We start from the raw sequence: 72,089 nt of genomic DNA on the forward strand, positions 1-72,089 counted from the left end.
AGACGAGGGAGAACGGTATCCGTGGTTCTGGCATCCTGCACTCCAGCTTAGGATTTCTCCTGTGCTCCAGTCGATGTGAGGCTGATGTTCTGCTAGCCATGGTCTGCCCAGGATGACGTCCACATTTGCTCGGGGAAGTACGAGAAGGGTTAATTTTTCACGATGGTCATGTGGAGAAATTATTGTTACCTCTTTGGTGCGTCGGGTGATTTTACCGTCGCCCAATGGTGAGTTCTGAATGGTAATGATGCGATATTTGATCTCATTTTTAACAGTGGGAATTTGATGCTTGGCAATGAAATATGAGGAGATAAAGTTGCCAGCCGCTCCAGAATCCACAAGAACATGTATGGGGAGAGTACGAGAGTTCACAGTTAGGCTTGCAGTAATACGGGGTAAGTGAGATATGGCAGGAGAAATGGCTACTGTACTCACCATTGGACGAGGTGGTCGAACTGGGCAGACGTTGATGAGATGGGAGGCTTCTCCGCAATATAGGCACAGACGGTTATCAATGCGACGTTTCCGCTCTGCAGGATCCAGATGATAAGAATCTGTGATCATGGGTTCTTCACAGTCTCGCTGGGGTGATGGAGCTCTGCATGGGAGAGAACTAGCCACAGACAATGTAGAGGGACAGGCAGAGAGGTGCTGCGAGACACTAGTAGCTTTCTTTATAAAAGTCTCTAGTGGTACATTATCCTCATAGATGACCATATGTTTGCGAATTTGTGGCTTGAGCCCTTGACGATAAGCCGCCAGGAGAGCAATCTGATTCCAACCACTATGGGCTGCTAGAGAGCGGAAGCGCAAGGTGTACTCGTGTATGCTGGTTGTACCTTGACGCAGAGTGATGAGTTCATCGTGCACTGAGAGGGGTGTGAGAGCGGCTCCGAACACTTCCTTGAAGTGCGAGGTGAATGCATTGTGTGAAGCTAGCGCTGGACTCCTTGATTCCCAGAGCGCATTGGCCCATTGAAGTGCCGGTCCAGTGAGAAGTGAAACCATGAAGGAGATTTTGGAGACTTCGTTAGGGAAATGGTGAGCATTCGCTTCAATGTAGAGAGAGCTTTGAAGGAGGAAACCATCACATCCGCCTGGGTCGCCGGAATAATTCAGGGGGCGAGAGATGGGCGTGTTGGAGATCGTCGTGGTGTTAGCTCTGGTCGCAAGGGGAACAGATTGCAGAGATTGACGGAGGGCATTCACCATTTCGGCGAATGGATCGGGAGGAGCAGTGGCTGATGACGTTGACGCCTCCATGAGCGAGCTGTAGGAATTCTTGGGGCTGGAATCCTGTCACGACCACACACACAAGGAGAGGGTAAGTAGATTTCAAGGTGTTTATTTACAGACGTGCACACTTCAAACAGGTGAGTATAGACTTCGGGATCCGAGTCATCAAACACAGTTCGATAAGGTAAACACAAGTTCTTAGGCAATCGCCAACAAGAGTAACAGTCACTTCCCTTAAAGTGGTTAACGTATGTTTCACAGGTTGATCCAGATGTAGTCCGAGAGGAGCACAGGAGAATCGAGAGGAGGAGGAGAAGATCCAAGGAGAGGTGTCCATGTAACTATGATTCCAGCCGGTGAGTGAATGGCAGAGGTGAGTATATAAAGGGAGTGCTGATTGCGATTCCAGGTGTGGGTGATTAGAACTCTGGTGATGGTTCACGGGTGTGGTGCAGTGGTGATTGGCTGGTTGGTGATGGATCACGGTGATTGGGGCTGAGGGAACGTGCTGAGGGTGTGACAGCCACGTCCATCTGTCATGAGCACGAGCTTTTCATCCGGCTCGTTACATGTGAACGCGCTCTGGCGTAGTATACACAAACGCCATAAGGGGAAATCGGTGATAAAAAACAGTCCCGGATAAGTAATCTTTTAGCTTTAAATCGGTTTGAACAATCAGGATAAGCGCAAGTAATTACCACTTTGAATAGCCGCTATACCCACAATCTCTGTGCACTGTGTAAACAAGTAGTGTCCTATGTGACAGATCACTTCCGGCGTTTGCGTATACTACACCAGAGCGTGTTCACATGTAACGAGCCGGATGCTAAACTCGTGCTCATAACAGATGGACATTGCTGTGTATCAAAGGTAAAAAATGATATAAATACTGTTCAGTTTCTCACAAAAACCGATCGTTTCGTGTCTTAGGACATCAGTTTATCGTCACGAGCCGCAGGGTGTAATTTGGATTTGTCTGTGCATGTTTTTTGTTACTTTCAAAGGTTTGGTGCCCATCCACTGTCATTATATCACTAACAGACTGCACCGTTTTTTGGTGAAAATCTTCGTTTGTGTTCTGCTGAAGAAACAAAGTCACCTACATTTTGGAAGCCCTGGGGGTAAGCAGATAAACATCAAATTTTCATTTTTGGGTGAACTATCCCTTTAAATGTCCATTACATTTTTTTTCTTTATATAGTAAGGAAACTTACTGTTAATCAAATAATACATTTTTACTGCAGCATGTTTGCAGTCTTTTACTTTTAAAGTCACAATCATGTTTTTATAGTGAATAGCATGATTAATTAATTAAGCAGAAGTGAGCAAAAACTAGGCTACTGTTTATTTCTTGATGTATTTATGTTTCTAAAAAAGGGAAAAATGACTGAGGCCATCTTTAACCCAGTATCCATAAATGAACCCTTATTTTTTATCTTGGAAACTGATATAAATTAGTATACAATGGATATACACTCAAGATTTTTAATGTTTTTAAAAAAAAGTCTTTTCTACTCACCAAGCCTGCATTTATTTGATCCAAAGTACAGCAAAAATGAAATATTTTTACTATTTAAAATAACTGTTTTCTATTTGAATATATTTTAAAATGTAATTTATTCCTGTGATTTGAGATTAATTTTTAGCATAATTTTTCCAGTCACATGATTCTTCAGGAATCATTCTTATATTCTGATTTTCTGCTCAAAAACATTTATTATTATTACTATTATTATTATTATTATTATGTTGAAAACAGCTGAGTAAAATGTTTTCTTTTTTCAGGTTTCTTTGATGAATTGAAAGTTCAGGAGAACCGCATTTATCTGAAATAGAAATCTTTTGTAACAAATGTCTTTTGATCAATTTAAAGCATCCTTGCTAAATAAAAGTATTAATTTCTAAAATTTCTTAAAAAAACTTATCTATGGATCTTTCTATTAAAGAAGAAAAATGTACTGTAACTGTTTTACATATTGATAATAATAATAATAATAAGAAGAAGAAGACATCTTGAATAGCAAATCAGCATAAGAGTGATTTATAAAGGATCATGTGAGACTGAAGACTGGAATAATGATGCTGAAAATGTTGCTTTGATCACAGGAATAAATTACATTTTAAAATATATTCAAATAGAAAGCAGTTATTTTAAATAGTAAATATATTTCACAATATTACTGCTTTTGCTGTACTTTGGATCAAATAAATGCAGGCTTGGTGAGCAGAAGAGACTTCTTTAAAAAACATTCAAAATTATACTATTATGGTAGTGTATATAAATAAACTAGCTTTATCAACAAATCTCCATGTATATTATATTGTGATATATTTTTTAAATAGTTGTAATAAATATGTTTAAAAGCTTGAATTCTCTTATAAACTGTCCACATGCACCATTACCGTGTCATTTACAAATTCACTTGCTGCATTATTATCTAGGCTTGCATTCACAGCCATTTTGTAGAACATAAATACATAATCCATCAATGAAGCCATGAAAAATGCTTTCAAAATACATTCTGCAGCTCGTCATTAGAGATAGCTTGCGTGAGTTTCACCTGTCCAGTAGGGGGCGATGTCAAACAGCAATGGTCAAGAGTTGGCTTGAGTGTTGCGTGTGCGCAGGTGTTACAAGTCCTTTGAGGAACATGTGGAACAGGTAGGCTTAGAAACACGTGTTTGTTTATTGCTCTTATCATTTCCTCCCAGTGTTTTAGTGAAGTGACTCACGCTGCGGTTAAAAAGAAATTGACCAAGCTTGTTTTTGATAATGACACGCACAACCCTTTGTGACTGAGATTGTTTAAAGCTGCCGCTGGCTGGCGCAGATTTTGTTTGATGCTTGTGAATCTTGTTTATATATGATGATGAGGATGTCAATAACAAGTTTATTAAAATTATATCAAAGAGAGAGTTCACCCACGAATTAAAATTTTGTCATTAATTACTCACCCTCATGTCGTTCCAAACCAGTAACGCCTGTTTCACACATACTCCGTCTGCAGTGCGTATGCAGTCCGTGTGCGTTACGTATGCGGTGCAGAAGCAGCACGGACTCGTTTTGCTTTCACACAGGACGCGCTTGCAGTCCATTCCTGATCAGAGGTTGTTTACCACAAACACACCATTTATCTGTTATTTTAATTTCAAATCCAAACGTGCTTTTTCAGCATTGGGATACTCTTTTTTTTTTTTATCACAGTACACTAATACAACAATACTAGACATATTCACGTTTAAAATCAATGTATTATAAACAATGTAGGCTATTATTCAATGCACTTGACATCTTGTATATTGAGTTGCTCAAGCAAGTTGCAACACATTTAAACACAGCATAGGTAGGCTATATCTTCCTTTTCATATTGAAATTGGGCTTTCACAAATATTTTATTTTAACAAATATTTATTTTAAATTAAAACTTACCACAGAGAGAAACAGTCGGCTCTCTGTGCCTTTCTTTCGCATTAAATCTTTATTAAAAACCATATTTTAAAGAACTTTTCTACCTGGACAAGTGCATGTATTATGTTGCCTTGTTTATTTAAAACTGCACTATTCTAAACCTAGCCAAAAAGCCACGTGTTGACTGTGAAACACAGTAGACTGCAATTATATGCATTTACGGTACATTTCCGTGTCAATTCATGTTCATTTTTACAGCGAACAATGCACTGTCACTTTAATTCAGCGCATGCAACGCAATGCAGCACAGCAAAAATAGACTCTGTGCCGAAACGATCGCTGCACTGCTGCAAACGCACCGCATCTGGAACGCACTGACGGACAGCAACTGCGTGCAGTGTGAACGCTCTGATCCGTTAACATGGGTGCGGAAAAAAATACGCAACGCATACGCACTGCAGACGGAGTATGTGTGAAACAGGCGTAAGGCCTTCATTTATTTTCACTGTGGTACTCTCGTGAACGCGCGAACGGAAGAGAAGTAATGGTTGAATGAAGTCGTTGTTTTAGTTTTCTTTGCACACAGAAAGTATTCTCGTAGCTTTATAAAATACCGTTGAACAACTGATGGGGGACGTTCCAAAACGCTTAACGTACGTAAAAAAACGACCAGAAAACCCAAAATTTATGCCAAGCCTTACTTGTAACAAACACTAACAACTGTCAAAAGAGCCAGCCCTTATTCCACAGATAAAGTGAACAATATCACGTTAAGCGTTTTCTCCCCCATAGTCCATTCTATGGAAACAGCTTAACGTGGTTTAACGTAACAACGACCGGGGAAAACTTCTGTCAAATTTTACTTAAAAATAAACACTTGCTGTTGTCAAAAGAACGAGCTCTTATTCAGCGTATAAAGTGAATATGGGGGAGAAAACGCTTAACGTGATATTGTTCACTTTACCTTTGGAATAAGGGCTCTTCTTTTGACATTAGTTAGTGTTTGTTACAAGTAAGGCTTGATAGAAATTTGGTGTTTCCTGTTAGTTTTTTACATAAGTTAAGCCACGTTAAAGGAGTAGTTCACTTTCAGAACAAAAATTTACAGATGTACTCACCCCCTTGTCATCCAAGATGTTCATGTCTTTCTTTCTTCAGTCGTAAGGAATTATGTTTTTTGAGTAAAACATTTCAGGATTTCTCTCCATATAATGGACTTCTATGGTGCCCCCGAATTTGAACTTCCAAATTGCAGCTTCAAATGGCTCTAAACGGTTATTTTCTAAAAACATTTACAACTTATATACTTTTTAATCTCAAACGCTCATCTTGCCGAGCTAGACAAGATGAGCGTTTGAGATTAAAAAGTATATAAGTTGTAAATGTTTTTAGAAAATAACCGATTGTTTTGTCCTGAAATGTTTTTGTCCTGAAATCCTGAAATGTTTTCCTCAAAAAACACCATTTCTTTACGACTGAAGAAAGAAAGACATGAACATCTTAGATGACAAGCTAGGGGGTGAGTCAATTATCTGTTAATTTTTGTTCTGAAAGTGAACTACTCCTTTAAGCAGTTTCTTTAATGGATTTCTATGTGGGATGATCACTTTATATGATGAATAAGAGCTTGTTCTTTTGACAACAGCAAGTGTTTATTATAAAATTTGACAGAAGTTTGGTTTTCCCCGGTCGTTATTAAGGTACGTTAAACCATGTTAAGTGTTTTTCACATTAAGCGTTTTAGAACGTCCCCACTGAGGTCACATGGACTATTTGATCGATGTTCTTGCTACCTTTCTGGGCCTCGAAAGCTCTCGAATTTATTCAAAAATACTGTATAAAAATGTGTTCTGAACATGAACGAAGGTCTTAAGAGTTTGGAACGACGTGGGTGAGTAATTAATGACCGAATTTTCATTTTTTGCTGAACAACCCCTTTAGATAGGCCTATATATGAGATTAGCTAGTCATTATGTTTTCATTAGCGTTTTCTATTTTGTAGTTGCTTGTTAAGACTTATTCACAAATGTCTGGAGGCAGTATGATTTTAAATCTGTACCAGTCCTGACTGACATGCTACACAGTCTGTGGAGTCTTTGACCTTTCAAAATGATAACTGATATTTTGTGAGCTAGACAAAGCATGGCATATCTGACCTAAGGCTTTTTGTGGCATTCTCCATAGGGCAGTGAGTGAGTCAAATCAAGTTTATTGCCATACACGTGACTGCAATGCAAAGACAGGAATGAAATATATATTCTGAATGTCACAATTGAGATAACTCAGTTGAAATTGATACTAGATCTGGGCTTTAGAGAACATATTATTGTCTGAGGCAGTATGTAGATGAGGTTAAAGGGATAGTTCACCCAAAAATGAAAATTGTGTCAATAATTACTCACCCTCATTTTGCTCCAAACCTGTAAGACCTTCGTTCATCTTCATATTCATAACACAAATTAAAATATTTTTGATGAAATCTGAGAGCTTTCTGACTCTCCATACCAAGGGTCCTTCCACGTTTAAGGCCCAGAAAGGTACCAAGACAATCAACAAAATAGTCATCATCATCAGTGGTTCAACAAGCTATATTAAACTAATTTTCTCCCCTTTCCTAGACGTCAAGAATTGTTGAATAAAGTAGTTATTTTTGATTTTTTTTGCACACTGCTTTACACAATTACAGTTGAATCACTGATGACCCATGGGAAATTTTGTTGATGTTTTTGGTACGTTTCTGGGCCTTGAATGTGGAAGGACTCTTGCTGTCTATGGAGAGTCAGAAAGCTCTTGGATTGTTATCAAAAATATCTTAATTTGTGTTTTGAAGATGAATGAAGATCTTATGGGTTTGGGGGGTGAGGCTGAGTATTTAATAACAGAATTTTCATTTTTGGCTGAACTATCCCTTTAAGCATTGCTTAAGAAAATATGTCTGTCTCTAGATGCAACAGTTTTCACATCTTGATTTTCTTTTAAGTTGCCGAATACTTCACATTGTGCACTTAAGTAATTTTTGTTATTTCTACTGTATCCACTGATGGGTTGAATGAGTGATGGGTTGAACAGTCCCCGAAGGGCTGACCTTTCATCACCTTAGCTACGTTTTGCTGTACTTTCTCACCAGTTTTTCTTGTTTTAGAAGTAGTAAGTATGCAAGGATTAATAGGAAAGTAAAACTGTAAAGGAATCACTCATGTGAAACGTACTTGAACATGCAAAATATTTAGAAAGAGAAAGAGAATATCCATTTCATTCAGTTTCAGTATGTTGAAATTATCTCCAAATCTAACTTCAAGCACGCTTAGTTGATATGTAACATTGTGTTTAATGTTTTACTCAATCTCTGTGGTTTTTAAAGCATTTTAATGAAGATTCTGTTAATATAACAATGTTTAAATAATTTTAAGACTTATTTTGGGCCTTCCTGTAAGTTAGCCTGGTTGAGAACCACTCTAAGAATGATGCAATAGAGTTATAATGCCGTACAGCAATTATATCAAAGAAAATATTGTTGGTATTGACATATAATTTTATCCAATGTATATTGGGTGTAAAAAGTGCTTCCATAAATGTACACTCTAAAAAGTACTGGGTTAAAAAACGACCCAAGTTGAGTTATTTGGCAACCCAGCGCTGGGTAAATATTGGACAGAATACATGCTGGCTTAAATGTTTTTACCAAACATGCTGGGTTATTTTATTTACGTCAACTATTGTTTAAAAACTATTATCGCTGGTTTAAAATGGACTGGAACTTATAAAAAAAAAAAAGAGCAGAGGACTCAAAAACGTAGTACTCTAACAGTAACTCAGCAGATGGATTGTTTTGTCAAAGACAGGCTCAACCCAGCAGTTGGGTAGAAAAAAATAACCCAGCAAGCAACTTGGTTACAGAAAAACTACCTTGCATATGGGTAAAAAATATTAAAAAATAACCCAATAAAATGACCCAACGTGTTGAACCCGGCATTTGGGTAAAAAAAACAACAACAAAAACAGGATTTTTTAGAGCGTACGGGTTGTTCTGGAGTCATTATGTTACCCCGGCTCTGCTAGTATGGATTTCATGGACATCCAGAGTCACGCATTACAGTGAAAGAACATTTTAGTATAATTGCTGTGTATAATGGTAAGCTAATGAGGTTTTGTGGTCTGTTTGGACTTTGGAGATGCCGGCTTTCAGAGCGGAAAAACACAACAAACTGACGTCAGATCTAATGCCTACAAACTTTGATCCATGGTATTCATTGCACTTTATCTACTGTAGTTACGCCGTCCAAAGATTTCCAGTCAAATATAGCATTGTGACGTATACTGTATATGTGTCAAATATCAGCTGGCCATTGACCTCTGATCAGTGCGATGTCATGTCTGTTGGCATAATTTCTGTCACTCTTCCTTGCACATTCACCGCCCCACCCCAGTAGACATGCGTTACACACAGCTTGGCTTTAGAAACCAGGGCAGGCTGAACTTATGTCTTATGTCATTGTCGCTGTGGCAGTAGTGCTTCCATCTGGCATGCTGCTGAGCCTGTTCACAGCAAGAGTGACAGTTCACATGTCCTTCCTGCAGAGTCAAGAGCAAAATATGTAGCAGAAAGAATCTCTCACGCGGGGTAAACATTAAGGAGAAAGACACGCAGACACATGGTTATTTCAGCACTCTTGGCTCTTTGTTAAAATCATCTATAGATGCTTTACATGTATACAGTGCAAATGCACAAGAGCACAATGGACACCATTCAGTGACAGAGATTATTCAAATTTGTTACAGTGATATAGACATTTTTCGTTTAAGTATGCTTGACTTCATGGTCCTTTAGACAGTTTGGCTAGACTCTCTATGCCGTCGCCGGCCTTGGGAATAGATGGTGATAATGATGACATTAAGCCATGAGAAGAAGACCAGGCCTTTCGGTCAAAACAAATGCAGATTCAGAGAGGTCCGATGATTCATACTCCACAAGGGCCTCAGGTGTTCTGATGATCATTTGGCCCCGAGTCCTCTCAAAATGGCCTTCATTGGTCTTTTTTCCCCGTCCCCTTTCCCCTTTTTTACATACTGTGTACGAGTAATCCAATGGCATTAACATTTCAGGCCTATTTGACTATCTTGACTATTTTGCTTTTTTGTTTTCTTTTAGTTTTTTTCTAAAATGATATGAACATCAAATGGAAAACTCTACGACCTGAGAGAATTTTGGTGCTGCGACGCTGAACACGGAACACACTGTGGCATTTTTAGCTCAACATTTACCAGTCATCCATTGACATGGCTTTCGTACAAAACTACCGTACAGACTATCTAATCAATAAAAATAAAAATGCAACAGTAACATTTAATGTTTAGACGTAACAACACAAATATTAAATCTATCCATATAATTTCCTTTTTTCAAAATGTTCCAGTCCATTCTGACTTCTCCTTAATTCTGTTTGTTTATTTTTGCATCCCTTGTTTTTTTTCAACTATACATTTTTCTTTTTTTAAATACAGAGAATTGTATTGGGCACATAAACATTACATAAAGACACAATTTTTTTTGTTCAACTGATATAATCATAATGATTTCTCAGTGCAGCTCAATGGAGCTTCCCTAGTGGCGGGGAGGTTTATCTCTGTACGTTAGTAGTACAGTATGCACAAGCTTTGATAGTAGCCCCCTCATGGTCTTTGCTTCGGTCTTCTGCAAGCCCTAACTGTAAAGACTCATCCGTCCACTACTAATCATTGATCCATTTAGTTTTCCCCCACCTCTCCTCGTTTAGATAATTTTCTTGATTTATTGGCTTTTCTTGGCTGCGTTGGATTTGGTCTTGGTGATGTAAGCTTCGAAGAAGAACTGGCAGAAGAGCACAAAGTAGCTGAGGTACATGAGGGATGACCACACAATGTTCTGCACGTGGGACGGGCACTCTTGGCCTTGCTGCATCCACGAATACACCAGGTAGTTGACCACGCAGCCCATCACCATCTGGGTGATCTGCGTCAGGGTGATGAACATGGCGAACTTGCGAGAGATTTTGAAGCCGGCGGCCCGGAGGGCGTAGTAAGAATACATGACGGCGTGCACCAGATAGTTCATGGTCATGAACCAGCCCCCGCCAGCCACCATGTCCTTGTAGGAGTACCAGGAGTAGAGCAAAACTGTGATGTGATGATACCAGTGCAGGAAAATCAGCTTTTGTTTGCGTAGCACGATGAACAGTGTGTCTCCTGGAAGGATAAGAGCAAGAGAATGATTGTGAGAGAGACGTAGGTAGAGAATGGAGAGAATGACAGATTTTACAATCGTTTGTTGAAAAAACGCTGGTTTCTGAGCAACTATTTTCTGTTTTTTGTAAACTATGGTGATAGCATTGGGTTGATATAGTGAGTAAAGATTAAGGTATTAAGTTAAAACTTCCCTGTTCTAGACCTTGAATATTTGAATATCTAATCACGGAAATGTTTTCCAATGTAATCAGAAGACAAAACAAGCTTTATTTTGCTAATTGTAACGAGGTCAAACAGGGTAAACATTTAAAGTTTTTAAGCAACAAATGAAGTCACTGAAGTAGTTAGTAAACAACTCAAAGTGAAGCCCCACTAACCCAGCTAAAGATGTTGTGTAGGATATAGCGTTAAAAATGCTGGATATAAACAGCAAGATGAGCATTAAATCTTAAAATGTGGATAAAAAAATTATGGAAACACAATTACCACATAAAGACAAGAAATACTGAAAATACTGAAAAAAAAACATACATACATACAGTATACAATCAAGCCTGAAATTATTCATAACCCTGGTAAATTCTGACTTAAAGTTATTTTTATTCAACCATCAAGTTTATTTTTGATCAGAAATGACACAGGCTTCTCCCAAATATATAATAGAAAATACAATGTACAAGAGGCATCATTGTGGAAAAAATATTTCTCAGCTTTTATTTACATTTGAACAAAAAGTGGCATGTCCAAAATTATTCACAGTCTATGGGAAAATCCAAAGTTCTATACCATTCCAAATAGTCCAAGCTGTTCTAAAGCATCCTAATTACCCTGGTTCAGGATTCAGGACCTGTGGCTGCTCACAAGTCAGGAAAGGGCTATAATTATGTAAGGATATAAATGTAAATGTTTTTAGGTTCCAGTGGCTATAGTGCAAAGCATAAATAAAAATTAAAAAATACAAGACATTCCGCACTGTGAAAAATCTCAGAGGATGTGGTCGAAAGCTAAAAGTGACACCTGTGCTGACCAGGAGGATAGTGAGAGAGGTAAAAAAAGAATCCAAGGATTACCACCAAGGCCATCCTGGTGAATCTGGGCTCTGCTGGTGGCAACATTTCAAGCCAGACAGTTCAACGGACACTGCTGGGTTCCACGGACACAGACCAAGGAGGACACCACTTCTCCAGGCACACAAAAGCCTGCTTGGCCTTTGCAAATACTTATCTGGACAAAGAAGACGACTTCTTGTCTTCTGTTTTATGGTCAGATGAAACAAAAATTTAATTGTTTGGCCACAATGATGTAGCCTTCATTTGGTGTAAAAAAGGAGAAGCCTTCAACCCTAAGAACACCATCCCCACTGTCAAACATGGTTGTGGGTGCCTAATGTTATGTTTTTTTTTTTTTTTTTTAGCCGGTGGACCAGGGAACCTTATCACAGTAAACGGCACCATGAAAAAGGAGCAGTCTGCAGAGAAACTTGGCTTTAGGCATCAGTGGACATATCAGCATGACAACGAACAAAACACAGTGAAAGTGGTGAAGAAATGGTTAGTAGACGAAAATATTAATATTTTGCAGTGGCCCAGCCAGAATCCAAACTGATGCCTCTTGTACATCGTCTTATTACCTTTTGGGAGAAGCCTGTGTCATTTCCGGTCAAAAAAACAAAACAAACTTGCTGTTTGAATAAAAGTAACCAAGGTCAGAATTTTTATATTTTTATATATATATCTATGCAGGGTCACAAAGCTCTCGGATTTCATCAAAAATATATTTCTTCTTCTTTGTGTTCCAAAGATGAACGAAGGTCTTGGAACAACATAAGGATTGTAAGGAGTAATAACAGAATGAATCTCTTTAATATCAGAGGGCAACTGCAGCTGTTCAAAAGTCTATGTTGTTGTATTTCCTGCTGTACATCATTGACAGGACATCATGACTCATTATGCTTGGCCTGGCCCTAGGAGGGATGTTAAGGGTTCTCACATGGTCTCAGTGCTGTCTTTTTGTCTCTACAATAGGCCTGGTAGCCCACTAACCGCCAGGACATGGCCAACACAATAGGCCCAGGCAGGCGGAAAAAAGAACCACTATCCTACATTTTTAGACTTGGAGTTATGCTGCAAGGTTCATGCTAACAAATTCTGTTACGCTTTCACAACCAATTATATTCAAGCAGATGAACACAAGGCTTCTCAGCAGTGCATAGTCACTAGAGCAAGCATAGAAGAAGCAGAACGTATTTAACTGAAAGCACTGAGATTTATTTTTTCCGTGTTGAAGGATTACAGTTGTTTTAAGGATTTGGGACCTCTGGAAATGTGGCTACAACTGTTTAAACTTTGCCTTACAGAAAATGATGTTTTCAATCCCACAATGTGAGAGAACAAACAGTATTGTCGTAGCTGTTTAAAATTAAGGTTGAACCACTGATGTCACATAGACTATTTTAATGATGACCTTACTACCTTTCTGGGCCTTGAACGTGTCTATGCAGGGTCAGATGGCTCTTGGATTTCAACAAAAATATCTTGTGTTCCGAAGATGAACAAACCCTCACTGTGTTAAGAGTTAATGACACAATTTTCATTTTTGGGTAAACTATCCCTTTAAATCGTAACGCATGAAACTGAAATCAAACATAAAACCTCACCTAGTTCAGGTGCCTTGCTAAGGACAAAAGCATAGGCCCAGAACTTGCTGACTGGTCCATTGTAGAAACTCTGATCACACACTGACTGCTTTAGGCCCTTGGTCATCAAGATGTTCACCATGTAGCCTCCAGTTCTGATGGCACCAAATATACTTAAGAAACAAAAGAGACATTTTAAATCAGATACAATTGACTTCTTAAATGGTATCAGGGCTCATATCATTACTAATAAGGATAACAGTGGTTTATTTTTATTGGGTGTGCTTATTTATTAACACTTTACATTGTGTGGCTGGTTAGTTACTTGGCACTCAGGTTCCAGGTTTAGGTTTCTCATAATGGCTGTCAAAGGCTGGATCATGTGATAAACTTGGAAGTGCAATGTAGTCTGTCTCCCCACCTTTCTACTATAGTGCTGATCTCCATAAATTTAAGAGTGAGAGATGCTATCTTTTTACAAGTTAGATCACATGTTAAGGTGCAAGCTCAATACGAAATTATATATGCAGGCCTCTTATGTACCATATATGCAGGTCTTTATGAAGTAACTTGGAACGAGGAAGTGGCTTGTTTTTCTGGCTATAATGCACACCATTAATCTGCTAAAAGATGAAACAATTTATGAATGCACAGTATTCACTACAGTGTATTGTAATGTGCAAAACGGCATCATTTCAAACACAAAGTGCACTTAATAGAAATGTGAAGCGTCTTTTAAGTGTTTTTTAAACTATTATCTTGCACTGCTATTGCATTATGACGTCTGATTTTAATGTGCTGTGAAAGCTTTCAAAATATAACTTTTAATAAAGGCCTATGAGGGTTATTACTTTACATATTATTGATTTACATGTTACATTTATTTTCCATCACTTATTGCATTGCAATGTGTTAAGTAAGCAAATATGTTTAGCATTAACAGGTGCTGTAGGCAAGTGGATAAATGCATGTAACACACAAATCCACCCTTAAACATTTGCATGCAAGTCCTATGACTCGATTACCTATAGACATATTTACCTGAAGGCTGCAAGTGTTAAAGACCATAGTACTAAGGGTTTCCTCAATTCGAACTTCTCCCTTTGTTTCATTACATGGCGGCCACCAAGTATGCAGGCAGCGTAGAGCGCAGAGAAGAGGAAGGACTTCTTCCTGTAAGGAATGAGATGGCAAAAAATGAATAAAGACCATAGAGACCTTCTGCATGACCATGACATATTTTTAGTCATTTTGATGAATTTGCATTTTATATAAATGATTAAGGTTTAAATCTGAAGCAGATTTCTTGCTGTAATGAAAACTATTCTAAGTCAGTAAGTTTACGTCTTGCAATTTCTCAGAATTGTGTGATATAAACATGCAACTGTGAGTTATGAAGTCAGAATTGCAAAAAATAAACTTAAAATTGGGACTCTTGTCACATAATTGCATGATATAAACTTGCAATTGTGAGTTATAAAGTCAGAATTGCAAAAAATAAACTTACAATTGGGACTTTTTTCTAAGAATTGCAAAATATAAACTCAGAATTGCTTGCAATTGTGACTTTATAAAATGCAACTGCGAGTTGAGTCAGAATTGTGAGATGTAAACTTGTAATTCTGAGAACATATCAGTCTTTTTTTTTCTCCTGAAAATTGGACATTATAAATTTCGAGTTTATATATCACATTTGTGATTTAAAGTCGCAATAGCGAGTTTATATATGCAATTCTGACTTTATAACTTGCAACTACGAGTTTGCATTTCACAAAAAAAGTCAGAATTGCAAGTTTGTATCTCACAATTCTAAAAAAAAAGAGCCAGAATTGTGAGATAAAAAGTAATAATTTTTATTTTTATTCAGTGGCTGAAACAGGCTTCCATATTGATGTCTCACCAAGGCTGCATTTATTGAATCATAAAAACAGTAAAACCGTAATATTGTGAAATATTTTTACTATTTAAAAAAAGTTTTCTATTTTAATATATTTTCAAATGTAATTTATTCCGCTGATGCAAAGCTGATTATTCAAATATGCTGAGCTGCTGCTCAAGAAACATTTCTTATTAATATTCATGTTGAAAACAGCTGCTTAATATTTTTGGGGAAACCCCTGATACAATTTTTAAAAATTCTTTGATGAATAGAATTTAAATATTCAAAATTATTTATTTTAAATCTTTTAAATCTTTTGCAACAGTATAAATGTCTTCTGTTTTAACATTCACAAGCACAGTGTTATCTTTTTTTTTTTTTTTTTTTTTGTAATTAAAACACACATCCCCCAAATTACATAGTCAAATTTGCAGACTTTGCATACAGTGAAACAACCGCCTGCAAACTGGTCCTGTGACTATTCTGACTATATTATACTGCAGTTATGTAGCTGTTAAAAAAGCAACAGCAAAGTTGGAGTTTTTTCCAGCTCGCAATTCCAGTCTTTAAATTTGCATACTGGTTCATAGTGTGTACTCTGTAAAAAACAAAAAAACAAATAGAATGTGTAAGGTTTTTAGATACCCTATATACACCTTAGAATGTAATCCATTTGGCTCTGCAAGTTTGTCCAAATGCATCATACATTACATAAATATGCCATTGTTTCTTAAATCCTATATTCATCACTTATCTGTTGCCAAAATGAAATAAACTATTGTTGGAGCTTTTCATCACAAACAGCTTATTGGGCTTATTTTGACAGCTTGTGATGCTTTTAGGATCTCATAATATCTGGCAGAGCTGTACTGCATTTATCTGGTAGCTGGAAATATCTACCGTGCGTTCTAATTCAATTTTGAGAGGATTCTGATCCCCCCCTAAATCTGATTTGCAATAAATTTGTTTCCTTAAGGCCTCATCTGTGTCTTTTTTTTTTTTTAAAGAATTTTGAGCTAATTGGAATTGAAAGAAAACATTTCCATTGGGAAATCTCTGTATAAACTGTCTATTAAACACATAATGATGCTCAATTATGCTCAAGAGTACTAATATTTAAAATCTTCACTCTTAAAAATAAAGGTGCTCCACAATGCCACAGAAGAACCTTTTTAAATGTCTAAATGGTTCCATAAAAACCTTTAACATCTGAAGAACCTTTCTGTTTCACAAAAGGTTCTTTGTTGCCAAAGAAGGTTCTTCAGAATATTAAAAAGATAAGAAAGAGATGGTTCTTTAAAGAACATTTGACTGAATAGTTCTTTGTGGAACCAAAAATGGTTCTTCTATGGCATCGCTGTGAAGAACCTTTTAAAGCACCTTTATTTTTAAGATTGTAACATTATCACACTATCAAAATTTAAGTAACCAATACCAACATGACAGATTTCATGGTTCTATCTAATTTTGATACCATGTTCACAAATTAAAGGGATAGTTCACCCAAAAATAACAATTCCACCATGTGTTTGGAACACAAAACAAGATATATATTTTTTTTAAATCTGAGAGCTTTCTGACCATCCACAGACACGTTTAAGGTCCAGAAAGATACCAAGATGCGGAGGAAAATAAGTGTTAAAGTTTTTTTTTTTTTTTTTCTCGTAGCTTCATAAAATTACGCTTGAACCACTGGTGTCACATGGACTATTTTGTCGATGTTCTTGGTACCTTTCTGGACCTTGAACGTGGAAGGACCCTTGCTGTCTATGCAGAGTCAAAATGGTCTTGGATTTCGTCAAAAATATCTTAATTTGTGTTCCAAAGACAAACAAAGGTCCTACAGTTTTTGAACGACATGAGGGCGAGAAATTAGTGATAGAATTTTCATTTTTGGAGACTGGTTATCAATTCATTTAATTTTCATTTTGGGTGAACTATCTCTTTAAACAAAATAACATACAAAATCAATAAAAGTTTTTAGGTACTCAAATCAAGTAAACATTATCAAATGAAGCAATTCACGATTATATATATTATATGTCTCTGTATTAATATTGAATCAATGCTGTAAGAGTTTGGCCAAAAAACAGGCCTTTAAGTCAAATTGCTGTTACACACATCCTTATTAAAACATAAGATTTAATTAATAACAACAGTGTTTTTTTCCCTGTTAATGGCAGAAGTCAACCAGATGGGAGCTTTGCCAGTCCAACATCCAGCATTACGAGCCAAAACTGGGGCACGTCTCTCCCTGCCAGTATCATCTCCAGGATGATGTGTGTAACTTTGTTCTCTTTCCAAGAACTACAGTCAAATCGGTGAACGGGGAACCCTAGAGGTTCTTCAGGGTTTTAATTACTCCATTTGCATATGGGTAACGCCTCAGTCGTAGTAGTGCTAAGTGTAATTTGTTGGGGTTGTTTTTGTTACACATGACCTCTATTGGTTTTGTATGAGAAGGGTGTAGGTTGTGAAAGCACGCTGAGCATCAATTTTATTTTTCTGCCTACTGGATGTGAGAAACACTGACCTCACTCTGCTCGGAACAGCGAGTCCATTCTATGCATTCAGCCCCCCTCCCAACCTTGAATTGTCATTGCATTGTTCTTTGTGTACAAAGGGAGGCTACAGTGGTATGCACATATTTTATTGGACCAATTTATCAGCGTTACTGGTTATAAATCAGTTAAATGCACTGGGTGTAATTGCACGCATTAACAGACACATTTTCTTCACAGTGCCAGCTAGCAGGAAGCTTGTACTTGAAAAAACAGCTGGCAGCAAGATGCTGCTAATGGTAATCCGACTTCTGTTTGTATGCCATTATGGATCGTGCCAGAACCAATGTGAGATGCAGCTAGGGGTGGGAAGTTTTTGATCTTCAGTATACCTCTTCATTTCATTTTAACCCAACAGCTATGGTGTAGCCTAGATAAAAGCTTTTTGATATAATGAACTAAGGAAGAAATCATTCTAGTATGCTGATTTGATACTCAAAGTTGAAGTCTAATAGGGAAGAATAGAAAATAGAAATTGTTAAATAAAATTGTTACTTTTGTTTTCTTTGCGCACAAAGTATTCTCATTGCTTCATAAAATTACGGTTGAACCACTGATGTAACTATTTTAACGGGCGATATTGACAAAAAACATCTATTTATTTTCTGTGATTTTAACGATAACAATAATTAGATGATATTTTGCTGTTTGTGTTATTGTGCTCCTAAAGTTTTTGATATTCTTCATATTCTGTGTGGTCAGTTCACAGCAGTGATAGATACGTTTAAATAGATTTTTACCTTTATAAAGCCATTTTTTCTAAAAGTGTGCATCTTTTAAGTCAAATTCTTACATTCAATTATTCAATTCAATTATCAGTCAGTTATTATAATAATAAATTTAGGCTGTTACCAAACAAATCAGTGTCAACAAAATTCAACTTTGCACAAGTTGCATATGAAGTGGCATTTAGATGTATTTACACGTTAATGCGATTTATATTTGAAATTATTTTAAAAGTGAAAAGATACTTTGAATGTGAAATTAAAACCACTAGTAGGTGGCCGCAAGTTGCTGTTAATGAGCCATTGCGATTGAACCGAATCATTTAAACGGTTGATTCATTCAGCAACGAAACACCGTCATGTTGCTTAGAGACGCAAAACAGTACTGTGGCTGTGTTTGGAATGATTTTTGTTGCCGCAATAGAGCAAAAACAGGAAATATGCTGTCTAAAACGTAAGTCTTTTAATTTTAACTTCTTGTTTATTGAACTGTTGAATAAAATCAATATCATATTTGTAGTAATGCTGATTTTTGAAGGAAAAAACGTCACTCTTCGTGTGATATTGATTAACTATATGAAATGATATAAATGTATACATTTTCTGCCCCCATATCTGGAATTATGTGATCATTCTAAATGGATTTTAATAGACTGAATCAGTAAAAGAACGCACTCTAAATGCGTACTTAGCGTTACTAGACTTTATCACGTAATGTGACGTTATGGGTGCGTAGTGATTAATGACAGGATTTTCATTTTTGGGTGAACTAACGCGGACAAAGTCATCTTAAATATATTTCCCATATTCAATATATTACCCATCTCTAGATGCTGCAAAGACGCAAGTTTTATCATTATAAGCTTGATGTTCAGATGGGTTTCTGAGCTGTGCTGAAGTGAATGGCACAACAGCATCAGTCCTTTTTCATTAGTGCCTTATCAGGAGACATATTTTGGGGAGGATTTCAAATATCCTGCTAGAGGAGTGAGAGAGTGAGTGGCTTATGCTGTATAGCCCTTCCTTCCATAAAGCCCTGCCTTCCGTACTGACCATCCAATGGCGATGCAAGAGAATGATTCCCATCAGACCTTGTTACTATGTCAATAAAGCAGAGCTACCGGAGCTTTCGTATAATACAATGAAAAGGATCCAAAAAAAGCAGTAGGACAGAAATATCCTAAACAACAAATATTTTATATCAACCTAACAGATTCAGGTCCTGCGTCATCAACTTCTAGTAAGTAGGTCTATGTATTGCAAGACCATCAAGTCCTTGACTTCTTCATCTGTGTTTTTGTCTATGCTCTCATTTTTTTTTCCAGCTGAGAGCATCAGACCTGTAGTGGACAAAGACTGATGGTGAAGCTACCTGCGAGGTGCTCACATCTGGCCCAAGCCGTTTAGGCCAGAAGTGCTTCCCAAGTCTTTTAGAGCCGCTAAATAAACGGAATTTGCCGCCTAATAGCAGTTTTAGACTAATGACGATAGCAGATCTGTTCTGCTGGATTCAGTGATTTTTAGCCCAACGCAGCACAATGTTGGAAAAGTGCAGGATGGTAGAATGCACTGCACTAGGACGGAAAAGAGCAAAACCTCGACATAAGGACATGCAAACGCAATGCATTTTTTAATTCAATGTTAAAGGAATAGTTCACCCATAAGCGAAAATATGCTGAAAATGTACTCACCCATAGGCCATCCAATACGTAGATGAGTTGGTTTCTTGATCAGAACAGATTTGTAGAAATGTAGCATTTACAACAATAGCTCACCAATGGATCCTCTACAGTAAATGGGTGCCGTCAGAATGACAGTGGATGAATACAACGCATATATTGCTACATACACTACCAGTCAAAGGTTTTTGAGATGTAATGTTTTTTAAAGATATTTCTTCTGCTTACCAAGCTTGCATTTATTTGATCCAAAGTAAAAAGAGGAAAATTTTAATATTTTTTACTATTTAAAATAACTGTTTTCTATTTGAATATATTTTAAAATATAATTCATTTCTGTGATTTCAAAGCTGAATTTTTAGCATCATTACTCCAGTCACATGATCTATCAGAAATCATTCTAATATTCTGATTTGCCGCTCAAAATACATTTATTATGTTTCTTTCAGGTGTCTTTGATAAATAGAAAGTTCAGAAGAACAGAATTTATTTCAAATAGAGATTTTTTTGTAACATTTTAAATGTCTTTAACATCACTTTTAATCAATTTAAAGCATACCTGCCGAATAAAAGGATTAATTTCTATATTTCTTTCAAAAAAAAAAAAAACTAATATACTGACTGCAAGCTTTTGAATGGTATATAAATGCTGGTAAATGCTGTAATAATAAGAAAAAAAGGTTTATTGAACAGCAAATCAGCATAATAGAATGATTTCTGAAGGAACATGTGAAACTGAAGTAATGATGCTGAAAATTTAGCTTTGATCACAGGAATAAATTACATTTTAAAATATATTCAAATAGATATATATATTTTCAGTAGTAAAAATATTTTGCAATATTACTGCTTTTGCTGTATTTTGAATCAAATAAATACAGGCTTAGTGAGCACAAGATAATTATTTAAAAAAAATTACAAATCTGTTCAAGAACTTTTGACTGGTAGTGTATGTTGGTGGATTTTGATTAGGAAAGACTTTTTCAGTTTTTGACAGTTTTTTTTTTTAAGTGTTATTTGGAAGCATTTATTGACATTTTCAACAGCTGTTTAGACTCTCCTTCTGACGGCACCCATTCACTCTAGTGAATCCATTGGTGAGCAAGTGATTTACTGCTAAATCTGTGCGATGAAGAAACAAACTCATCTACATCTTGGATGGCCTGAGGATAAGTACATTTTCAGCTATTTTATTTATTTATTATTTATTTAGGGCCAAATTACTACTTTCAGCTGACACATACATATATGTATACTGATTTTTTTTTTTTTTTTTTTAGCTAAACAGTTTTCTGGCTTACAATCCTAATGGCTGTCGCGTTTAATATCTGAATGCGATAACATGGCTAAGGCTGAAAAAACCATGTCTGATGTTATAATTTGTGACATGGTGAAAAGGGCTTTAGCCAGAGGTATTTGTTTTTTTTCTCTACCACACTCTCCAAACATCAAATGCAATCTCTTCTTCGGGGCTATTCGCATTGAAAATAGAAACAAGGTGGCTGCTCTTTTAGAGGTCAGATTTTCAAAAGCATTTTTTGTCATGTGCTCTGAGTTGTGAACCTTTAGATGTGTCAATTAAAGAATGCAGGAAAGCAAATTTTACTTATTAATATAATCTCTGAAGGCCAGTGGAGTGGTGGAGTAAAGCGACTGTCTGCATTCAAAAAATTGTATTAAGCAACATTTATTGCAGGTGCCATAAAACTCTACTATGTGTCTCTGTATTACGTAAGCCTGGCAGTCTGTGCGGAAATCAGCCCACTTTTATTTATCCACAGTATTTTTGTGCCTCCTGTCTGCTTGTGTCTTTATTTTGAGAGACAGACTCTTACAATGAGAGCTCATTAAAGAAACTTTTTGGGCAGTGCAGCATAGGATAGAGGATAAAAATACTCCCAGATTAGAGATGACCTGTGGCTCCCTTCACGAACTGAGGCTAATGCTCTCTGGTCGAGCCAGACCAACACGAAACGTGGCACATTGCGTAAGCTATGGCAGCTCTGTCTTATTGATCTTCACTGTTTTGCCAATCAAAAAACAAATATTAGTAACCCACATGAAAAAAATATCTTGTGCAAGTTTCAGTTCTGTATTAACATTGTTTATAATGAAATGTTTCTTCAAGCAGATAATATAAATGAAAAGTGTTTGTTTCTTATAAATATATTTATTTATTTAAAATGGAAGAACAGATGCTAATATGGCCGTCTGTCTAGCAGGTATGACTCAGCGCTGTGCCGCTGTCAAATATTAATGAACTAATTTTAGTAAAGTCATGTTTTACATAACATGTACATGGCCTGTAAAACACACGCACACGTTTATTGCTGCATACGTTGAATATATGAGCACCGGCACAGCTGTTGAAATGTAGAAGTACCTGTTGGGGTGGGATTTTGGGATTTTTAAAAACACTGAAAAAAATAGCTACATATTTTCATAAGGCCAATTCCTTTAAAGGAAGTTCTCTGTATCCTGTGTTGTTAAGGACTTCTATTTCTGTCGAATTATAAAAGCTTCTGTTACGCAGGGTGTTTTGAATGTTCAGGTGATAATAATAGCTAAATCTGAATTGCAGCAATCTATTCATATACTCATATATGTGACCCTGGACCACAAAACCAGTCATAAGGGTCCATTTTTTGAAATTCAGATGTATCCATCATCTGAAAGGCGAAAGAAAAAAAAGCTGTCCATTGATGTATGGTTTTGTTAGGATAGGACAATATTTGGTTGAGATAGAACTATTTGAATATTATTACTAATCAAAAATTAAGTTTTTATATAATTACAGTAGAAAATTTACTCAATATCTTAATGGAACATGATCTTTACTTAATATCCTAATGATTTTGTGCATTCAAAAAAGAAAAATCGATAATTTTGACCCATACAAATGTATGAAATGTAATACCCGTGCTATCTACGACTGCATTCGTACATATTTTTTTATATAAAATATATTTTCTTTGCAGACGTTCGAGAAACTCTATGGTCTGTGTTGAAGCACCTGTGCTTGCTTAGCATGAATAATTCAGCAATTGTTTATCAAAGCTGACATTCTGTTTCCCTGATCACCAGGAAGACGTACGAAAGGATCCTGTGGTGTTGCAGTCATTTATCACAAAGGAGAACGCTGGATTATTAAAGCAGAGGCATGCGCCTCGCAGTTGCTTTTTAAATCAGAACAGGGGAGGGGTTCGAAAAATGCTTTTCAAGCAAATGTTTAGTCTCTGTATCTATGCATTACCCTCAAATGCAAAGGAGGCAGATACACCCGGCTGATCAATAGTCTTAAAAATGCTGAGTAACGGTACAGCTAATTGGGATTTAACCCCTTTGTTCATCCCCTCACTCAGCTGAATGACCATTGGCAAGGTCTTTGGATGTTAGAAATCTTAGAGGTTAATATCCACACTCAAATTTAGCAGCTTGTTAAGGTTTTTAACTCACCGATCTTTATGGAGCTACTAAAACATGGTATATAAATAGAGCATGTAAAATTACATTACAGGACGGCATGTATTTTGTATTTTGTATCGTGTAGTTACATACCGGATACACTGGTAGGAAGTACAAATAAAGATGAGTATTAAACTCATTTGTGACTCTGGAACACAAAAACAGTCATAAGTTGCACAGGTATATTTGCAGCAATAGCCAAAAATACATTGTATAAGTCAAAATGATCGATTTTTCTTTTATGCCAAAAATAATTAGGATATTAAGTAAAGATCATGTTTCATGAAGATATTTTGTAAATGTCCTAATCAGAAATAAATTTTTGATTAGTAATATGCATTGCGAAGTACTTAATTTGGACAACTTTAAAGGTGGTTTTCTCAATATTTTTTTTTTTTTTTGCACCCTCAGATTCCAGATTTTTAAATAGCTGTATCTCAGCATATTGCCCTATCCTAACAAACCATACATCAATGGAAAGCCTATTTATTCAGCTTTCATGTGATGTATATATCTCAGTTTTTTTAGGTTTTGCGGTCCATGTGCACATTTAATAAATGAACACAATTGAAAAAGACACTGGTTAACAACAGAAAGGGCCTTTATCATATTCTTACTCCTAAAGTTATGTGACTACAAGGAAGTATTGTGAAATCATGGAATTTCTGATGGTTGTAAGTTAACTAAATACTTGGAGGGAAGTGTAGTTACAAGCCTATGCTGATATTAATGACTTATGATGCATGGTTTAATGATTTATTGGGTTGACTAAGTATCAGATGCCTATAATCAGATGTCTATAAACATGTCTCCTATTTTTAGGCTTGCAGTGATGGTTCACTAAAACTAGAAATGAAATATTTGTCATTTCCTACTCTCATATTGTTCCAAACTTTATTCTGTGGAACACAAAAAGAGCGGTCATGCAGAATGACAGTCACCATTCATTTTCACTGCATATTTTTCCTGGAAAATGAAAGTGAATGGTGACTGAGTTTGTCAGTGTGCCTAAAATCATGTTCGGTCTTCCATCAAAGAAAATAATCTTTCGAGAGTATGAAAAATGTGACCCTGGACCACAAAACGAGCACAAGTATATTTGTAGCAACAGCCAAAAATACACTGTATGGGTCAAAATTATCGATTTTTCTTTTATGCCAAAAATCATTAGGATATTAAGCAAAGATCATGTACCGTGAAGATATTTTGTAAATTTACTATCATAAATATATCAACACTTAATTTTTGATTAGTAATATGCATTGCTAAGAACTTCATTTGGACAACTTTTAAAGGTGATATTCTCAATTTTCTTTTTCTTTTTTTTTCAAATATTGTCCTATCATAACAAACAATACCTCAATGGAAAGCTTATTTATTCAGCATTTAGATCATGCATAATTCTCAATTTTAAAAAATGGACCCTTATGATTTTGTGGTCCAGGGTCACAAATGTTTTGAATGTAAATACTGTATTATAAAGATTTGTAATGTTTAGGTAAACTATTTATTTAAATCTACATTTTAGTGTTATAAACAGTCAAACAGCACAAGACCTTCCCATCATGTTCGTTGCGTTTTTAAGTAACTACAAACAGGCTGAAGTGATCAATAAAACAGAATTGTCATTAAGCACATTAAACCTAAAACATAGGTACATGGGTAGAAGGTGTTTCTCCACAGAGGAAGATACAAGATGATAGATGTGATGCAAGCAACCCTGAGAAGTCGGCACAGTGACGCGGAAACGTGATTGGTCAAATGTGTGTCAGCAGACATCAACGACTGCATCCTATTGGTTGGTGGCTATGAATTCTAAAACAGCCTCACAAACGGGCTACAGAATTACAAAAGCGTGAAATTGATCCATAGCGAGTAGTCGTGTCGACGTTACCATGTGTCAGATACTTTAAACAAGCGCCAGTTTCCAAGCAGGGAAACGTGCCAAAGGCACACTAAACAGCGATGATTTCTGCCATTAGCTATGTATAGATAGATTTTATTACAAGATCATGCACAAAGCCTTCCTATGAAGCGAATCTAATAACGTCTCGCTTGCATGTCTGTTATGATTACCTGTATTATGGCGTTTACATTTTGCTACAGAGATTGTGGGCTAGGCTAGGTTTTGAGCTAGTGATGGGGAAGTCTGAATCATTTCCGCGAATCGTTTCCTTTGAACAAATCGTTTCCAAGAACCGGTTCAAAACTATTCTTTTACGTCATGGCGTGATTGTCACCACGTGGTTCCTAACATCCCGTTTACATGTTTGTATATTCCTGTTTGTAACGTTTTTAAATTGTTTTATTACAACAAACGTGTATTGATTGTATTTTGTGTGGGTATCTATTACAAAATCAAGTCGGTAACATATTGTAACATGCTTGTTGGCTTTTAACTTGTCTTCCTAATAGTCAAACAATCCATCCAAGTCAGTTCGAATCTCATTACGAATCGGATGAGAATGAATCGGTTAGTGGTGAACTCTAAAACCCCTCGGGTCAATTCAGTCCGATTCGTGAAGAGAGCCTTTTACAACCAGTTTTGTGAACCTGTTCAACTGATTTATTAGAAAGATCCGACTCTAAAAGAACGAGTCTTTCCCGAATCGTACTACTTTGGGCAAGCTATGACTGGATAAACACCGGTTTAAAACACACCTTCAGTTTACTGAAAAACTGTGTTTTTCGAATAAATGTTTGCATAGGATATGAACCCGTGCGGCATCCTAAAGGATGCAAGTTCCAAACATCACGAAGAACATAAGCAGAGCATCACCTTAAATAGGCTTAGAGTGCAGCGATGCTTCAAATAGCATCGCTCATTATTTGTGATATTAAATATGACACAATGCTGCAACAATATTGTTGAGCCTCGAGGGGGGAGATCACACTGTGGATCGTGGTCTGGATGGTACCTGCCAGTGACTTTCAAGAGTCCCCTGACGATTTTTAAGCATTCGGCTTATTGCATGGTTCAAATGTTCAATACGCTAGTCAAGTCTACATGCTATCTGATGAACGGCTTTGTAGGCATCGTAGCTGTGATTATTATGGTCCAGCTTATTTATCATGCATCAGAGCTACTGTACCAGTTCTCCTGCATCCATCGAATGGCTTCATCTTCATTGAATTGCCTCTCGAATTCGTATTCTTGCAAAGCCAGCACCGACATGGTCTCTCGTCCTCTAAGCGCTTACTGAAGAACGTTAGCCTTTCTTTGGCGACTAAATGAGTTGAGTTTCACGGATTTCCTATCTGTGTCTCGCAGGCTCAGCTCCAGCCTTGCCCTCGCATCGCTCTTGCCACCCTCAGCAGCACACTCGTTGAGTTGTTCTCGAATGTCAGCCTATTTGACTCTCAGCCCGTGCCGGCATACGCCCTCCTCTCTTCTGAGGAAGAGGAGCGCTAGGTCCTAATGCCGCAGAACTGATGCATCCTCCTGAGCTGTCGTCATCCCAGATTGCGGTGACCTTTAGCATACATTCGTAAGCGGTGCGTTTTTCATCATTTTCAGTCGATGTTGAGACTGTAGAGTCTTTATTTGTGAAAATAAATCAGCTGTGAGCCTGTGACTACCACAAGCCTGACATATTTCTCACGTCTAAACGAAACCAATCCATCATCTGTAGGGGTTTCTAACAGACTCTCACCCATGTTCTTGGATATTTTATTTGTAGGTTTTATTAACAACATGCCAAGCACAATTAAAAAATCTTAATTATAATTAATTAATAATAGAAATATGTAGGCCTACTTACTTACTGGTTTACCTACACTACCAGTCAAAAGTTTTTGAACAGTAAGATTTTGAATGTTTTTTTTTAAAGAAGTCTCTTACACTCACAAAGCCTGCATTTATTTGATCCAAAGTACAGCAAAAACTGTTACATTTTGAAGTATTCTTACTATTTAAAATAACAGTTTTCTATGTGAATATATTTTAAAATGTAATTTATTCCTGTGATCAAAGCTACATTAATGATGCATAAAATTACAGCTTTGAAATCACAGGAATAAATTACATTTTAAAATGTGTTTAAATAGAAAACAGTTTTTTAAATAGTAAAATTATTTCACAATTTTACTGTTTTTGCTACACTTTGGATCAAATAAATGCAGGCTTGGTGAGCAGAAGAGACTTACTTAAAAAAAAAACATGAAAAATCTTACTGTTTAACATTTTAAACCACATTTACCCCGAATTATGAAAATGAAATATGTTTCTGTAATCTACATAAAGGCTGGATGCTGTGTATCCACTTCTTATGCAAACATATACTCCTGCTGATCTAAAATATAGATAGTTTGACTTGATTTTTTAGAATTGTTTGACACTGCATATTCCTATGCTGTTTCAAAGTATCTACTTTTTCTTTTTTTTTGCTTATTTGCTTTTCAAATTGTGTAAAGCATGAGCAAATGACAATTATACAACATACAGAGGTTGGACAATGAAACTGAAACACTGGCCAATATAGTGTTGGAGGTTTCATGGCTATATTTGCATAGCCTTGTGGCCAGTCTTCGCTGATTGCACATTCAGAGCAGAATGTGAAGGTTGACTATGTGCAACCAATGGTTCAAACGTTGTACCCTGAAGGTAGTGCCATGTATCAGGATGATAATGCACTTATACACAGCAAGACTGGTGACAGAGTGGTTTGATGAACAGTGAAGTTAAGTTGAACATCTCCCATGGCCTGCACAGTCAACAGATCTGAATATTATTGAGCCACTTTGGTGTGTTTTGAAGGAGCGAGTCAAGAAAAGTTTTCCTACACCAGCATCACGTAGTGACCTGGCCACTGTTCTTCAACAGGAGAATGGCTCAGAATCCCTCTGGCTACTGTGCAGGACTTGTATTTGTCATTCCCAAGATGAAATGATGCTCTATTGGCAAAAAGAGGCCCAGCACCATACTTTTGTGGAATATTATACAATTACACAATTGTGGTATATTTCCTTTCATAATTGCAAAAATTAGTCCTCATTTAAGAAACTGTATTAGTAACTACTAAAACTAAACTAAAACTGAATTCTTCATTCCCATACAGGGTTATTATGTTATGTATGCTACTGAACTTTCGTTTAAATGTAAAATTCTCATGACTTTTTATATATTAATATTTTCTAAATTCTCAAATCAAGTCACATTTCTTACTATTATCACAGTTTAAAACGGTTGTGCTGCTTACAGGGCCGCATTAACACTGTAAGGGGGCTTTACCTTTTGAGGGGCCCTTCATCAATGAGAACTACAGTCTACATTTACTCAATCTTGATAATCACAATGCCTAGTGGTGCCTGGAGAAGTGGGTATACTCTTAATTTATTTAAGGTATTGTTTTCGTTATAATGTACTGATTCAAATTAGTTATCAATAATTAGTTATTAATTTACCACTCTGCGCGCCTCCCCTGACACGCTCTTGCACATAAAGAGAAGCGGGCAAGTTTTTGCAAATTTTTCTCTTTCTGATTAGCTGACACTAACTTGCAGTGCCCACACATGCATTCAAAGCAAACAGATGAAGCATCATTTTAGGGGAACAGTCAACTCATTATAAAATGCGGTTACAGTATCACCGGGGCCCCCCTCAGCCCGGGGCCCTGGGCTTAAGCCCTGGTAAGTCAGTGCATTAATGCGGCCCTGGCTGCTTAATATATTTGTAAAAACCCTTATAGAAAATTTTAAATAACAGCATTTATTTGAAATAGAAAACTAACTCTAGTCTTTACTCTCACTTTTATGAAAGGAAAGGAAGAAAGGGATGTGACGTGTGGCCAAGTAGGTGTCCCATACTCCATACAGAATTTGTGCTCTGCATTTCACCCATCCAAGTGCCTACACACAGCAGTGAGTAGTGAATAAACACACACACGTACTGTGAACACACACAGAGCAGTGTGCAGGCCAGGGAGCAGTTAGGGGCTCAGTGCCTTGCTCAAGGCTCTTACCTCAGTCATGGATTTGAGGGTGGAATAGAGCTCTGTACATTCACTCCCCCTACCTACAATCCCTGCCAGTACTGAGCTTTGAGCCCATGACTTTTGGGTTACAAGTCTGACTCACTAACCATTAGGTCACCCTACAGTTAAAGTAACCTCAGTTTTATTTTCAGGGTTCCCATGGGTCATGGAATTTCTGAAATATCATGGAATTTTAAAAGGTCTGTTCCAGACATTGAAAGTCATGGAATATCAGGGAATTATTTTTTCTTGCTTAATTTTTGTTTCCATTCATCAAAATGTAATTTTGTAATTTTTCTGTACCATATTTGTTTTATTGCATTGTTAGTTAGGCTATTTTTCATTGTGATTTTATTCCCCTCCCACTTTTCAGCTGGCAACCACTTAAAGGGTTAGTTCACCAAAAAATGAAAAATCTGTCAATTACTCATCATGTTGTTCCAACCCCGTAAGACCTTCTTCCTTCTTCGGGAACACAATTAAAGAGTGAGTTCACACTTGTAGTTCAGTTCATTTGGTTTATTTGGTCTGGACCAAAAAGGAAAATGATACATTTGGTCCTGGTCCGTTTAGCTTTTACACTAGCATTTTTGGCAGCGAACCTAAAGATACCAAACCTAAAGGCATAGTGATACGTTCACAACCTGATTGATCGGATTGAATGATGTATATCTCATGACGGAACTCATGGAACACTCCAAGCAAAAGAAAAAGGTGTGTTTGAATTAAAGCGGCGCTGCATGTGTATGACATTACGGTCATTGTTGAATAGATATGATTTTATTTTTACCACCTGTGAACTCACAAAGAGCTCATAAAAGGCACTTTACCACTCCACGTTTGCCCTCTGCTCATTTTGCTTTGGATGCACGCTTGTTCCCTTCGTAAAAAGTCACATAGCGTTGCATCTTTTCATTACTTCCTTTTTTTGGTTAGTTCAGAAGCTTTTGGTCTGTGATGCGTTCATATATCATTCGAGCCACACCAGAATTTGTTTGGAAGCAGACCGAGACTATAGATATCTTTTTAGTGGTCCCGGTCCACTTGCTTGGTGCGCACCAGGGCTCAGATGGCACCAGGGTTTGTGTTAATCTAAACCTAACATGACAAGTGTAAACACAGCCCAAGATATTTCTTATGAAATCTGAGCGCTCTCTGACCCTCCTGTCGACAGCAAGGGCCCTACCAAATTCAAGGCCCAGAAAAGTACCAAGATTATCGATAAAGTAATCCATGTGACATCTGTGTTTTTTTTCTTCAATCTATGAGAATGTTTTGTGCAAAGAAACAAAAATAACAACTTTAGTCCACATTTTCATCTCTACTGCATCACTTGTGGACATGCATTCACGAGAGTACAAACGACAGGTATAGCAGCGTCTTCCAAAACTGTTGCAACAAAGATGGAAGCATAATTCATGCATTTAAAAATTGTAATTCCATCTCTGTTGCACCAGTTTTGGAAGTGTCTAAAAGGACTGTACCCATATGTACAAGTTATTGGTTTTGGTGATGAGTTTTTGGCTCAAGGTCTGCATTTAAAGTCACACCAGAGGTGTTCAGCTGGGATTAGGATTTCTATTTGAACCTTGCTTTATACACAAAGGCATAGTCATGCTAGAATAGAAAAGGGCTGTGTCCAAACTGTTGCTATGAAAATTAGATTCCCTAGAATATCATTATATGCATAAACATTAAGATTTGTACTCATGGAAATTACTAAAGTAGTTAAACCTGTTCCTTAGAATACTTTTGGCAATATAGTGTATTTTGTTTGGTTGCCTAATGTTTTGTTTTTCGAATTGTGGGGGAATCGTAGCTTAAAAATGCATAGGCATACATCTGGTATCTAACATGGTGTTAGCAAAAACGAAATGTGAAAAAATAAAAAGACTGAATGATAAACTTAATGATAAACAGAAAATTCTTTAGAGCGTTTAACCCCTGAAAGAATAAAAAACATACATTAATTTCTGTAGAAATAGTACAGAAAAATATCAAAGTGCATTTAACGGGTAAAAGCAAAGTGTTTTGTACTAAAACGTCTGTGAACAAATAAATCAAGCTTGCAAATGGATGGATCCATTCATTATAGGTCATGGAAATTCAGCTTTTTAGTCAGTGAAAGTCAGGGAAAAGTCAGGGAATGTGACATTTGGCTTAGAGTGGGAACCCTGTACTTTAATTCCCTGCTACACTAAAAAGTATTAATTTCTAATCAAACTAAAAATTGTACTGACCCCAAATGTTTGAATGGTATCTTTGGTCGCGTGAGGAACTGCTGTTTTTGCGTGGTCATGTCCATGTCCTTCCAAATCATTTCCAAATGATTTCATCATTTCTAATCACAAAACAGTATCTGATGTCGACAGATGCTTGCTCTTTGATTTCTTTGCCAAAACCATAATTATCCTTGAGTTCAGGTTCTAGGACTGTGATTGGCCGGGCACAGTAGTAGACTAAAGGTAAAATATCTGAGCCAACACCTAAAGGAGAGATAATTTCTTTGTGTGCTGTAGTATGGGAAAAAAAACTGAAATGACCTAAATGGTTTCTTAGATAAGCATATGGGCTTGGCCTATTTACCATATTTTTCCCATTTGTCAATTTTATGGGTCTAGCTTGATATTACAAATTTGTGTCTTACCATGTTTTTAAATGTATTATTTTAATTATAAACACTGGTTCGTAGTGCAAACAGATTTATCATTTACTGCACATTGTTATTCTTGTTATTTCCCTATAGCGGCTAATGAACCGGAAGTCTCGCCCCAAAGACTTACTTCCACGTTGAAGAAAAAGGTGGATACCATCCAGAGGTGTGACACCTATTAAAGCAGTAAGATTATCAGCTAAATTACAATTGTAACCTTACATTAAAATGTCCTGACAAAGAATATCAGTTTACTTTGCACCTGTACATTAAGCCACTTATTTGAAAAACACTGCTAATAATTTCTGCAATTGTTGCACATATCGTGCCAACACAATAACAAGGGAGGATGGAGAAATACACAACCACAAATTACTAATGTACACTGTTAAACAGTGCACAGGCCCTTTATCTCTGATGTCATTACTGCTGTGGTTTCATAATTTCCCCCATATGAATTCACATGCTCCACTGTCTGAGTCAATAGCGCTGCCCTTCATTAACTTCATCAAGGCCCCTCTAAGGAGCTCCAGCAGCTTTGAGCTTATTTCAACTCAGGGGATAGTTGTATTGATTCTAAGGAACACAATTGATTCAGAAGTCAAGTCACCTTTATTGCTATAGCGCTTTATACAGTAACGAATGTAGTGTTAAATAGGAAAGCAACAGAATAAATGATGCAAACTTCAAAAATAAGGCAAATCCTGTTGAAGCTCTAATCAGTTCAGTGTCGGTTCAGTTTAGTTCAATAACTTTGTAAAGTTCATTCCTTATGAAACAAGTTCAATTCAGCACTAAAGTTCATTCATTATGAAACGAGTTCAATTCAGCGATAAGCAACTCTAAGTAGTGTTGTTATTTAACATGAGCTTAATGATAATTCAGTTAGGTTCAAGAACAATGTTGATGTTGCAAAACTAGGAAGCTTTTACTAGGAACATCATGTGCTCTGTACTCGTGAAGAAGCTTGAGAGCAAGTTTAGCAAACTGACTGGAGGGAGACTGCAAGCGTACAATAATTCTTTGGGGGGAAAAAGTGAATTAAAATGCTTTTGTGAAAGTCAGAGGGTGTGACTAAAAGAAAGAATGTGAGTCATAGTGGAGAGAGGAAGTTCTAGTCAGTTACAGATATCCAGATCATTTATCGGGTATTATCTTATGTCAAATGTCTATTGTGATATCAATTTATCTGTCAAAATGTGCTGCTATTATACTTTTATTTTTGTCACTTGTGTTTTTGCTCTGATGGAGGATGAAGGTATAATAATGGGTGATGTCTAATTAGAGCAAAACTCAAATTCTCCAAACTAATCAAATATACAGCATTTGATGTTTTTCATGTAATCATGAAATGACTGATGTATACAGAATAGTATACCATTTTCTCATATTGTACAAGCATGGACTCAAATCATAGTACATACTAGAAGGGCTGTGGAGCTTTTTTCCAGTCCTCATTTGTAGGTAGTTAACAAAAGACCTTGTTTGATATTGAGTCAATGCTGTTTGATAATCTGTTGCGTGTGTTAATCATCAAAAGTAAGTTGTTCTATAAAGATTAATGGGTAGCACTTTATTTTACAGTCCTGTGTTCCTTATGTACTGTGTACTTATAGTAATTACAATAACTAGGTAATAACTAGGTACTAACCCTGAACCTACTCCTAAACCTAACCCTACTCGATGTAGTTACCTTATATTACCGAAACTTTCTTAGGTAGGTGCACCATAAGTACGCTGTAAGTACAAGCAAGTACACGACGTACTGTAAAATAAAGTGCAGTCGAATAATGGGTACTTGGCATTTAACAAAAGCATTTATTACACTAATGGCAGACATATAAAATTATGACATGATTATTTCAGAGATGCAATATGCAGTCTGGAGACAAGTGTAAAGCGTGGGCTGATTTTACGCATTCTGTGGTTCACAAGTCATCTGTCTGAATAAACTTACAACCTTTACATTAGCAATCCAGGTCCTATGATATACAGTGGTGGCCAAAATTATTCGAACAGTAGTATTTTCACCAACTAAAAAATGGTTTCAAGTCAGTTATTTCTATCTTTTGCTGTAGTGGAAATATCAGTTTACATCTCCAAACATTCATTTTGCCATTAATTGTAATAATCCACTGAGATTTTTTTCTGCACAAGGAGTTTGATGACAGCCAGTGCTCCACACAGAGATCTGACCTCATCATATAGTCTTCAAGATGCTTCAAGAGACTTACCTGCAAAGATACCTGAAAAAACTGTACGCAAGTGCACCTAGTGCATAAACGCAAAGGATGGTCACACCAAATGTTGATTTAATTTAGTTAATAGAACTTAATTGATAAAGTAAATCTATTTATGACATATTTTTTGACAGCATCCGTTTTTTACAGAATTTTTACACAAGTGCCTAAAACTTTTATCAGTACTGTAGCTTTGCGGATAGGGTTCCTCAGTTCTTCTGGATTTAGGCTGCGTTCACACTAGTGCGTTTTCGTTTTAAAACGCATAACTTTTGCTACGGTTACGCCTGTCGTATACACTACTCTGAGACTTTTTAACAAGCTGCAGACCCCGTTTTAGTTTGAAAACTCCGGAATTGTGTTTTAGTGTAAATAGACCATTAGCCTGTCTCAGTTTGTTCTGTTTCTTCATGTCATTCCAGACAGACTGGATGATGATGAGATCAGATCTCTGTGTGGAGCACTGGCTGTTGTCAGACTCCTTGTGCAAACAGAAATCTCGCTGGATTATTACAATTAATGGCAAAATGAATCCTACTGACTCACCACAGCAAAAGATAGAAATAACTGACTTAATACCATTTTTAGCCAGTGAAAATACTAGTGTTCTAATAATTTTGGCCACCACTATGTGACCCTGGACCACAAAACTAGTCATATTAAAAAAAATATATATATATATATATATTTGTACATATATCTGAAATCTGAATAAATAAGCTTTCCATTAATGTATGGTTTGTTAGAAAAGGACAATATTTGCCTGAAATACAACTATTTAAAAATCTGGAATCTGAGAGTGCATAAAAAAATAAATATTGATCACCTTTAAATATAATAATATAATGTAATATAATGTATAAAGTGATAAGCCTATGTCTCTGATATGCTATGTTAGAGCATCACAACAAATTTGGAGCTTAGTAAAAACTTATTTTGAAATTAATGTTATGTAATTTACATTTTTATTAGGGAAAATCTGTTGATTTCTTGTTATTTTTGAACACAAACAAAAGTCTCACTGGATTATTATAATTAATAGCAAAATGAATGCTTGGAAATGTAAACTGATATTTCCTACTGACTCACCACAGCAAAAGATAGAAATAACTGACTAAATACCATTTTTAGCTGGTGAAAATACTAGTGTTCTAATAATTTTGGCCACCACTATGTGACCCCGGATCACATAACTAGTCATAAGGGTCAATTTAAAAAAAAAAATAATAATTGAGATTTATACATGTATCTGAAAGCTGAATACACTTTCCATTGATGAATGGTTTGTTAGAAAAGGACAATATTTGCCTGAAATACAACTATTTAAAATCTGGAATCTGAGGGTGCATAAAAAAAAAAATATTGAGGAAATCACCTTTAAATATATAATATAATATAATATAATATAATATAATATAATATAATATAATATAATATAATATAATATAATATAATATATAATATAATATAATATATTTTTATAATATTATTTGAAAGTAATGTTATATCATTTACATTTTTATTAGGGAAAATATATTGATATTTGTTGTATCTTCGAACACAATTCGTTTGTACAACACTTTTTGCCTGCATCCTGCTAAATGTTGCACCATCTAGTGGTCACGTACTGAAACAACCGTTCTGTGGTCAATTTCAGCAAATTCCTTTTATAGGCTATATCAATGTTTTTTTATTACAATTTGTATTCAAACTGAAACAAATAAATTAATTAATAATTATTAGTAATATCACTCTTCATTATATAGGCTACTGATGTTGATGCATCCGTTAATGTGTAGCCTAAATAATAACCATATTACCAATGATTACCGTTTATATTTTTCTGCAGTGGCCTGCCTTTAATCCTTTTTTGTAATGTTTATAAACGACTCGTTAGCCAATTATCACCATCTGGTTCTAAAGCAATTGTGACTTCTTGAACGAATTGTTTTCATATCCTGAGGAGCTGGGAGCGGTTAGGATGTAGATGACTATTATAACACTAATAAGAATGAACTTTGCTAAAATGTCCTTGTTTCTTAAATAAACATAGGCGTGTGTAGAACATTAAATGAATACTGTCAATTATGGGTCTGCGCTTTTGATTGTATTAGTTGTGCTGCCCCCTGTTGGACGTGAAGGTGAACTTCTAATACAAAGTTTGAAAGTGTGCTTGAGGCGTTTAGGTTTTGATTAGGTGTGGTGGAGTTTTGAATGTATTCAACTGCAGGGCATTAGATGATGTTTTAGACAGCACAATACATGTTATAAACAAATTACAGAAGCTTTTCCCATCTGATACAAATGATTGACAAATATTATTTTAGAAGGGGCAACAATCTAAGCCTATCTTTATTATATGCACTGGAATTGACAGCTAGTATTATTTCTTATCCAAGTAGATTTCCCAGCAAATGTGTAATGAAATCACAGCGGCTCACCGCAGAGGAAACCCTGCACCTGCTGCAGTAAGTCAGTTAGAATTCTCTATAAAGCATCACAGAGAGACAATGAGGTAGAGCTGATGGACAGACACAAAATAGTCTGGTTCACTCCTAAACTCTTTGCCCTGTATTGCACTTCTGCATATACAGATCCATTAATGTCCATCAGCTCACGTCATCTTTCCTCTGAGATTAGCAGGATTTTAGAGCGCAAACTGTGGCACGTAATGAGGAGGATGTTTGAAAAAGAATCGCAGCAGATTGCTTTCACTGGTTTATTAGGCAGCCTGCGGGTTCAAACATGTCTCTCCTTATGAAAGATTAAAACGTCAGATGAAGGCTGCGGCGTATGCATTAACATACAACTTCCAGGGTCGCAGAACATTGTGCATCTTAAATTCTGCAGAGCATGACTATATTGAATATTTTCCCATGCAGTCGACATAGTATTTTTCAGTGAGTTGCTAGTTAACAGTGTTGATATGCTTGTCTTGCTTAAGGCTTAATGCTCTTGACCTTTTCACATTTGATGTGTTAAGGCTTAAGCGAATGATGATGTCATATTTGTGAAAGGTGATGAGGTTGAGAGCGATGGAGTTTTTTTTTTTTTTTTTTTTTTTGTTACTGTTAACACTGAGCTTCACAATGCTGTCATTCATTCTCTTCTTACCTTTCACTTAATTCTTTAGGCACTACAGGCACACACATACACACACACACATAATTTAACACCGGTTGCAAGTCTTATACATTACTTGTCAACTTTTTTGTGTGTATGCAGCTGGTTTTCAAAAGTTTGCATAGCAAGCGCAGAATCTATTGAACAATAGAGAAGAGTGTATATTGTGGGCCTGTTTGGAACTCTGGACTGTTTTAGGGTGTGTGCTTCCTAACATGACTAGTTCCTTTTTGTTTACGAGAAAACGGCCAACAGGTATTCGGTTATAGAACAATGTTTTTTTTTCATTGTTAGAGATTGCTATTTCTTAGAAATTGAATTGTGTAATATGTCTTAACATGCTATTTTAAAGCGTTATTTGTTTTATTTATATTTTTAAGCTTTGTGTATTGTTTTTGTTTTTTGACAGTCTGTTTTTTGACTTGTATGTACTTGTTTTATTGTATAATTTCAAAGATCAGCGTTTTTCATGTTCAATGTTTTTTTGTGTGTGGTGTGTGTGTGTGTGTGAGTTATTAAAAATCATTTATTTTTTCACATTTTAGAATTTATTTGTTCCATCTATTGCATTTAGCTTTTAAGTGTTGCTTTATTGGTGGCTATTGCTTGAGACAGAATTATATTTACACTTAGTCAAAAGCATTTGAACAGTAAGATTTTTAATGTCTATTTAAGTGCTCTCTTCTGCTTACCAAGCCTGCATTTATTTGATTGTTTTTTTTTATATATATAATATTTTTTAAAATATTTTTTAGATTTTTTTTATCTGCATTTAAGTACAGCAAAAACAGTAAAGTTAAAAAACAGTAAAATTGTTGTAAAAACTGTTTTCTATTTGAATATATTTCAAAATGTAATGTATTTGTGTGATCAAAGGTAAATTTTCAGCATCATTACTCCAGTCTTCTGTGTCACATGATCCTTCGGAAATCATTCTAATATGCTGATTTGCTGTTTGAGAAACATTTATTATTATTATTATTATTATTATTATTATTATTATTATTATTATCAATATTAAAAAAAAAAAATCTGGATTCTTTGATGAATAGAAAGATCCAAAGATCAGCATTTATCTGAAATAAAAGGCTTTTATAACTTTATACACTATAATATTCACATGTTTGGAGTCCATATAATTTTTATTATTATATTTAATTTTTATTTTATTTTTGGTAATACTTTTATTTAGCAGGGATGCTTTAAATTGATCAAAAGTAATGATATAGACATTTATAATGTTACAAAATATTTCGGATAAATTTCAGATAAATGCTGTTCTTCTAAACTTTCTATTCATCACAGAAACCTAAAAAAAAATCCACGCAGCCATTTTCAAGATAGTAATAATATTAATAAATGTTTTTTGAGCAGAAATTTGGAATATTACAATGATTTCTGCAGGATCATGTGACTGGAGTAACAATGGTAAAAATACAGCTTTGAAATCACAGGAATAAATTACCTTTTAAAATATATTCAAATAGAAAAGTTATTTTAAATAGTGAAAACATTTCAGAATTTTACCGTTTTGCTGTACTTTGGATCAAACAAATGTAGGCTTGGTGAGCAGAAGAGACTTCTTTAAAAAAGAAAACTTTTTTACATACTACATATTTTCAAGTACTAGTGTATGCTGCGCATCAACATGCATTACATCCTCACAATATTATTAGAACACAATCACAGCTGTTATTTTGGGAAAAATATTCTGTATCTCTCTGCATCCAAAATTAAAAGCTTCTTGCAGTCTGGACAGCTTATAGGCTTTATTTAAGCATTGCATTACATCATCAGTCCTCCGTTACTCGCTTCCCACTGCAAAACAATAGAAGAAGGTTGCATTTGGGCCTCTGATACTATTTTTGTTAATTCCACACACATCCGTGCGTCTGTGATTTCACAGTACACACTGTGTGGAATGCCTAATCGATTTTGGAGTCAAAACATTTAAGATGTTTCTTTTTAATATAAGTTGAGAAAGCAGGAAGTGTCTGAGTCATGGAAGTTTACTCCATGTCTGATCGTTCACACGCTCCCACACTAGCACACGCCTGCGGCCAGAGAAGCCGTCCCGGCGTCACACTCAGCTCATCAAAGGCAGGGCCGTGTCAGACACACACACCCGAATACACAAAAAAGAACACTCAAGCATGTCAAAGGATAGGATATATACACGGATACACACAAGCTCTGGCACATCCTAAGAAAGGTAGACACACTTTGACCAACGAAATGCAAGCACATCAGATGAAAGGGTATAGACATGCATGCTAGCAATATGCCAGCACATTTTCCAAACACAAAAAGAGCAGAGATATGCACACAAAGAACGTACCAGAGAAGAGGCACATCTACAGATGCAGGTACAGACACATAGTTGCCCTATAGAAAGCATATAATCATGAGTTTTTTCAAAGAATGGTCTGATCTTAAAGGAGCAGTTCACTCAAAAATAAAAAATCAGTTTTTTTATTCACCCTCATGTCGTTCAATGCCTGTTAGAGAGTATTCATTTTGTGGGAAACAAAAAAGGTATTTCTCCTCTCTCCATATCTGCAAAATCAGGGGGGTCCATTCTTTTTTAGACCTCTTTCATTGCACTGACAAAAACAGCTAAAACATTCTGCTTTTGTCTTCCCCAGAACTACAGAAGAAAGAAAATCAAACAGGTTTGGAATGACATTAGACTGAGTAAATGACAGAATTTTCAGTTTTGGGTGAACTATCCCTTTAACTAAAGGCAGTGACACATGTGAAGTTTTCCATGCGCACCTCCACACCCATAATCCTCACATACATTCTCTCCAACAATTCAAGCTCACCCCATCTGATGTTTGCTCACTCTTTAAAAAAAACTCCAGCTCAGTCAGTGGGTCCTGCACATATAGTGACTGGAAGAGTCATTCTGGGTCAGTACCAGCTGGCCTGTGTTCATTTTTCCCAAATGCATTCGCATGATTTAACAGTCAAAATGCATTTCAGAACCTATTGAATAAGGCATCCTACTCTTGAACAAGAGAGTTTGTAGCTTTGCACTAAACCAATATGAGTTTCCAATGACCAGTGCCAGTACTGACATCTATAGAGAGAGCATAATGGCTAATAGCCAACATAATGCAGTTATTTTATGTATTTTTGTACTGTATTTACTTGAGGAAAAACAAAAAAGAGAAATGGAATGATCATCGAAAGACATGGCTCTCTGTGGATTTTGGAACTGACACATAACCTTTACATTAATTACCAATGTGGGCACCTGTTTTTGAACAGTGCCAAAAATCATCTCAAAATAGCCAAATGTCAGATGATTAACTGGCCTGTCCAATATTGTTCTATAGAAATGTGTTTGTAGTTGCTTTGAAATGGGACATTGCCAGTTATATTGTTAAAAAACGATAAATATTAAGTTAAGTTTACTTTGGAAATATAAAAATAGTCGTTTTCCTTGAAATTCTGAATGTGTTTGCAGGTCAGTCAGTTTTTCACGGAGAACTAAGTAACCGCGAGAATGTGCGAGGTCATCACACCCCGACCTTGCGCTTAAATCGCTTCAATCTGATTGGACAATCTGTGCTTTTGCCAAAATGGGTGGTAACAACATCGCAGTTCAGTTCATCAATATATAGACTACTCATGCGAGAGTAATAAAACTGGCTAATAATCTGGTTAGTAGAACATGTAGGCTATTAGGAAATATATAAGTGCAATTTAAAACATATTTAGCCTAACCGCTGCAACCTAATATTGGCTAGAATTGATTGTCATATTTGCAAAGAGTTTACGTAGGCCTGTTACGGATATTTAACGCATCTCTTTATCTTTGCTTCACCAATAGGCTATATTAAATATATTTAATTATCGAAAGAAAAATAATTATTGTTAATATTAGAGAGCCTAGCTAAACTTTTTCAGTTGTTCCATCCATTCACACGTACGACTGTTGAATAAAACTTAACTTAACATAGCTTATATTCACTCGGCTGTTAGTTAAATTGTGAACATTTGACTAGTCCAGAATTATTAGCTACACCTTGCTGGAGTTCAGAAAGTATGGGGGATTTGACGAAATTTGTGAAGGCAGTTAAAATTAGTTTTGGTGTTATTCGGTGCAGCTGTTAGTCGTATATCAAAATGAAATACTGCAAATGTTAAATATGGTTTCCCTAAATATCTAGTGCCAACCCAAAATAAAATATGCATTTAAGATACCACTGAATTATAGATTGCGTTTCACTTTTTTCTAAACGCTGTAACACAAAAATGCAAATAAGAGACATTGCACAGTTTGAATAACAAAATTACCCATTATTATGGAAATCAGAAATGATATCAGTGATGCTAATAATATCTGTTACAGTAGTCATACAATACAAAGACTATCGGGTGAGATATTTGGGTAACACAGCAGCCGCTGAAAAAGGCTGTAGGCTGTTTGGTTCCGCTATATAAATATTTTTAAATACTTTCGAAAAGACAGTGACATTGCGTGTTAGGCCTACGGTATTTTTGAAAAGAAAAAATAGGAATGTATTGTTTCAATTTAAACTTGTTAGCTTCAGCATGCATAATTATAATATCAAGTTAACAGATTAACACAACTGTGCCATTGCCATTTCAGACAACAAACAATTGCGAATTGCAAGATATTGCAGGAAAATATTCCACGTCAGGGAATATGTGATTACACATTTTAAATACATTTTCCCCAAAAAGAAACGACTAAAGTTGCTTAGGTAGCGCACATAAAATAACCAAGAACACGGCAAGACAACACTGTGCACTGTGCAGGGAAGACAATGCGAGTTACATATGAATGCAAACTTTTGGCGCTTCTCTTCGTCATGCAAGGACATGTTTGTAGTTTTCTGCTGATAATGCGCATTAAAATGCCTTACCTTTATGCAGTCTTCTAGAGAATAAAGGGAACAGCTTTCCGGGCTGTGTTTAGGCCGACTGAAGGGTTCCTCTCTGGATCTGCTCTGTATTGCTCCCGTGGGCCCCCCGCTCACAGTGTTTATTGAGATGTGTATTGGGACCCCAGACCGTCATGTTGCTGGGAATGAATAATTTAGGCCTGGTTAGATTGAGAGCTCTTCACTGAGTGAATCAGGAATGCGTACACCTGAAAACGCTTGATTTACGATCTGTAGATTTTAGACGAGCTATTGTTGTTTTAACGTAGACGCTTTAAATTAGCATAGGCGTTGTGCTTTTCATTCAGCTGCGGTACTTATTTTCAATAAGTTCATAGTAGCATTCAATTTTACAATTTCCTCCACCCTTGTTCTGTCTGCCTCATTAATCATCACTATATAAGAGCATTCATGTTAAACAGCTCGCTTGTGTTGTACCCAAAGTAAATGTTCGCTCATCTGTACGCGCTGTGACATGACTTTCAAGGATTGAAACACACTCACACACACGCCTGTCTGTTGCATACCTCTCTTTGTTTTGATTGCTCTTCTATAAATGAGATTGTCTGTGCTTTTGAGGTCTTTTATCGGCTATACATGCATCAGTGCAGTTAATGACGGACAACAGACAGGGCCTAACAATAGTAACAGTGTAAATATTTCCCGAGAAAGAGAATAAGTGCGTATTAAATTGGAATTAAATAACCTCGAGAGTGACTGTACAATAGCAGTTATATTTCCTCAATCCTCTTTCCACTCTTTATTTATTGTAAAGCAATTTCTTGACAGTAATTAGACGCTGCGAGGATTTCTTTGTTTACAAACAGCCAGTGTCGCGATTACTTCTAATTATATGCGCCAAGCTACTGTGAGTCTGATAAAAATGCAGTTTTGTTTGCACAGTGGGATGGCACTATTATAAGTAATCTATAATTCATATGACATACGAGCCTTGTTTTCAACTTAATCACGATCTGATGAGTTTAATACTGGGCCATCATGTATCACATCATATTTTATTTGTTATTTTTTTAAAGGAGTTCAGCTGGCAGATGGCTCAGTGATGTGTGGTCCAGCCTGGCCCGATCTTATTGCAATGTTATTTCAAGCATCGGTGATCACTGGAGGCCCTGCCTCTAGTCAGTCTTGTATATTCGACTCCTAATCTGCTCGGGACATCTCGCCCTCTTCACCGGACTTCTCGTGTCACGCTGATGTGTATTAGATACGTTCTCCTTCCTTCTCTCTTTCTATAAACCTTCGAAGTGCCACAAAGCAACAAATGTGTGCTACATAGATGAGAATGCAATAATTGTGAAGAAAACGTTTTGAAATGTTTTAGAACAATATATTTACTTCCATTAAATAAAACACAATAGTTTATTTTTGGGATGTTGAAAAACGAAACAAAAATTCCGTACCAAATATTATACACAGAGCAAAAACCAAGTTCATTTCGCAGAAACATTTGCGTATTATTACCCAGGGTTGCTATTCTAGATCTATATTCACACAGACATTTAATAATAAATTTATAATATCACACACACGACTGGTGCGTTTAGTATGTACATTCCCTTGATCGCAAGCAAGACATGATTCCTGTACGTTTTCCACATGCTGTGTTAAACTGAATTCTCGAAAATGCTTAAGAGTTAGAGCTTTCGCCTCTACAAATTGGAGATGATATTAAGATATATGTATAGCCTATATACAACCGTTCAGTCAGTTACTGTCCAAAAGTTGTGAAACGTCAAAATAAATGAGCTTTTTTTAAATATTCAGGTATCCTAAACTCTTCACTGGCTAGTGTGCACTTGCTAGTGTAGAGAACAAATCTTATTAGAAATGGCGCGTTTGCCTTCCGTCCCCGCTTGACATTCCATCACAGGATTGGACGCGTTTCAGTGGTTTATTCTTCTAGTGCCCTTGAAACAAAAAGTGTAGTCTCTCGTTCCTGGGATTCGGGATTGTAAATGCTACAATCGTCTCCTACACCGGTCTATCCACTGCGTACTGGCAGGCGCTGAGATTGGAGGCCGGGTTCTGCACGCTCGCGTATCCAAAACTCGAGTGCTGCTTGGCTTTCAGTCTCAGACTGGCAAGACTGGAGTTACAAGTGTCCCGGTAAACATACGGAGGTGTCGGCGGGGCGTAAGGGCACGCCGGCGTGGGAACCCCCGAATTTAGAGAGGGGTTGCTGAGGTTATTCAAGTTATTGAGGCTGTTTAAGCTTGATCCGGGTACGCCGGTGACAGCAGACGGAACCATACTGGAGGACATGCTCATTGAAGAGATGGAGTTAGGTGGGGAGAACATGGTCTGAGACGACAGCGGATTGACGTTCATGGAATTGAAAAAGGGGAAGCTTTTGGTAGACAGAGAAGCTGACGTGAGCCCCTTTGCTGCCCAGTTGTTGTACGTGTAGCTGGGGTACATGTCATCGTAGGGCTGCATGAGTCCGTTGAACTGAGGGCCGAAACCGTTTTTACACAACTCTGCCTGTTGGTTCCTCTCCCTTTTTCTCCATTTTGCCCGTCGGTTCTTGAACCACACCTGCAACAAATGTAAAAAATAATTTAGCTTCTTAATTACACTACATAATTCATTATTAAATTAATGAATAAGGAAAGCGACGTTGGTAAGTCTTGTAAGTTTTCGGAATTGCTGTCACCGCGGCTATTAAAGAACAACACAAATGAGCTACTGCTCAGTTTGTTTTTGGTAGATAAATGATATGGGTGGTGGTGGTGGTGTCAAACCCAGTTAGATTCTCTAATTAAGTCGCTTTTTATCAGTTACCCGGAATCTTGTCTGATCCCGGGAATCCCAATACACATCCAGTCTTATTGCGGCCAATGGGCCGCCCGACGCCTCAAATGTGTATTCTCCCTAAGCAGGCGGAGACACACTAACCTTAAGTATATACAACACCAGAATGACAATCACAAAATACAAGCTTTACACCTCTTAAAAGGCGACTGTGTGACTCCATTAAGGTCTGTCATCGTTAGGGCGTCACTTGTGTTGATTGCAAACAATTTGACTCACCCATAATTAGCCTCTAACCAAACACTGACAGATTTCTATTTAAATGATTAAATAAAGTCATATTTGGCATGTAACCTAAATTAACATCACGCAACTTTAGCTAGTATAGCATGTAGCGCCTGCAGTTAAATATAAACATCTTTATATGCATGAACAAAATAATTACTATAACACTAAAACACTAGGCCTACTAATAAGTTAATTATAATTATATTATTATATAATTAATAATCATCATTAATTTTTAAGGGTTCTTTATTATTATTTCAACTAGGCCTGTTGTAAGCTTATGTATAGCCTACACAATTTTATTACTTTTTTAAAAAAAGAACTTGGACCGAATTGTGGGTTTGTTTCCAAATGGCAATTTCCATAAAATCAAGTCTTCAATTTAACACACATTATTTCACTCATCAAACTTACTCTGACTCTGGCCTCTGTTAAATTAGTCCAAACAGCGATCTCCTCTCTAGTGGACATGTCCGGATAGCGATTCCGCTGAAAAGTGGCCTCCAGTTCCTGAAGCTGTTGGCTAGTAAAATGCGTTCGTTGCCGCCTCTGTCTCTTCTTTTTCGACGGGTCATCAGTCGAATCTTCGTTTTTACTCTGTCCCTTCTCTTTCTCTGAAATGCAAAGTAATACAATATTTTAACATAATTAATTAATCCAAGAGGAACAATTTTTAAGCTTCAGGCTTAATTTTGACACATTGGAGAAGTCTGCGTGAGGGAGATATATCTAATTCCGTTTTATTGAATTGAAAATATTTGACATCATAGTAACAAGTAGGTTCCCTGGTAACAACTTAACGGGCTATATTTAATTAACGATGCTCATGAACTAAATGTCGTATGAACCGCCAACAGTACCTGTAAAAATCCAAATGCAAATGCTCTAAAATCAAGGTTTAGAAAATATATTTAACCACAATGAACGCAACATGCATTTTCATCATACAAAGAAAAAAAGAACATTAGCTATAGGGAATGTTTGCATTATTCCATACAAAACGCAACTCCACAGTGTAAACATTTGTTAGACGCTCACATTTTCACACACAATTTAAGTAAATAAAGCCTTGTCAAAGGGCATGATTTATGTAGCCTACTTCAATAGCCCTATGCATCAACTAACTGCCAGTTCCATGTCTTGATATATTTGCATGCCTCGCACTGTAACCTACTGTTTTCAAATTGAGGGAGAAGTTTTAAACGGTTTCTTTTCAGAGGCAGTACACCTAATGATAACTGACACCAAACCCGAAAAACACCCCAGTTAAAAAATCCCTTCAGAGGACCAGGGCTTACCTACGGACTCTGGACTGGAGGTGTCTGAAACCGTGTGTACCTCCAGCCTGTGTTTCGAGTCCACAGACCGCTGAAGCGGTTGCAGACTAGAGGCCATCGTAAGCGGCGAGTGTTTACTCCCGGTAATGTGGTGATTGTGGTGATGGTGGTCCAAACTCAACGGATCCTTCATAGAGGTCATGGATAACACAAGCGATTTACGGAGAGTTCGCAAGCAGATATTACTTCCTCAGCGAAGGTCACAAAAATAAAAATTAAATAAATAAATAAATAAAATGAATGTGTCCAGTAGTGAAGTATCGGCAAGCGTTGTCAGTGCTCCTTTCTCACTTAAACCACTCAAAGCGACACTCCTCAAACGGCTGTTATCGTAATAAAATAAACCCAGTGCTGAAGAAAGTCAAAGTTTTTTTTCTTTTTTTTTCGTTTCGACTGGGTAACAGATATCTCGGTTTCAGCCGAGAGCTAAAGGAGAGCCAGAGTGACAGGGACAGGTATGTGATATTATATCCACTTGCATACACACACACTCTCCTGCACATCACAGCTCTCGCTCTTCATTTCAGCTGTCCTTCTATCCGTCCAACCGAGCTGCTCCATGCGTCCTGACGTCACACACACTCCGCCCACAATCTGACGGAACATTAGAGCCTATACATGACAGATTTTATGGCCAACCGACTAAAAAACGGCCCTTAGAAATGAGAAAATGCAGCCTTTTTTCTTTGAAAAGCATGTAAATAAAGAGAAGCTGTGCACTCACTATAGTGGCTTCCGAGAAAGCAAAATGTGTTAAAGAAGTTTTCCAAAGCACACCTGGCGATGTTTCAACTTTTTCTCAGCAGGTATTATTAAAACACCGTTTTATTAACATTTTAACTTAAACAGATTTCTGTCAAAGTACAACAATCTTCGCAAATGGCACAACTAAATACGAAAAGGTATAACGCCGCTGTTTAAGATGCTCATTTCTCAATAAAAGCTCTGCTTTTGTCGCGTTAATTGGATGATTCTTCGGGACAATGAGTTGACAGAGTATCAAAGACCGCGTTACAAATTCATTGGTAATAAGTATTAGACTGTTAAATAATGTCATTACACTATAAATAATAATTGTATGCCTATTGAATAAATAGAAAAAAAGTGAATTTCTGCTTAAATTAATTTTGTAATTTAATTTAGAAACTGAAAGCACTTTGGCGAGGTGCATTTGTGCGCCTCGGGCCCGTGATTATTTCGCGGGAGAGAGCACCCACTTTGCTTTTCTGAGTATGCTACATTTAATCTGATAAGAAGCTCATTTGCTTAAGAATTTTAAATGGGCATCTTTAATGACTTCAAGCTACTTCACCTTGTTATCTCAAATTACCTCAAAACACTGCAATAATTTACATACGTATAATAACTGCATTATTTTGTTGAAAAGAAAAACATTCATTTATTAGCCCTAATTAATTTCAAATGATGGATAATTTTCCCAAACTGCATTTCTTAGTTATAAAATAACATCACAGGGAAGAAAAATGCTTTTCCTGGTTGGATTTGTTTTACAATTATGATGATATTTTAATTGTGATTTAAATTGAAATATCACAGTAAATGGGCAAAAAATTTAAACTAACAGAAGCGGCAAACCCGATTTCTTTGTTACAAGCAGATGATTGCAGCTTTCATAATTAATATTAAATCTCAATAAGTGAGGAAATTAGTGTAACTAAATGAGCTACTGAACTTTATTTTTTGTTTCTCTGCTTGTCCTGAAAAAACAAACAACACCTGAAATGTCAAACATACCAAGTAGAGGAAAAAACGGAGAAAAGAGCAATGCAGTCAGGTGCTTATGAAAATGACCCGACCGTCTCCATCTCTGACTTTGATTCAGCTCACGCTCTCAGTAGTGGATATTAATTTACGGCATAATATATGATCCTGGAACCGACAAATCTTGTATGTACAGGTCTTTTTGTATGAGAATGCGACCTCGCGTTCAATGCATTTGCGCCCAGACACAGCACATTATTAAAGATCATGTTTCGGTCTGTTTTCTCACACTTGGCAGTCAGTTTTATTTTATTTATCTTTAATATAAAATAATAATGAATACATATTGAATATACAAACAATCACATTCATATCAAAATTATTCTGGACCTCAAATATACCTAAATATGTTTTACGCACGGAAATGGTAATTTTGCGCGTTAGAATTCCAAGGGCAAAAGTTGCAGAGCTCGATTCTTGTTAAACGCACTGATAAATGTGGGCTAGATTATTGCTCTGTATTTATTCTGGACCCTCAAAATGCTTCAGAGCGCACTCACTGCCTGCTGTGGATTATTGGCCATGGCGCACCACAGAGCCATTAATTACCAATTCAGTCAATATAAGGGAGACGACAAAGCCTTTTCCATAGGATTAAGAGGACATTAGATTCTTCCATTAGTATATTCCTCCTCACGAGGAGGCTTTCATTACACATTTACTTTTCCCCTGAGTCTATCTAACAAGCGCTGCATACATTACTGCAGAGGAGACGAGATTGTCGGTAATCAAGTCGCTCCAATGTCTTTTCCTCTTACGCTGCTGTTTGCATTTTTATGCTCACTTTTTCCTTTTATCTCTTATCTGCTATATCTGCATCGGCTCTAGTCCATAGCCAGTATTAAATGACAATGGGAAATTGGATATAATGGGATGAAGAGTGTTGTGATTTGTTCTTAGTTTGCTTTAATTAGCTTAATGAAGATGCCAGACGATATGGAGACCGGCCACGCATTAAGCACCTTCTAGTAGCCTGTACAGTTTTTCCAATGCAGTTTTAATTTAGTCTCTGTTAAAATTGTCAGTGTGCGCTAAATTATAATTTACTAGAGAAAAGGTTATATATATATATTGTGCTGAATCTACATTCTATCGTCTATCATACTGAATTATAATTTGAACTATATCTGCTTTTTAATATCTTACTGGCCACGTTAAAATTTTTTTAAAGTGAACACCTATCCGCAAATAGGCATTGTTTCACCAGGCATTTTGAAGAATCGGATCAGTATTTTGTTTGAAGAAATTTAAGATATTTTAAAGATCATAAACCTTCAAAATCACACCGACTTTGGCTTTAAAACTCTAAATTCCTCTAAATGAGATGATACGCGCTATCATGAATACGTTCTCACTTAGCCATGTATGATCCTGTCCTACCACCAGATGTCCATCTTTGACTATAAACGTCTAATGGTTCCGCTTTGCTTGTAACCAGTCATACGTCAAACACCAAAGGTAGTTTACAAACGCCTTACGTAGACCAGTTTTTCTAGCTGCGATTAGGATTTTATATAGGCCAGACAGTGTTGAGACGTTTGATTAAACCAACCAAGGATATTAATGAATCCAGATCTTCTCTGGAGATTTAACAAGGAGGAGGGCTTGTCATTCACCAAGATCTTCTTACCTAATTGAGCACACGTTGATGCAAGTTTGCGGCAGTGGGAGTCCATTTGTTAGATTATACGTTGAGCACCTGTGAAAAAAGAGAAATGTTTAGTTTATATTTTATTAAACTGTTGATATCATGTCAGGAATAATCATTTGTGTAGTCCAACGTCTGGACTTTTTCACACATGACCGGCCAATCAGTGATATATTTCAAATCCATTGTCATATATTGGATAGTTCCTGTCTGTAATGGGATGTGCACATTCCTCATCATTTGTTTTGAAATCCCATAGCGCTTGCTCGAGTCCCTCCTAATTAAGACTCGTGTCTCCAAACGCACATGAAAACAAGGCACAAAGAGGAGAGACCGTGCACCGCGTGTGTGTGTCAGTGAGAGAAAGAGAGCAGTTTGAGCGCTAGAAGTTGAGTGATTCCGCGGTAAAATCAGGGGATTAGTGTCTGATTGAGATGTCTGTCGGTTGGATATTACAAAATTCATTATCTCAGCTCTATACTAACCCGATATGAAGTAACACAGATGGGCCTTTATTAGCCCAGGCTTCAGCTGTTTGCTTATGATAATTTCAGTCGGAAATTTGCATGCAATCCTGCTGTTAACCGTTTTCCCTCTCCATTTTTCTCTCTCCGAATGCAACGCTTTACTTTAGCCCTCCCCTCATATCACCTGCCTCGCATCTGTGCCTTTAGTCAAAGGCTTGAGACTCTGGAAATTAAATTTGTGTGCGTTTCTTTGTATATGTATGCCGCCTTTTATGCCATTCGTGTGAGGGCGAAAGTCATTAATCCAAATACGATTTTGAGATGCGTGTATAAAGTTACAAATTTATTTTAAATAATTAAGTTACCACACAAAGTAGGCTGTGAAATGGCCAACTAAAGTTGTGTCTTTCGTTATTCTGAACATGTTAATGGCATCCGTTCCGTTTTGATTTGGACTGCTTGTTAATTTTATTATTATTGTTATTATAGATTGGTAGTTTTTTGTTTTACGCAAATAAAATACATGTTTTTTTTTTTTGTTTTTTTTTTAAATATGTAGCCTACTCTGACAAGGTCATTTCAATCAGGAAAAGGTAAGATACAAAACATTACACGACATAAGTGCATAAGATTTTAACTTGGACTACATGAATCCAAATTCATCAGCATATGAAAATTTGTATGTAGAAAACGTGTTTATATTTTTGTAATGTATTACTTATTTTATTTAGTATTTTATTCTATTTAAAATTTAGTCCACACAATAACAACAGGACAACATACTATTATTAATAGTAATAGTAATAGTAATAGTAATAAAAAGGTATTCTTTGCTAATTTTGTTCCAGTGATTAATTGGGGTAAATGTTTTACTTTTCTTTCCATATCTTTATTTTAAACTGCAATATTATTTTAACATAATATTAAGAATAGTGCCATGATAATCTCAGAGTCTTGCGCGCCTAAAAAGATTCATTAATACCATGATTTACTTCAGTGTTGCTTGTTTGAATCTTTTTCAGCTAATATTAATTTACTGGTATATAAAAGAATAAAATAAAACCACTGTACTAGTTTACAGAGATATTTTACTAAGACAAGAGCGCCTTATTTTCAAAATCAACTGGTTGACTTTCATTTGCATAAATGTAAATTTAAATCATAAATAATTGTTCAATATTAGCTTTTAATTTAATTCTTAATTTACTTCTCTATTTTCATCGCAAATGTTAATACAAAAACGATTCATTTTAGGAGTGTTTAAAAACTGTATTTAAAAGGTTGTTTGCAAATTTTTGAAAGCAAATTTCGTTAGCATGATTTATTTCTGCTGGCACTATCCAATAATACATGTGTTAATGTACATTACACGCTATAACTATAAAGTTGTCCTTGTCCCGTTTGTCTCGCAGTGTTAACGACATATTATAATAAACTGCAAAGTCAAGGTGAGACCTGCCAGTGCATCACTTATCATGCCTCTCCATCTAACTACACTTAAAGCTGAAGTTCACCCGTGGCTGGCAACCCTGAGGTGGAACGAATTCCTTCACTTGCATTATCTCACATTCAAGATAGGGTGTCATGTGCACTTACCAGTGGTTGTTGAAAAGCGGCGCTTTGCAGCCGTGCCAGTCTGGATTTTCTTTTGCTTTTTAAAAAGATAAATTCCACACCTTTGAACAAGTTTATCTGTGCCCTTGATGATGTCCGGGTACACAAACTGTTGCTACCAGGTCCAAAAGAGATCGTAACCTCTTCTTCCTCAATGAAAACGATTAGGGATAGCCTATCTCTGGGTTCTTTCAAAGAACGCGAAAAGAGGCATATGTTACCTTCAACCCAGAGTGTCTTAAGCTACAAACTCATAAGTTGCTTTAGTAACTCATATTTTCTGCAGAGCCTCCACGACTGCAACTTTTTTCCGCAGAAAGACGCAGAGAGTGGTGCATTTCCCCCTCTCACGAGCTTTGACTGTCAGCGCGTGGGCGTGAGTGAGAGTTTGTGTGTATAAGCGCGTGCGTGTGCATGCGTGCCACAGTGGGTGTGTTTGTATGCACAACCAACACGTAGAGTGTGTGTAAGGGGTGAACTTTGTGATGCGAATCGGTAGGCTAAATTAGACAACAAATTAGCCATTAAAACACGGTAATACGTTAATTCAACCAGCAAATTTAACCCAATGGACGCGAAAACACTCACGGCTCAATATCAATCAAATCAAGGTATTTTTTTTTTTTATTTAGCTGCCCTTAAACGGGCCACTGTTATTATACTGTCTATGTTCATTTCTTAGAATATTTTGTTAAGTAGCGGAGATATTGACATAACGAAATCCAAAAATGAACGAGTTTACACGAACATAGTTTAAAGCTTTGCTTTTTCCCTTTGCTTTGCAATTATTATAGTAAAGTTTTTTTTAATATACATTTTATTTATATATTTGTATTGTTAATATCGAATGCTATTAAAAGTATGAAAACAATACAGGCCTGTTATTATAGTAGGGTATTTTGATTTATTTTATTAGTCCATAGCTATAACACAGGTAGTCTTGAAAGTCTGACTTAGTTTTATCTAAAACTATAGGCCTAGCTGTTTGCAGATGTGATGCTATATATCGGCTGACAACAAATTGAACAGTTTTAATTTAATTTATTTCGATTTTATTTTATTCGATTGTATTTTAAAACACTAACTTCTGTTAAAACCTATGTGTGCTTGAGCTGTGTCGGTCTGGAATGAAGTGAACAGCTGGCTTGGATGCAAATGATCTTTAAAGATCCGCGTAGCCTACACCGGACTGATTTCCATCCACATCTCGTGCAAGCAAAGCAGACCGGACGGAGGTTTCACTCGCCTAATCCGTTTTTTACATTGTGGGTCATACACCCATTAAGCAAGTAATTAATGCGCTCGGCCATGGGGGAATTCCCAAGCCTGTGTTGGAATACCCCACTCTCTCTGTCACAGCTTTAATAGGCCTGGGAGCCTAAAATGACATGCATGTTTATCTGTAATTCTACACGCTGACTATTGCTATTATCTAGGCTACTGCGATTACCTGAGACAAATATATCAAATAAAAACTCAAGGAGTATATTTTTGTTGGTGCAAGTAAAATAGATGCATCCATTCGATATCCACATATACGTGTATTTAAATTGTTGCTTCAAAATACTAAAATGTTTTTTTTTTCTGTGTTTAATAGGGTTTAATAAGGAAATTATTTATCAATGACAGTTTCCGCAATCCTCGTTTGCGTAAATCTGCCTATTTCTAATTTCCAATTATAACCATAAAATGGTTTCACAAATATCTTTGTATTGTTTCCTTTATACATTATATATTGTTGTGATTGTAAAGACTTTAAAAAACACTGATTTGGCGAATCCATAAAAATATAGATAAATAATTATATAAGTAACTTCTTAATCGCCGAAGAACCGTATTGTCTACAGCTTACACAGCCAAAATAATTTATAAGATTCTTGTCTAAACCTAGCCTTTTAAAGCATTGAAAAAACCTTATATTTTTTTTAGAGTCAATGTCAATCACATCCTTCTCATCCGAGCAGCGGTTTTGTGGGAGAGACGCGTCCTCGCATCGTTCTTACCTTCATCTGGCAGCAGCTGGAGCCTTTGCTTTCTCACGCTGCAAAAGCCTGCAAAGGAATGCCTAAAGTTCAGAAAAAGGGGTCGCTCGAAGATCTTCATGCCTCGGGGGCAGACCGGCGGCTTCTTTTCATTTCTGCCTCGTTATCGATTCGCTGTTGTCATCTTTGGCGTCGTAGAAGGACACTTGAAAGAATATCGTACAAGGCTCTGATGTGTGGGCAGAAATGACCAGAGCAAAACTCTGTTCAAAGACTTCACAACCACATAAACCTCTGCATGATAAGACAGTGATGTGGTGTGGATTTGATCATTTTCAATGATAAATTAATATAATGAAGTGCATAGAATTATCAATCAAGGTCAATGTAAAGGTGAAATATTGCATGTAGTTTGCAGGATCTATTAACTTCTGAAATGGATAAAACTGGATAATGCAGCTGTTTTCAACTTTGTTTTAGGATCAGTTTACATGGATGATTTGTCTTGAGGTCACAGTATTTTGTGTCACGTATTGTTTATTTTAGTTACAATATAAAATGGCTGACAGATTATTTCTCATGCCCCCATAAAACAATTATTTTACTAAAACTTCAACACATTTCTTGGTACAGTGCGATGATTTAACTAACACTGGTAAAAGACAGAATGTGTGAAAGATCTATTTCTATCACAGTTTAGACCCCCTGACATGCTTGGTAATTGCCTCAGCATAACAAATTATTTTTTGCTTTTGTTCACTTTGGATTCATTAAGGGTGAACTGAGTTTCACACAAGGAATTAATTAAATATGACTTAGTTTGTCAGGTTGTGGGCACAAGAATAATTCTGTTTCATTGTGATGCCATTCAACACACAAGAAGCTCTGTTTGCCTGATCAGATCTGACATATTATTGATATACACATTATAATCACAGTGCAGATTCGTAGATTATATTCAAACAATTACTGTAAACAGACACACACTACTGTCTTCACGCAGTATTTTTATGAAATTTCCAGTGTTGCTTGTCAAAGCAGTGCACACAAAGCCACAAACCATTAAACAAATCGGTTTATGTACTGCTAATATGTTAGACCAGCAGCATTACCATGAAAGGAGACTTTATTGTGGGTTTAATTTCTTTACCATGACTACTTTTTGTTATGGCTCTGATGGGAAAAGTGCAATTTCCATTTGCCAGGTTGATTTGTAAGATTAGCTAATATGCTCAAGAGCCCTTCATTAGCCTTATGGCTTTTTTACTGACAGTTCTTGAAAAGGGTTTCAGAGCTAGCGTCCAGACCGTGAGAATATTCCGGAACACATACAATGCCATTGCATAGGCCCTGCATATGCGCTGTGGTTAACATTTACTGTCATGACCAGGCCTATGAAGGACAAATATGGCAAGCAGTAGTCGGTATACCTACTCACACACACACCACACTGAACCCAGCAACGCTGTAGCATATATTTAAAAAACACTCAACTGTTTGTCTTGGGCCGATATGCTATTAACATCTCATTTACCATGGTAGCAGAAACTTTCACTGATGTAATGTGGTTTTGAATGTTAAATGATTTAATATCTTTTCGTTTAGTGCAATGGATAAGGCAGCATTACTTCAGGTTAAACTAGTCTTCCCATTTTTATTACATCATATACAAACCATATAAAAAGTATTTATTTATTTATTTAGAGAAATGAAAGTCTGTGTAAAGCAATATTAAATATGTGTTCTGAGTTTGTCACATCCACAGAAAAATGTTATTAACCACCCAGACAATTTTGAATGTTAAAAAAACGCCAAGTAGCCTAAATAAGTGATCAAAATATTGAAATAATAAGCAGTACTATCTTTTGTCAAACGCTAGGGGCGTGTCCGCTGTCGGCGCGGAAGCCACGCCCCCCTCGCGGGAAAGCTGCCGCCTCTCTTAACAGTTAAATACAACTTGAATGGATGACCGAGCTGTTTTGTAAATGATCGCAACCAGGTAATATGCATTTATGTGAGGAAGGCATATCTAGCTAACTGTAGGCTGTAGTAACTAACAATAATGATAGTAACTGTCGATTAAACGGGCGAACCACTGATGCAAATGCGCTCTAGTTATTATCTACATTTTTTTCGTAAGAGAGGGCGTGGCCATTTGTAAATGTTATGGGTATGGCTTCAGCTTTCACCTGCTTCCAACTATTTTTAGCTGTACAAAACAGCTGGTTTTGAAGCTTGATATTGCAAATTGGTGTGTCTTACCATATTATTTTAATATTTTATCTTAATTATGAGCACACTGGTTTGTAGAGCAAACAGTTTTACTGTTTACTGCACGCTGTTATGCTTCTTGATATTTCTCTATAGCCTATGAATGAAGCGTAAGTCTCAACCATAGGCTTACTTCCGCATTGAGGGAAAAGTTGGATGTGTTTCCATCCAAAGTTGTGAATTTAACTTATGCGCAAAATTGGAATACACATAAAACATTTGCAAATAAAGCACTATTTCCATCAAATGAGCCGAAGAGAACAAAATCATCACAATCATCACAACATTTCTGATGCTGTGCAACGAGATGGGTCTGCTGGTTAGTCAAGTTATCCTGTCCCATTGTGCAAAGTTACATGACTTTAATGCGCATTCCATCGCAGTTTATGCACATTTTTTCTTATCTGATAAAAGCTTGTCATGCTCAGTTGTGTGCATTTTTAGAATTCATGCGCATCTTGGCATTTCCATTCAGCGTTTTTCATGCGATATTCCAAAATGGGCATAAAAATAGGTGGATGGAAACATAGCTAGTGTCTCCAGTGCGTCAAGTCATGATTTCAGGCCTGCCCAAAAAATCCTAAAGACGAAAATGGTGAAAACGCTCTTTTGTTTAAAGGGTTAGTTCACACAAAAATGAAAATTAGCCCATTATTTACTCACTCTCAAGCCATCCTAGGTGTATATGACTTCCTTCTTTCAGATGAATCCAATCAGAGATATATTAAACAATGTCCTGGCTCTTTCAAGCTTTATTATGGCAATAGGTGGGTGTTTCTTTTCAACAGATCAAAATAAGTCCAATAAAGCACATCCATCCATAATAAAAAAGTACCTAACACAGCTCCAGGGAGTGAATAAAGGCCTCCTGTAGCGAATTGATGCGTTTTTGTAAGAAAAATATTCATATTTAAAACATAATAATCACTTTAATCTAGCTTGCGCTTACTGATGTACATGGAAGCAGCTTTAGGCGGATGACGTAGGATGTCGGCCTTGCACATGTGCCGCTCAGAAGTGACAAACGCGGACGCTCAAGTGGACAGATCAAAACAAAACAACAGTCACAAATTAGATGTACGAAAAAAGGATTTGTAAAGAAGAATGTCGGAGGATTTCGATATAAGCCAAGAGGAGACTGGTTTTCCTTTGCTAAAGTAAGGAAACTTTACTTTCTTTGCTTCTGTAAACAAACGTTGGTTTTCACGAGAAATATAGGGATATTTTTCTCACAAAAATGCATCAATTCACTACAGGAGGCCTTTATTCACCCCCTGGAGCTGTGTGAGGCACTTTTTGTTATGAATGCATGCACTTTATTGGACTTCTTTTGACCTGTTGAAGAGAAACACCCACCTATTGCCATGATAAAGCTCAAAAGAGCCAGGACATTTTTTAATATAACTCCAATTGGATTTATCTGAAAGAAGTCATGTACACCTAGAATGGCTTGAGGGTAAGTAAATAATGGGCTAATTTAAATTTTTGAAATTTAATTTCTTTATACCCCAAAATGTGTTTAGAAACAATTCTCTGAATTGCCTTTACATGGTCTTTAAATTTTCTATAATGTGTACTTCATATATGACTAAATAAAGTTCCTTTTTTTTTTTTTTTTAAGTGTGAGCACACAGTGTTAATAACCGTTGCAGGGGGACCAATAAACAGCTGGAGTGAGCGATGGAAAATGGTTAGCTGTGGTGATGCCCCTGGGTTGCCGGAGGGAAAATTGTCCAAGAATGAAATTGAGGTAATGAGACAAACATGATAGACGCCAGCACCCGGTCATCAGCAAAAGAGATCAGATGGTTACTGAACCATTGACAACAACTGCTCAGGTGCACCGCAGACCTCCACTAGAGTCAGCTTAGAGTTTAATTAGTCCACTGTGACTGAGAGAGACAGACAGAGAGAGACGTAACGCGAAAAGGAAAGGTCATATTATCAATATTGACAATGCAAACACCTTTTGTGATTTTACCTTGATGCTGAGAATATTATGTGTTACGTTCACCCTGGTGCCTCCAGAGGTACTTTAGGGCACACAAATCAGCTCAGGTTTACTATTTGGTTGTGCGTTAATCCTCGGGTGAGACGTGGTGTGAGTGTTTGTGTATGAAGGCTAGGGAGACAGTCTCTTTGTGGGGGGTTGCTTAATCCAGTCCCTATGTGAAACTGTTGACATTTGTGCCTTTTTTTCTTCATTATGTGCCTGTGCCTGTTTTCTGCTGGATTAGCCCCAAATCTCCTATGCAACACATTCAGCATGCCACTACTTTAACTTCATCAATAATGGATGAAGACATTGGAATCTGAAATCATCAAAGAAAGTGTGAGAGGGGGACAGTCGCTCTCCGACGGTGCAGTTTTTATTTTAAGTCTACCTCTAAATTGATAGCGACTACAATCATTTCTTCGGGCTGGGCAGTTTTTGCCGATCGATAGTTGCAATATGGCAGTGGAAGTGGCTGTGGATGGTGCGGTGGGTGAGGGAGAGTCTGGGGGGTGTGTTCATATGTGTGTTCATGTTTGTAAGAGTGTGTATCTTGCCTGTGTGTGCTGTACTGTTTCTCATTGATTGTGTTTACTCAAGCTTCTCATTGCTGCCTATTACTGGAGACAGGGAGACACGCCCTGCCCTGATGCGAGGATAAAGGAGATTAACACACACACACACACACACACACACACACACACACACACACACACACACACACACACACACACACACACACAAAAACAGAGAGAGAGATGGATCAGTCTTTACTCCTTACATCTGTGATTTATGTCATTTCCCTAAGATTTTTGGTTTGTTAAATGTTTGAAACAGATGTTTGTCAGTGTCACAAAAACACAAAAGTTAAAGTTTTAATAAATGCCCCAAATACTGAGTAAAGTGGTCTGTTTGACTGTGTGAGCTGAATGGTTTATTTTAGTCTTACTTTTTGACGTAACAAAATATACAGTTCTTTCCTTTATGAAGATTAATGATTCTGTTTTGTATACTGTCACAGGACAAGTGGTTTAATAGCCTGTGTTGATGTGTGTGTGTCATTGTGTAATAATGAGAGCACTAACATCCATAATTTTGGTAATTAGAGCAAATTCTACTTGTAGTAACTAAATAATTTCCTCTGTGTTTGTACCCGAAGCACTAAAAAGAAAAATCTTAAGATGATGGTTCTCCATTTTGGATTTAGTTTCCACAGACCTTTGGATAAACTCCTCAAGATGTATTTCAGGTAGTGAGGGTCATAAGTTGAAATAATTTGGAGAATTTAAGACAATGATAATATTACATCTGGAGTGCAGTACCTGAAATACAGCAATATATTACAATAATCTTATATAGAATGGCATATGTGCTTTTCTTTTTTTTTTTTTTTTTCCTTTTCTTTTTTATAAAAAAAAGAGTCATTTTGTATACTACTGTTCAAAAGGTTGGAGTCAGTTTTTAAAGAAATTAAAACTTTTATTTAGCAAGGATGCAATAAATTGATCAAAAGTGACAGAAATGGTATTTATAAAGTTATTTTATAAATATTAACCAGCACAACTGTTTTCAACCTTTTAATAACAACCTTTCTTCAGCACCATATCAGCTATTAGAATAATATTTCACAATATTACAGTTTTTACTGCAATTTCTAACATAGAGTTAAAGTCAAAAGTTTACATACACCTTGCAGGATCTGCAAAATGTTAAAGTAACACTCCACTTTTTTTGGAAATAGGCTCATTCTCCAACTCCCCCTGAGTTAATAAGTTGAGTTTTACCTTTTTGAAATCCATTCAGCCGTTCTCCTGGCGATATCACGTTTAGCATAGCTTAGCATAAATCATTGAATCCTATTAGACCAATAGCATCACGTTCAAAAATGAGCAACGAGTTTCGATATTTGTTGTATTTAAAACTTGACTCTTCTGTAGTTATATTGTGTACTAAGACCGGTGGAAATGCAAAGCTGCGAGTTTCTAGGCTGATAAGATTAGGAACTACACTCCCATTCCAGCGTAATAGTCAAAGAAGTTTGCTGCTGTAATATGGACGAAGCAGGCGGAGTATTATCAGAAATGAGTTCCCAGCTAGTTTAGCATTTGCACATGTGCTGCGTGGTATTACTGCTCCTGCTTCGGCCTTATTACTGCAGCAAACTTCCTTGACTATTACGCCGGAATGGGAGTGTAGTTCCTAATCTTATCAGCCTAGAAAATTGAAGTTTTGCATTTCCACCGGTCTTAGTACACGATATAACTACAGAAGAGTCAAGTTTTAAATACAACAAATATCGAAACTCGTTGGTCATTTTTGAACGCGATGCTATTGGTCTAATAGGATTCAATGATCTATGCTAAGCTATGCTAAAAGTGATATCGCCAGAACAGTAGAACGGCTGAATGGATTTCAAAACGGTAAAACTCAATTTATTAACTCGGGGGGAGTTGGAGAATGAGCCTATTTCCAAAAAAAGTGGAGTGTTCCTTTAATAATTTGAACAAAATAAAGGGGGTTCTTACAAAATGCATGTTATTTTTTTATTTAGTACTGACCAGAATAAGTTATTTCACATAAAAGACATTTACATATAGTCCACAAGAGAAAATAATAGTTGAATTTATAAAAATGACCCCGTTCAAAAGTTTACATATGCTTGATTCTTAATACTGTTGTTACGTGAATGATTCACAGCTCTGTTTTTTTAGTGATAGTTGTTCATGTCCCTTGTTTGTCCTGAACAGTTAAACTTCCTGCTGTTCTTCTGAAAGCTCACACAAATTCTTTGGTTTTTCAGCATTTTTGTGTGTTTGAACCATTTCCAACAATAACTGTATGATTTTGAGATCCATCTTTTCACACTGAGGACAACTGAGGGACATATGCAACTATTACAGAAGGTTCAAACACTCACTGATGCTTAAGAAGGAAATATGATGCATTAAGAGCTGGGGGGTGAAAACTTTTGAACAGAATGAAGATGTGTACATTTTTTCTTATTTTGCCTAAATATCTATCATACAGAAGACAAAATAAGTTAAATTGATCCCTGATCTTTAAATACAAAAAAAAAAAACTTGGAAAAAAGCATAGCATAAGAGATTTTTACACCCCAGAAAAACATATTACCAACTAATTTTGTTATTAATGTTGTTTATGGGATAAAATAGTCTGTAATAGTCTTATCTAGTGACACACAAACAATAATACACAAATTACACAAACAGCACAGTAATAATGCCCACATGCACAAATTACATATCCTTTTAATAATATGCACATCACTCATTTACCAAACCCAAATTTAACCAAGCCTGTGCTATTATCTGTGGACAGGGACCCATATGTATGAAGTATCTCAGAGTAAGACACTGTAACTCTAAGACGCTTAGTACAAATAAGCATCGGTCGCTAAGATTAGATGAGGTTGTGATGATTCCACAAGGCTCCTGTACCTCAGCCATCAAAGCCACTTTACTGTGGATCAAAGCCTTTGTGCTGGTGTATGGGTGCGTGTGTTGTGTGTGCGAGCGAGAGCTAAAGTCCCGTTCATTTCAGCAGAGGCCAGGGTTAAGCATCATTCAGACTTTAATCTAGCATGGCCTGCTCCTCTGAGCCTGTTCATTGTTGGTATGATGTTTCACTCACAAGCATCACCGCAATGCGTTTGAAGTATCTGACCCACTTATGTGCTTATAGTTGAATTGTTTTTGACTTTGCTTAATGGTGGAAGGATGTTTCAATAACATTGGTTATGCGTATGCATATTTGAACCAGAACTATTTTGCTGGTGTATTTAGCACTACAATGAGCAAAATCACTACAAGATCTTGTAGCCTTTATCAGCCTTTAGATAACTGCACTGCGACCAGTATGGAAACCCACAAAGCCACTATAAATATCCAAACCTAAGAAGTTTTTCTTGGCACATGAGCAGGGTGCTGCTTGCTAAAGACACAAGCTTGTTGGCAGAATGTATTTATGTTTAGTACATGTTCCTGTCTAAGTTTAAACATACGCCTGATTATCTATGTCAGTGTGTTGCTTTGCTACAGAACGGAAACAGTGAAAGTTTGTGAATGCTTCTTTGCTTCTCAGTTTTGCTTGTTTTTGTGTTTGAATGGCTGATGTGATGGCTACACACAAAATAGCTAAAATTAGTAAATCATCTATGTATAATTGTTCACTACATGTAAGTAGTTTGACATTAAATACATTTGTGGAGTTAACAATCTATAATTTGACATGCTATACTTCATCTCAAACTATTTTCAACATTTTAATCAACTTTTTTTTTTTTTTAATCACTGCAAATAGTGTTTAAAATGGTCAAAATACTTTTGAAAAATGGTGATCGGTCATAGGATCTATGATTATACACTTTGCTCACAAATTCATACTTTAAATCTAGATTTTGTTGTTTAAGAATAATGCAGTCGAAGTCAAAAGTTTGCATAAACCTTGCAGAATCTGCAAAATGTTGATTATTTGACCAAAATAAGAGGGATCATACAAAATGCATGTTATTTTTTATTTAGTACTGACTTGAATAATATATTTCACATAAAGGATGTGTATAGTCCACAAGAGAAAATAATAGTTTAATTTATAAAAATTACCCCGTTCAAAAGTTTGCATACACTTGATTCTTAACACTGTATTGTTACCTGAATGAACCACAGCTGTTTTTTTTGTCCCTTGTTTGTCCTGAACAGTTAAACTGCCCGCTGTTCCTTCAGGTCACACAAATTCTTTGGTTTTTCAGCATTGTTGTGTATTCAAACCCTTTCCAGCAATGACTGTATGATTTTGAGGTCTATCTTTTCACACTGGGAGACTCATATGCAACTATTACAGAAGGTTCAAATGCTCACTGATGCTCCAGAAAGAAAAAAATATGCATTAAAAGCCAGGGGTGTAAACTTTTGAACAGAATGAAAATGTGTACATTTTCTTTATTTTGCCTAAATATCATATTTTTTTCATTTAGTATTGCCCTTCAGAAGATACTTGCATGTTTCCCAGAAGACAAACTAAGTTAAATTTACTCTGTTCTTCAAATTCAAAAAGTTTTCACCCCCATCTTAATGCATCGTGTTTCCTTCTGAAGCATCAGTGGCAAAATAAGAAAAATGTACACCTCTTCATTCTATTCAAAAGTTTTCACCCCCCTTAATGCGTCAAATTTCCTTCTGAAGCATCAGTGAGCGTTTGAACGTTCTTTAATAATGGCTTAGGAGTCCCTCAGTTGTCCTCAGTCATTGTTGGAAAGGATTCAAATACAAAAAAAATCTGAAAAACCAAAGAATTTGTGGGACCTGAAGGATTTTTCCCATTTTTATAAATTCAACTATTATTTTCTCTTGTGGACAATATTTTTTAACGTCTTTTTTGGGAAATATCTTATCCAGGTCAGTACTAAATAAAAATATCAGTCTTATTTTGTTTAAATAATTAACATTTTGCAAATCTGCAAGGTGTATGTAAACTTTTGACTTAAACTGTATATAGATGATGAAATTACTACAGTAAACCTTCAACTTTACCTGTTTATCTGTTCACATTGAGCGCTTTAATGGTAGTGATCAAACATTTTATGCAGTTTTAATAAAATTTCTAAAAGACTGTCCATGCAACACTAGAGCGTTTTACAGCATTACATATAGGCCAAGTAATTTCCATCACCATAAAGGGCAACCATCAAAGATCCAAACATGTTGAAGTCACACGGTGCCATTTAATGCACGGCAAATGCATTGAAAGTTTATAGCCGTAATGCATGGAGGGCGATGGCCATCATAAATTCCATTCTGACTGTCTGTGATTTGTTGAGTGCTACATAGTTCTGAATAAATGCCTAATGGGCCGAGCTTAAGCGTTATCATAATTTACTTTGATGGCAGGTGCTGACCTCGTAAATTTTGCTTAAAATAAAATGTTTCCAAGGGGTCTTGATGGCACCTTGCTCTCCCGCGTGGCAAGTAACCCCTGGTATGTACCAAATGCAGCCAGACATCGGGGGGCTTTCCAAAGTCGGAATACAAGCTCTCCCCCCCGAGTTAATTTGCAAGAATAAGTTTTCAGTTGTTTTTAACCGCAAGGTATTTCTTTAAGCTAGTTTATCTGGAAGCAGCAATGGCACGTGTTATATTTAAATACTCACTTGTACTAAACAGGTTGGCGATGTTTATAGCGGCTTCTATCTACATCATTATTATAGTTTAACATTTTAATTATATGTTTTAATCATTCTTGATCTTTGAAAGCAATAATGGGACATTCTCTGAATAAAGGTTTGCTCAGTTCAAAGCCACATCTGCCTTTCGCTAAGTGCACAGGAGAACTTTGCCAAGCATGGCTTCTTTCTTATTGGTGTATAGGAATACAAAGCTCAAGGCTACTTTGAGTGTTCAGTGTGCTCCCCGTGTGTGGCAATAGCCCAATGTGAGTTGTCACGCCACTACTTGGCTAACAGGAAGAGTTCAACTTCTGTCCAAGCGCCCTTCAAAGATGACAGATGCAATTCAAGGTGTGTGGAACCGCACATGCCAAACGTGTCTTTTTGTCGGTGGTGCTACAGTTACAAGGACACAATTGCGTGCCCCTAACATCACACACGTGCTTACACACCAGTGATTTGCCAAAGGGCATTTAGACTTATCACCTTCTCAAAGGCTCTCGAAAGCTTCACACGTGTATTCGCTGTAGCCAAAATTCAGCTTCATCAAATTAAGCATGAATCCTCTCTGTTTCAGGTCCATCTGTGTAGAAAATGACTTCATTTTGCATGTCTGGAAGAGGGTGAAAAGTTTTGGCTCTGACCACAGTCACCCCCAGCGGGACTTTCTTGTGTGTCCGTTCTCTTACATGATGAATAGGTACCCTGACAAGAAAGAAATTTCATTATTGTCATTATTTGTTCTTATTGCCTCGCATTCCTGTGGCGTGAGTCTGTACAGCAGACAAGTCTTTGAAATCACCTTGTGTATCTTGATAGAGTTATCTGGACTCTGACAATGAGGGGTATTTGAGAGGAGGATGCTCTGTGATATTTCTGGCCTCATCTTGCTGTACTTATATTGCAGATGAATAGCTCTCACATGATTTTGAGAGGGGGGGAAAGTCTAATTTTCACCCTGACCCAACCTTAGACTTGTAACCTAAATGTCTGTCCAATTCTTTTCTCCGTTGCTCAATGTACATGAGAATGAATCACACATTACATTGCAAATCAAAGGCAAATATAACATGAAGTTGGATCATTTTTCTCCCCTGTATATGAAGTAAAAAGAGTGTCCATAATAAACAAAAGGAAAGATTTTTTTTTTGTATTTTAGTTAAAACATATGTGCCAAGTTCTTAGAAATAAAAAATGGCTTTGAAAAAGGTTTAAAATTTTCAGTAAAATTTAAGTAAAAGAAAATTGTCCTTACACCTAGTGTACACATCTTAAAAGGGTAGTTCACCCAAAAGTCATTAATTACTCACCCTCATTTAGTTCAAAACCCGTAAGATTTTTGTTCATCTTTAGAACGTAAATTATTATTATTTTTTTTATGAAATCTGACCCTGCATAGAAAGCAATTGCAACTACCACGTTCAAGTCATTATTTTTTTCTTTGCACACAAAAAGTATTCTCATAGATTTATAACATTACAGTTGAACCACTAATGTCACATGGACTATTTTAACAATGTCCTTACTACCTTTCTGGGCCTTGAACGTGGTAGTTGTGTTGTCTGTGCAGGGTCAGAAGGCTCTCTGATTTCATAAAAAATATCCTAATTTGTGTTTTGAAGATGAACGAAAGACATATAGGTTTTAAACAACGGAAAAGTGAGTATTTAATAACAGAATCTTCATTTTTGGGTGAACTATGCTATTAACAATAGGCACACCACATGGCATTTTACAACCTGAGATAACCATGCCTCGTCATAGAAATGTCAAATGATCTGATAACTTTTTCAACACAGTTATGAGGGTCTTTAGTTATTCTGTGATTAAAAAGAGATAAAAAGCTTTATGTTATTGACCTGTACACTGATGCAGGCTTCAAGAACCTGGTTTTGTGGCATATACGTGCAAATCCTTCAGCTTGTGGTGGGCTTGGCTGTGCTGCTGGACGCTGAATAACCCCTGACCCCTCTCTCAGGGGTTGATTACTGAAGGATGGAGGCCAGTTGTGACACCAGCGGGGTCACTTTGGAGCCCTGAACCAGCTGCCTCAGCACAATCCCATCCAAAGAAGAGGCCAATCGATCCAATGTTCCCTATCCCTCATTTTAACATACAGACATCACTGAAGGAAATCATTGTCCTTCAGCCAAGCAAGTAAAGTTGGCTGATGGCTAATACTGTGATTATGAGATTCAAAAAATGCAAAAAAATGGAATCTAAGATCTGACCAAACCTTAATTTCATGATTGTCTGCTTTAATACCTTGGTGTTTTTCGTCCTAAAATTTCACAGGTTTGTTTTTCCAAGCCTTATTTTCTTCTTTTCTGTCATGTCTTGCCCACAGTGGGTTCCTCTGCTGACCCAACAAACATGCTGGGCAGTAATGGCGCCATGGCAAAACGCTGATGACTTGGGGGCTAGACTGGCACCTGTTGGACCCGATGCCTTCCTTCATTTCCCTTGCTCTCTCAGGCAACACGCTCCTCTCAAAGCGCTTTACAAGGTGCGAAGAGCTTGAACCACAACAATTGAAATCTGAGATGAATGGTCAGCTGCAGTCATCAATCATATTTCAATCAATCATTGTCACCCCTGCTGCTCGAAATGTCCTGCTGGCCAGCCTATGGCATCTTGAGGACTGGAACATACTGTATTCTAATAACTTTCCTCTAATGGCAAGATAAAAGCTGAAGATACTGGTCTAGACTCTATGTAGCAGTGTGCTAAAGAGTAAAAAGATGAGTGCTTGCTTGAAAGAATGTAAAATGACGCATGGTTATTTTCCTGTAGGCTCTTGTCTTGGACTAATAGTTAGACTGAAGAATTTCACATTTTTGATTGGAAATTCCTGGTGCTTCATCACGTCCGCAACACCGAAATATGTATCTCAAGGAGGAATTAACAAACAGTCTGCGACCTCGTCTTTCAAAAGGGTGGGAATCCCTAATGAAAATGAGTCTGAGCATCTGAGCGGGAGTGATCCATAGAAAGTGGCTTTACTTCCAGAACCTTGGAAACTTTCATCTAAAATCATAACCTGAATCTAAAAAGTGTGTTGAAGGCTTGTGTGCTCGGTTTAATTTGTGCTGTGGTTGGTGATTGCAAGAGATCTCTGTGCTTGCCGACAAGCAGATACTTTTGAAAAGGACACCGCATGAAATGAACAGTAATCCTTAGTGCTGAAAAAATCGTCCGCACAGCAAATGGGAATTCCATCAGAAATTTCAGGGTCATTTATTATTTATTGTGTCCCTGTGATGACTTGAGTATAGGTGATGCAAGGCCAAAATGTTGGAAATGGAAGTATATCACAAGAGATTAGATTCAAATCTTGTCAGGCTCTGTCAAGGTTGTGAAAATGTATCTGCTTATGTGTCGTGAGTAATTAACAAAATATTTGCATTTTACTTGTGTATGGATCAAAAAAGATCACTCTCCATGTTGAAACTGATTAGCCATGGCATCAGTGGCATTTAAAGGCTTTACCTCACACATTTATGGTGACTTTTAGCAAGATAAATCTTACATTAAGAGTGCTTCTAAAGACATTTCTTTTTCTCACCCAACATTTGCAAAGATGATGATGACAATGATATCTTATCACAGAAGACTCTATGAGTTTCACTAATGTAACTATGCATTGCTATGCTTTTGGGATGCCTGAATTGGCAAATAGTGTTTCAAATCTGCTACTTAACCAGATAATTCATCCAAAAATCGACTTGTTGTTCCAAAACTGTAAGACCTTTGTTCATCTTCGGAACACAAATTGAGATATTTTTGATGAAATCCAAGAGCTTTCTGACCCTGCATAGGGGTCAACTGACATGTTCAAAGCCCAGAAAGGTAGTAAGGACATTGTTAAAATAGTCTATGTAACGTCAGTGGTTCAACTTTACTTAAATTGTTGAATAAAGTTGTTATTTTTTGTTTTCTGTGCACACATAGTTTTCTTGTAGCTTCATAAAATTAAGGTTGAACGATGGACTATTTTATTGTCCTTACTACCTTTCTGGACGATAAATGAAATGTGTCAGGCTCAGAAATCCCTCTGATTTCATCAAAAAAATCTTAATTCGTGTTGCGAAGATGAACAAAGGTCTTACCTTACCCTCAACACGAGGGTGACTAATCATTGACAGAATTTTTATTTTTGGGTGATCCCTTTAAAGGGATAATTCACTGAAATGTCTTTTTTAAATTCTGTCACTGTTTATTTTCTTTTAATAGGTATTTTAATTCCAAACCTATGACATTTTGAAGAATATTGGTAACCATACAGATTTGGACCTCATAAAGATAGAGAAAACACATTTGTGACCCTGGACCACAAAACTAGTCATAAGGGTACATTTTTGAGATTTATACATCATCTGAAAGCTGAATAAATAAGCTTTCCATTGACATAAGTTAGGATATGACAATATTTGGCAGAGATGCAACTATTTGAAAATTTGAAATCTGAGGTGCAAAAAAATCTAAATATTAAGAAAATCGGCTTTAAAGGTTGTATCAGCGATTTCTAGCCTGAAACATAAAGTGTCAAATTCAGCTGACCTTTCATCACGATCCGCTCGCTGCCTGCCCCATAAATTGTCTGTGAAAAAAACGCGTCTCTCTGGTCAGCCTAGGGTCCGAGATATGCCAAAAAAACAATCGGCACTACCAACCTTTCCACAGATAAACAAACAGTGTTCCAACCAATCAGCGTCAGGGGTTTGGTGTTGTGGACTTTCCTACTGGTGCAGGGATGTGAGGGAGGCGGAGCGAAAGTCCACAACACCAAACTCCTGACGCTGATTGGTTGGAACACTGTTTGTTTTTTTGGCATATCTCGGACCCTAGGCTGACCAGAGAGACGTGTTTTTTTCACAGACAATTTATGGGGCAGGCAGCGAGCGGATCGTGAAGAAAGGTCAGCTGAAATTGACACTTTATGTTTTAGGCTAGAAATCGCTGATACAACCTTTAAAGTTGTCCAAATGAAGTTCTTAACAATGCATATTACTAATCAAAAATTATGTTTGATATATTTACGGTAGGGAATTTACAAAATATCTTCATGGAACATGATCTTTACTATCCTAATGATTTTTGACATAAAAGAAAAATCAATAATTTTGACCCATACAATGTATTGTTGGCTATTGCTACGTATGAATGGTTTTGTGGTCCAGGGTCACGTTTCTAGAATATCTTGTTAAACATAGATTGACCATATTTTTCAGTTTTTATGTAAATCCCAGAAACATTTCTGAGATTTTGACCTCCTTAAAGTGGATACATTGAAGGGTGTCTCTTCTGAAGAGACAACAGTGTAGTTTGATTTTGAGTTCTAGCTTTAGAAGCTTCCATTCGATTTAGATCTCATACTAATTTGGAAACTATCCCTTGTGGTTTTGGAGATTTGCTCATCTGGGCTGCAGTTGGTCCAACATTCAGCCATGTTTAGAGCATCTGTAGTGTATATGTTTATTTATTTTTTAAATTTTATTTTATGCATTTTTTTTTAGATATAACTTTGGTATAATGGTTTCGGTGAAGCGTCATAAGGATTCCTTCTGTCTTGTTCCACTTCACAGGCCTATGGTATTCATCACTCTCAGCTTTTCTGGGCCATCTCTGCCAGCCAGTCCAACTCATTCCACAGGAATGTGCTGTCCTCTACTTTTTTCTTCTCCATATCTTCTTTTACACTGTGGCAAGACAGCACACACTTTTTTTTAAGGTCAGACATTCATTTTTTTATTAAATTAAAATGCGCATTGGAAATAACCCCCTCTTATCTGTCATTTTTGTCATTCTCCTGTTTATTCTCCTCACTGGGCCGTCTGCACTAAAAGGTACATGGGACGCATTTCAAGGAAGCACATTTGATTACCAGACATTTTCTTCTCTGGAACCTATTAAGAAAGTATATTAAGTGTGTTCCCACACAGTGTGATTTGTAGTAGGAACTTTAACCCCTAACTAGTATCAAGGCTTTTGTAGATGCAGAGCCCTGACAGGAAAGTGATAGCTTGGATTGAGATAGTTCATGTTAATGTTATTGTCTTTGGCATCACCAAACTGTTTCCTGCCCCCTCACGGCGATAGCCTCACTGTCTGTAGCTTTGAGATGTGCGGCTTGCGCTGGAAAACCTCTACAGATGCTACACTCAGACATTTAGCACCGCAGTTGAGTCTTTTGCCCAACAAAAGAATATCTGTTGAGCAATCTACTTGAAATTCATCAACTCAGGGCGTATAGCCAAACATATTACAGGGATCTCTGTGCTTTTCTGACAAAGACGCTGAAAAGCTACAGTCATGAAATTGCTTGGGAAGTAAATGATACCTCATGTCAGGGAGGGGCCTTCAGACCCACAGAGTTACACCAAGATACACAAGGCTTTGCATCAGAGGGATGTGTGTGTATTGTGACAGGCGGCTGCTTTGTGAGCATAAACAGAGGCTGGGCTTGTGGCTAGAAGAGCTTTAGGCCCAGTCAAGTGTTGACACCTCCAGCTGTCTATGGTGTGAAGTAGAGATCCGACACTGCCGAGAAGACACCAGCAGGGCAGGGGGCCAGAAGACACGAGAAGGACGTCTGCCTCATTTCTTTCCATCTTCAGACTTTGTCTCATCTCCATTTTCTTTGTTTCTTCCTGCCTCGCTCTGACCCTCTTCTACATGCTTGATGTTGACCTATTATCCGCCGCCTCTGCCAAATCAAACTGTGGAGGTCAGAGAGGCACTGGCAGACTCTCCTCTCCTCCCTCTTCTCCCTCTTTTTAAGCAGCAGTAGCTGATGATCGTTCTCTCCTTTTCCTCCTCCACTCCACTCTTGAGTGCTCCTCACTGCTCTTAGCTAGTCTGACAGCTTTAGGGAAGTTATAAAAAGTGTTGATTGTGCGGAAAGGGAAAAGGAGTGATGCTGTGGCTGAACATCTTGGCCAAGGGAATATTTTAGTGTCTGTATTTTATTATTTTCCATATCTGAGATCACAACCCCAGATGCTGCTGCTCAACCTTTACATCCCAGAAGACCAACCGT

General features: G+C 36.8%; 2 protein-coding genes across 3 annotated transcripts; both read right to left on the bottom strand.

Annotated features, from left to right (window-relative positions):
- Positions 1 to 9,301: 9,301 nt before the first annotated feature.
- On the bottom strand, positions 9,302 to 27,181 carry elovl6 (ELOVL fatty acid elongase 6). Its single transcript, XM_073820331.1, has 4 exons — positions 26,904 to 27,181; positions 14,544 to 14,675; positions 13,524 to 13,675; positions 9,302 to 10,867 (listed from the first exon to the last, which is right to left on the bottom strand). Exons 1-4 carry the CDS (start codon positions 26,984 to 26,986, stop codon positions 10,434 to 10,436), a joined length of 801 nt encoding a protein of 266 aa, XP_073676432.1. The 5' UTR covers positions 26,987 to 27,181; the 3' UTR covers positions 9,302 to 10,433.
- A 16,860-nt stretch (positions 27,182 to 44,041) lies between these two features.
- Positions 44,042 to 52,962, bottom strand: pitx2 (paired-like homeodomain 2). 2 transcript variants are annotated; one of them, XM_073820999.1, is made up of 4 exons: positions 52,606 to 52,962; positions 50,525 to 50,593; positions 46,190 to 46,389; positions 44,042 to 45,271 (listed from the first exon to the last, which is right to left on the bottom strand). In XM_073820999.1, exons 2-4 carry the CDS (start codon positions 50,568 to 50,570, stop codon positions 44,708 to 44,710), a joined length of 810 nt encoding a protein of 269 aa, XP_073677100.1. In that variant the 5' UTR covers positions 50,571 to 50,593; positions 52,606 to 52,962; the 3' UTR covers positions 44,042 to 44,707. The 2 variants fall into 2 exon arrangements, with proteins under 2 accessions (XP_073677100.1, XP_073677099.1); XM_073820998.1 differs by lacking the exons at positions 50,525 to 50,593; positions 52,606 to 52,962 and adding an exon at positions 47,074 to 48,160.
- Positions 52,963 to 72,089: the final 19,127 nt, after the last annotated feature.

Source organism: Garra rufa, chromosome 16 (genome assembly GCF_049309525.1).
Source record: "Garra rufa chromosome 16, GarRuf1.0, whole genome shotgun sequence".
In the NCBI taxonomy this organism is placed as follows: Eukaryota; Metazoa; Chordata; class Actinopteri; order Cypriniformes; family Cyprinidae; genus Garra; species Garra rufa.

Excerpts from the sequence above, each read along its gene's own strand:
- elovl6 (XM_073820331.1), bottom strand. The coding sequence starts at position 26,986 with ATGTCGGTGCTGGCTTTGCAAGAATACGAATTCGAGAGGCAATTCAAT. Across the intron at positions 13,676-14,543 it reads TTAACACTTGCAGCCTTCAG|TATATTTGGTGCCATCAGAA; the intron begins GTAAATATGTCT and ends TTGTTTCTTAAG. Across the intron at positions 10,868-13,523 it reads TAGCAAGGCACCTGAACTAG|GAGACACACTGTTCATCGTG; the intron begins GTGAGGTTTTAT and ends TTATCCTTCCAG.
- pitx2 (XM_073820998.1), bottom strand. The coding sequence starts at position 47,254 with ATGACCTCTATGAAGGATCCGTTGAGTTTGGACCACCATCACCACAAT. Across the intron at positions 46,390-47,073 it reads CTCCAGTCCAGAGTCCGTAG|AGAAAGAGAAGGGACAGAGT; the intron begins GTAAGCCCTGGT and ends TTTGCATTTCAG. Across the intron at positions 45,272-46,189 it reads TAACAGAGGCCAGAGTCAGA|GTGTGGTTCAAGAACCGACG; the intron begins GTAAGTTTGATG and ends CATTTGTTGCAG.